At 47.3% G+C, this 71,784-nt stretch overlaps 1 protein-coding gene across 1 annotated transcript; it reads right to left on the reverse strand.

The window, feature by feature from the left end:
- Positions 1-14,900: 14,900 nt before the first annotated feature.
- SERPINA12 (serpin family A member 12) lies at positions 14,901-35,331 on the reverse strand. The gene is made up of 5 exons (XM_049897544.1): positions 35,232-35,331; positions 26,052-26,703; positions 23,621-23,891; positions 18,921-19,068; positions 14,901-15,092 (listed from the first exon to the last, which is right to left on the reverse strand). The coding sequence occupies exons 2-5, from the start codon at positions 26,683-26,685 to the stop codon at positions 14,901-14,903; spliced, it is 1,245 nt and encodes a 414-aa protein (XP_049753501.1). The 5' UTR covers positions 26,686-26,703; positions 35,232-35,331.
- Positions 35,332-71,784: the final 36,453 nt, after the last annotated feature.

A 71,784-nucleotide genomic window follows, 5' to 3' on the forward strand; every position in this document is an offset into this window, starting at 1 on the left:
CTGATTAATCAATAAAAAACCCTCTCCCACCCTCCCTCCCTCCCTCCCTCGTAACCACAAAAGTATGTGTTCTTCTCAGGTTTACTATTTCTCAAGATCTTATAATAGTGGTCTTATACAATATTTGTCCTTTTGCCTCTGACTAATTTCGCTCAGCATAATGCCTTCCAGGTTCCTCCATGTTGTGAAATGTTTCACAGATTCGTCACTGTTCTTTATCGATGCGTAGTATTCCATTGTGTGAATATACCACAATTTATTTACCCATTCATCCGTAGATGGACACCTTGGTTGCTTCCAACTTTTTGCTATTGTAAACTGAGCTGCAATAAACATGGGTGTGCATATATCTGTTTGTATGAAGGCTCTTGTATCTCTAGGGTATATTCCTAGGAGTGGGATTTCTGGGTTGTATGGTAGTTCTATTTCTAACTGTTTAAGATAACGCCAGATGGATTTCCAAAGTGGTTGTACCATTTTACATTCCCACCAGCAGTGTATGAGAGTTCCAATCTCTCCACAGCCTCTCCAACATTTATTATTTTGTGTTTTTTGGATTAATGCCAGCCTTGCTGGTGTGAGATGGAATCTCATCGTAGTTTTAATTTGCATTTCTCTAATGGCTAATGATCGAGAGCATTTTCTCATGTATCTGTTGGCTGCCTGAATATCTTCTTTAGTGAAATGTGTGTTCATATCCTTTGCCCACTTCTTGATTGGGTTGTTTGTCTTTTTGTGGTTGAGTTTTGACAGAATCCTGTAGATTTTAGAGATCAGGCGCTGGTCGGAGATGTCATAGCTGAAAATTCTTTCCCAGTCTGTAGGTGGTCTTTTTACTCTTTTGGAGAAGTCTTTAGATGAGCATAGGTGTTTGATTTTTAGGAGCTCCCAGTTATCGGGTTTCTCTTCATCATTTTTGGTAATGTTTTGTATTCTGTTTATACCTTGTATTAGGGGTCCTAGGGTTGTCCCTATTTTTTCTTCCGTGATCTTTATCGTTTTAGTCTTTATGTTTAGGTCTTTAATCCACTTGGAGTTAGTTTTTGTGCATGGTGTGAGGTATGGGTCCTGTTTCATTTTTTTGCAAATGGATATCCAGTTATGCCAGCACCATTTGTTAAAAAGGCTATCTTTTCCCCAGTTAATTGACACTGGTCCTTTGTCAAATATCAGCTGCTCATACGTGGATGGATCTATGTCTGGGTTCTCAATTCTGTTCCATTGGTCTATGTGTCTGTTGTTGTACCAATACCAGGCTGTTTTGACTACTGTGGCTGTATAGTAGGTTCTGAAGTCAGGTAGGGTGAGGCCTCCCACTTTCTTCTTCTTTTTCAGTAGCGCTTTGCTTATCCAGGGCTTCTTTCCCTTCCATATGAAATTGGTGATTTGTTTCTCTATCCCCTTAAAATATGACATTGGAATTTGGATCGGAAGTGCGTTAAATGTATAGATGGCTTTTGGTAGAATAGACATTTTTACTATGTTAAGTCTTCCTATCCATGAGCAGGGTATGTTTTTCCACTTAAGTATGTCCTTTTGAATTTCTTGTAGTAGAGCTTTGTAGTTTTCTTTGTATAGGTCTTTTACATCCTTGGTAAGATTTATTCCTAAGTATCTTATCTTCTTGGGGGCTACTGTGAATGGTATTGATTTGGTTATTTCCTCTTCGGTGTTCTTTTTGTTGATGTAGAGGAATCCAAGTGATTTTTGTATGTTTATTTTATAACCTGAGACTCTGCCAAACTCTTCTATTAGTTTCAGTAGTTTTCTGGAGGATTCCTTAGGGTTTTCTGTGTATATAATCATGTCATCTGCAAATAGTGATAACTTTACTTCTTCCTTGCCAATCTGGATACCTTTTATTTCTTTGTCTAGCCTAACTGCCCTGGCTAGGACTTCTAGCACAATGTTGAATAAGAGCGGTGATAAAGGGCATCCTTGTCTGGTTCCCGTTCTCAAGGGAAATGCTTTCAGGTTCTCTCCATTTAGAGTGATATTGGTCCCTGAATTTTTGAAAAAAATTTTTATTGTGCTTTAAGTCAAAGTTTACAAACCAAGTCAGTCTCTCAAACAAAAACTCGTATACACCTTGCCATATACTGCTAGTTTCTCTCCCCCTAAGGAGACAGCACACTCCTTCCCTCCACTCTCTATTTTCAAGTCCATCCAGCCAGCTTCTGACCCCCTCTGACCTCTCATCTCCTTTCCATACAGGAGCTGCCCACATAGTCTCATGTGTCTACTTGATCCAAGAAGCCCACTCTTCACCAGTATCATTTTCTATCCCCTAGTCCATTAGTCCAGTCCAATCCCTGTCTGAAGTGTTGGCTTTGAGAATGGTTCCTGACTTGGGCTAACAGAAGGTCTGGAGACCATGACCTCTGGGGTCCTTCTAGTCTCAGTCAGGCCATTAAGTCTGGTCTTTTTACAAGAATTGGAGGTCTGCATCCCCCTGCTCTCCTGCTCCCTCAGGGATTCTCTGTTGTGTTCCCTGCTAGGGCAGTCATCTGTTGTAGCCAGGCACCATCTAGCTCTTCTGGTCTCAGACTGATGTTGTCTATGGTTTATGTGGCCCTTTGTGTTTCTTGGGCTTGTAATTGCCTTGTGTCCTTGGTTTTCTTCATTCTGCTTTGGTCCAGGTGGGTTGAGACCAACTGATGGATCTTAGATGGCTGCTTGCTAGTGTTTAAGATCCCAGATGTCACTCTCCAAAGTTGGATGCAGAATGTTTTCTTAATAGACTTTCTTATGTCAACTGACTTAGATGTCCTCTGAAACCACGGTCCCCAAAGCCCTGCCTCTGCTACTCTGGCCTTTGAAGCGTTCAGTTTATTCAGGAAACTTCTTTGCTTTTGGTTTAGTCCAGTTGTGCTGACCTCTCCTGTATTGTGTGTTATCTTTCCGTTCACCTAAAATAGTTCTTATCTACTATTTAATTAGTGAAAAGCCCTCTCACTCCCTCCCTCCCTCCCTCCCTCCCCACTCTCCTAACCATCAAAGAATATTTTCTTCTCTGTTTAAACTATTTTTCCAGTTTTTATAATAGTGGTCTCATACCATATTTGTTGTTTTGCAGCTGACTATTTTGCTCAGCATCCCCTCCCTGAATTTGGGCAAACATCCTTCTCCCCATCTCAGACCCTTACACCTCTCTCTTCTGTGTTTAAACTCTTCCTCTCAGCTAGATCCTTGCTGCTGACTTTGAAACTTGTTCCAGTCTAGCCCGTTAGGAGAAAAACACACAATAGGAACAATAAAAACCTTCCTATTATCCCCACATTCCCTTCTAGCTACTTCCCTATCTGCATCCTCCCAGTCATGATTCCAGGATTCATGGCCTTGGTGGCCTCACCCCCCTCCCCACCTTGCTGTCATTTCTTTTCTACCCTGTATGATCACACATGTTTCTCAGTCTGCCTGGGCTGACCTCCCCACTCCTCCCATCTCACAAACTCCTACCCACCCTGCCATCCCCAGCCGAACCCTCCCGCCCCATGGAGTCTTCCCTAGGTCCCACAGAAAGTCTGCCCCTCCCTCTATAAACACCTGGAGCAAACCTCAGCAATTTACCTTCTGCTCTGTCTGTCTAATTGTGGGGCTGTCTATCTAATTAGACAGCCTAGACCTTTTGTGGTCTCCTCCAGGGCAGGAACTATGATCAGTGAATGATGAGGATGCAGGAGAAGAAAATGGGGAATACAGAAATGGAGGAGAAAGTCAGAGGGCTATGGGAGGAATGATGGGGCAACTTGCTACTATACCCAACTGATCACTTGCAGAAACACAGGGAGGCAGGCATGAGTTTTTCCAAGCTTGGTTAATCGTTAGAAGAACTTGGGTGCTCATTAAAACCCAGATTCCCAGGATCCATCCCAAACTACTGAATCAGACTTTCCAGGGAAAGATAAGAAGCCCCAGGGGGTGAGAAGAGCTGGGCGCCTCTCCCCCCAGAAGCCCTGCCCTTGCCCCAGAGAGAAGTTCTCCAAGATCACCTCCAGCTCTGAGCTCATTTCCTGGGTCCTTCTGGAAACCCTGGTGGTGTAGTGGTTAAGTGCTACAGCTGCTAACCAAAAGGTCGGCAGTTCAAATCCACCAGGCACTTCTTGGAAACTCTATGGGGCAGTTCTAATCTGTCCTATAGGGTCACTATGAGTCGGAATCGACTCAATGGCACTGGGTTTGTTGTTTTTTTTGGTTGGGGCCTTCTGGAAAGCTAAGGTCTGTTTCTCCCCAAATCCATAAGACTACCCTCCCTGCTGGTGCAGTGGCAAAGCAGGGGTTGATCCTTGCTGCTTGGAGGACCTTATCTTGGCTTAAAAGAGTTAAGTGACTCACCTAATGTCACAAACCAAATAAATGGCAGAGCTAGGATTTGAACATCAGCCTGTCTGACTCCTGAGCCTTCCACCAACCTCCGGCCACTTTCAGCCCTTGCCAACACAGTCCTTAAAATGACAGACCACAAAATGCAATGCAGTATCTTGGATTAGATCCTAGAACAAAAGAAAGGCTGTTAGTGAGAAAACTGGTGAAATCCAAACAAAGCCTGGAGTTGAGTGAATAGTAGTGTACCCATGGTAGCTCCTTAGTTGTGACAAGTGTATCGTGGTCATGTACAGTGATGATGCCAGGGAAACTGGGCGAAGGGCATACGGGAACTCTCTGTACTATCATGGCAACTGTTTTCCAAAATAAAAAGAGTATTTAAAAAAATTAAAAATAATAATAATAAAAAAAAAAGAGATAGAAGAAAAAACACCCTACTGGGAGCATAAATCGCAAACTCATTCCAACCCCATTCTAACACTTCAGGCATCAGGTTGGGGATGGCTGTGAACCCCCAGACACGACATTCTCATGTGGGTTCTGCTCACAAGTGTTACCATAAAGGGACAAACCAAAAAACCAAACCCGCTGCTGTAGAGTAGATTCCGACTCATAGTGACCCTATAGGACAGGGTAGGACTACCCTGTAGAGTTTCCAAAGAGCACCTGGTGGAGTCAAACTGCTGACCTTTTGGTTAGCAGCCATAGCTCTTACCCACTACGCCACCAGGATTTCCATATAGGGACAAAGTCCTTCCTTTTTCCATTCTCTTTCCATCTTCCTGATTTCCCCAAGGAGGAAGTCTCAGCCTGGCGCCAGCCCTCTTTAGCCCCACGGCAGGCTTGCTAGCTTTCCTTTTCAACAAATTGGAAGCAGCCCTTGGGCTCCAGCCTTCAGCAGGCTACGGTCTTGGTGTAACATAATCACAGAAATGGTTTTACTGTGTCTTTCTACTTTCTACTTGTGGCAAGTTATACTGCTTTCCTATGCATGATTGTCATATTAATTTCCATTAAGATAAAATTACATTTTTTGTTTTTTTAAATGTGAATTGGTTTAAAGAAAAATATTGAGTAAATACCGTAATAGCACCAAAGAGGTGAGGATTCAGCCACAATCAAGAAGGTGATTCAGGAATGAGGGAAATGTGAGAAATTGAGTGCTAATGGCGGGTAAGTGTCCCCAAGAGAAAGGGTCCAGGCAGCGGGGCCCCTCCTCACCCTGAACTCATGTTGTACAACCTGAGTACCTACAAGGGGGCCCAGAGGGGCAGAGAATGTTCCTCTGGTTGGGGTCTCAATGGGGCACTAAGGGACATGGGGGAACCAGTGTAACTTGCCAGAAATAGAAAATAACTGTACGAATACACACAGTAAAACCAATTCTGTGAGTAAATTACCCCAGGACCATTGCCTGTTGAGGACGCAGAGCCTGAGGGCCGCCCTCTCTTTGTTACGAAGGAGAATTAGCAAACTCACCATGGCGGTAAGCTAGATTAGAACAGGGGCTGTCTCTCCTGTTCACCCAGCCTCCCCTACACCTAGCAAGCTGCCTGACTTATAGTAGATACTCAATAAATATTTGTTGAGTACACTAAAGGATAAAGAATGAATATATAGATGAAACTTTGCAGTTGGTTCTGTCCTTTCCAACGCTAGTGTCAACATATTGTCCAAGATAGAAGGGCCTTCTAAAATCACCTCTAGGCAACTTCCTCATTGCACAAATGGGAAACTGAGGCCCAGGAAGGAAAAGGTATTTGTCCCCAGTCAGTGTCTGAGGGAACCATGGCTGGGAACTTGGACTTCCCACCCATGATTATCTTGCCAACACATCAGCCTGTCACCTCTGGTGTGTGCCCATGAGAATGACCTCAGTCTGTACAGGTGATGCTGTGGGCTAAGCTGGGGCAGACACAAAACCAGGCTTCTGGAGACCTGCATGTGCTGGAGGAGGCTGAAAAGCCCTCTTCTCAGATGCTGTACAAGGGCTTTCTGCATCATGGGGAAGGTCAGGCTGGATCATGTCAAAGGCATTTGACATACCCTAAGATTCTGACGTTAGATATGTAGATTCTTGGTTAGGGATAACCTTCCTCTATCCATCAAGTGTACCTGCATATGGTTACCCACCAGGCCATAAGGCTCCAAGAGGCAGACTGTGCAACAGACTCCATGGACAGTAGAATCATAAAATCTATAGGGTCGCTATGAGTCAGAATCGACTCGATGGCAATGGCTTTGGTTTAGTTTTTGGTTTTCTTCAGTGATGAGTGTCACTTTCTCAGTGAAGTCAACCTTGACCACCCTAAGTAAGACCACACCCTTCCACACCACCATCGGCACCACTGGCACTTCTAATCACCCTTACCTGCTTCACTTAATGTTCTTGTTTATTTATTACACTGAATGTTTATCGCCCACCTCTCTCTACTAGCCTGAAATTGCTACAAAGACAAGGATCTTTGTATATTCTGTTCACTGATATACCTCAAGCCCCTAGGACAGTCCTTCCTGACACAGGGTGGACACTCAGTAAATATCTGTTAGATGAATTGACGGATGGATGGATGGATGGATGCGTAGATGGGTGGAAGGACAGATGGATGGATCAATGATAACTAAAAATGCTTAGGGGACTTGTGTTTTTTCCTAGCTCTGCGGATTTCTAGCTGCAGGGCCTTGGGCAAGTTATGTAGTCTCCTTGAGCCTCAGTTTTCTTGTCAGTAAAATGGAAGTGTCACACTAACTTGAAGGGTTTGTGGGTAAGTAGGTCGTGTACTCCCCCTTCACTTGGTAGAGCCACCCTCTGCTCCCTCTCCAATCTCTTCCCCTATTTTATTTTCAAAATAGATGTCTAGGCTCATGATAGACATCTAGAAGTATGACACCAAAGTCAAATCCATTCATTTATTCATTAGGCAAGGGGAAGGCTTCTTAGAAAAAGTAGGCCTTGACCTTTCCTGGAAGGATGAGTAATGCTCCAAAAGGAAGTGGTGGGTGTGAGGGGAATGGGGAACAAAGGGAGCACAGGGGCAGGTGGGATGATGTGAGCAAGTGCATGGAGAATATGCCCTGCAGGCCCAGTTGAGGAGGAGGGCTGAAAGGGGAAGAAGGCATGGCCAAACCCCAGAGGTCAGGCCATCAGGCTGAGGCATGTGGCCTTCCTTCCCAGAGGAGAGGTAAGCTATGGAGGGGACGGTTGTTTCTGGGGCAAGGGAGGCTGCCATGGTGGTTTTCTTTTTCAGTAAGCACGTGCTGAGCGTGTTCTATGGCCTGGACTCTATGGGCACAGGGCAGCAGCCAGAGGAACAGTTACAACACATGAATTTGCCTGAGTCACTCTCCAAGGGAATTCTCGCTCACCCTGCCTCTTCAGTTAAGGACCAGCATGAGACCCCAACCAACCTATCCAGCCTCCCTGCCCACTACCTCCTGCTTAATTTTGCTGCTGTGGCAACACTAATCTTGTTTCAGTTGGTCACACATGCCACCATCCCACCTCGGGCCTTTGCACATGCTGTTCCCTCCACTTGGTAGAGCCTTCCTCTGCTTCCTCTCCAAACTCTTCCCCTATTTTATTTTTTATTTTAAAAAGACTTCATTTCTGTAGCGGAAAATGACAAAATGACTGTGAAAGTAGGAAGTTATGCAGAAAAAATATTTAAAAGACACAACAGTCATTTTTAGAATGTTGTTATTGCTGTTAGGTCCTGTCGAGTTGGCTCTGACTCATAGCGACCCGATGTACAACAGAACTCGACGCTGCCCTGTCCTGTACCTTTCTCGAAATCGTTGCTATGCTTGAGCCCACTGTTGCAGCCACTGTATCATCCATCTCACTGAGGGTCTTCCTCTTTTTTGCTGGATCTCTATTTTACCAAGCATGACGCCCTTCTCCAGCGACTGTATAACTTGTCCAAAGTACATGAGACGAAGTCTCGCCATCCTTGCTTCTAATGAGAATTCTGGCTGTGCTTCTTCCAAGACAGATTTGTTCCTTTTTTTGGCAGTTCATGGTGTATTCAATATGCTTTGCCAACGCTTTAATTCAAGGGATCAATTCTTCTTCATTCTTCCTTATTCTTGTCCAGCTTTTGCATAAGCGTGAGCTGATGAAAAACACCATGGCTTGGGTCAGGCAAACCTTAGTCCTCAAAGTGACATCTTTGCTCTTCAACACTTTAAAGAGGTCGTTTGTAGCAGATTTACCCAGTGCAATGTGTCTTTTGATTTCTTGACTGCTGCTTCCATGGGCATTGATTATGGATCCAAATAAAATCCTTTACCACTTCAATCTTTTCTCCATTTATCATGATGTTGCTTATAGGTGCATTTGTATTTCTGTTCTCTTTATGTTGAGGCTCTGAGTCAGAACTGACTCAACAGCATTGGGGTTGGGGTTATGTTGAGGTGTAATCCATGCCGAAGGCTGTGGTCTTTGATCTTCATCAGTAAGTGCTTTGAGTTCTCTTCGCTTTCAGCAAGGAAGATTGTGTCATCTGCATAACACAGGTTGTTAATGAGTCTTCCTCGAATCCTGATACCCCATTCTTCTTCATATAGTCCAGCTTCTTGTATTATTTGCTCAGCATACAGATTGAATAAGTATGGCGAAGAATACAATCCTGACACACACCTTTCTTGACTTTAAAGCACAGAGTATCCCCTTGTTTTGTTCAAACGACTGCCTCTTGGTTTTTTTTTTTTTTTCCTAAAGAGCACAATGAAGTGTCCTGGAATTCCCGTTCTTCCCAGTGTTACCCATAATTTGTTAGGATCCATACAGTCTAATGCCTTTGCATAGTCAATAAAACACAGGTTAACATCTTTCCGGTGTTTTCTGCTTTCAGCCAGGATCCATCTGACATCAGCAATGATATCCCTTGTTCCAAGTCCTCTTCTGAATCTGGCTTGAATTTCTGGCAGTTCCCTGTTAATGTACTTCTGAAACTATTTTTGAATGATCTTCAACAAAATTTCACTTGTGTTTGATATTAATGATATTGTTTGATAATTTCCACATTGTGTTGGATCACCTTTCTTTAGAAAGTGTACAAATATGGATTTCTTCTAGTCAGTTGGCCAGGTAGCTGTCTCCCAAATTTCTTGGCATAGAGAAATGAGTGCTTCCAGTGCTGCACCTGTTTGTTGAAACATCTCAACTGTATTCCATCAATTCCTGGAACCTTGTTTTTCACCAATGCCCTCAGTGCATCTTGGACCTCTTCTTTCAGTACCACCGGTTCTTGGTCATATGCTACCTCCTAAAATGGTTGAATGTCAATGAATTCTTTTTGGTACAGTGACTCTGTGTATTCCTTCCATCTTCTTTTGATGCTTCCTGCGTCATTTAATATTGCCACCATAGAACTCTTCAATAAGGCAATTCAAGGCTTGAGTTTTATCTTCAGTTCTTTCAGCTTGAGAAATGCAGAGAGTGTTCTACCTTTTTGGTTTTCTATCTCCAGGTCTTTGCATATTTTATTATAATACTTTGTCTTCTTGAGCTGCCCTTTGAAATCTTCCGTTCAGCTCTTTTACTTCATCATTTCTTCCTTTTGCTTTAGCTACTCTGTGTTCAAGAGCAACTTTCAGAGTCTCTTCTGACATCCGTTTTGGTCTTTTCTTTCTTTCTTGTTTTTTTAATGACCTCTTGCTTTCTTCATGTATGGTGTCCTTGATGTCATTCCACAGCTCGTCTGGTCTTTGGTCATTTCAATGCATCAAGTCTGTTCTTGAAATGGTTTCCAAATTCAGGTGGAATATACTGAAGGTTGTACCTCGGGTCTCATGGACTTGTTCTAATTTTCTTCACCTTCAGCTTGAACTTGCATATGAGGAATTGATGGTCTATTCCGTAGTTGGCCCTGGCCTTGTTCTGAGTGATGATATCAAGCTTTTCATTGTCTCTTTCCACAGATGTAGTCAATTTGATTCCTGCATATTCCACGTGTATAGTCACCGTTTAAGTTGGTGAAAAAAGTTTTATTTGCAATGAAGAAGTCCTTGATCTTGAAAAATTCTGTCATGCGATCTCCTATATCCTTTCTATCACCAAGGCCATATTTTCTAACTGCCAGTCCTTCTTTGTTTCTGACTTTTGCATTGCAATAGCCAGTAACTATCAATGCACCTTGATTGCATGTTTGATGAATTTCAGACTACGAAAGTTGGTAAAAATCTTCAATTTCTTCAACTTTGGCCTTAGTGGTTGGTGCACGAATTTGAATAATGGTCATATTAACTGGTCTTCCTTGAGGGTGTATGGATATTATCCTATCACTGACACCATTGTGCTTCAGGATAGATCTTGAAATGTTCTTTTTGACCACGAACACTGTCATTCCTCTTCAAGTTGTCGTTCCCTGCATAGTAGACCATATGATTGTCTGATTCAAAATGACTAATACCACTCCATTTCAGCTCACTAATGCCTAGGATGTTGATGTTTATGCATTTCATTTCATTTTTTACAACGTCCAATTTTCCTAGATTCATACTTTCTACATCCCATGTTTCAATATGAATGGACATTTGCAGGTGTTTTTTCTCATTTTGAGTTGTGCCACATTAGTAAATGAAGGTCCCGAAAGCTTGACTCCATCCACATCATTAAGGTTGACTCCACTTTGAGGAGGCAGCTCTTCCCCAGTCGTGTTTTGAGTGCCTTCCAACATGAGGGTCTCATCTTCCAGCACTCTATCAGACAATGTTCCGCTGCTATTCATAAGGTTTTCAATGGCCAGTTTTTTCAAAATTAGACTGCCTTCTTCCTAGTCTGACTTAGTTTGGAAGCTCTGCCGAAACCTGTCCACCATGGGTGACCCTGCTGGTATTTGAAATACTGGCAGCAAAGCTTCCAGCATCATAGCAACACACAAGCTACCACAGTACAACAAACTGACAGACACGTGGTGATTTTTTGAATACAATCTTTTAATGGAAGATGAGCAAAGCCCTAGAGCTTATGCTCAATTCTATTTGGAACACCTGCAAGCATTTTATAAATTAGTGACTACATTGGGAAAAATACTCCAGCATGCTGTTTTAATTAATAGGTACAATTCAAAAGCAGGTGGAGTCCCCAGTTTTCAGAGCTGTCCCCAAATGTCATGTCCCCAGGGAAGACTTCCCTGAGCCCCTAGACTGGGTCAGACCCTCTAAGCACCCATCATTGTCCTCATTGTGGTCACTGCACTTTTGGTCACACATTTACATGTGTGGTTACTTGATTTGTGACTGTTATGAATTGAATCGTGTCCCCCCAAAATTCGTGTCAACTTGGCTAGGCCATGATTCCCAGTATTGTATGGTTGTCCTCCATTTTTGTGATCTGGTGTAATTATGTGTTGTATATCCTAGCCTTTATTATCCTAGCCTCTATGCCTGTGGCTATGGTCCCATTTGGAAGTGAGTTGTCCCTTATGTTAACAAGATGTGATTAGATTATGTTAATGAGGATCGGGGTGGGATGCAGCACCCTTGTTTGAGCCACATCTTTTATCTTACAAGAGATAAAAGGAGACAGAAGCAAGCAGAGAAGGGAGTTCTCACTACCACCAAGAAAGAAAAGCCAGGAACAGAGTGTGTCCTTTGGATCTGGGGTCTCTATGCTGAGAACCTCCTATGCCCAGGAGAAGCTTGATGCTAAGACACAAGGAAAACTCCAAGGAACACGGAGCTCACAGTTGTTAAAAGGAGATAAGAACTTTCTCCCAGAGCCCACAGAGAGAGAGAAAGTCTTCTCCTAGAGCCAGCTCCCTGATTTTGGACTTCCAGCCTCCTAAACTGTGAGAAAATAAATTTCTGCTTGCTAAAACCATCCACTTGTGGTATTTCTGTCATAGCAGCACTAGATAACCAAGATAACGACTGCTTCCTCCACTGGATATTAACTCCAAGAAGGGGCAGGGACCAGCCCAGTGACTGATGCCCCATAAGTCATTGTTCAGGCCAAATGAGGCTGGAGGAAAAACTCAGACCCATGAGCCATCCCATATAAGGAGGTAAGTGCTCTTTGGAGGGCTGCTGGGGAGATGTTTGAAAGGTAGAGAAAGTTTTGTAAAGAGGTCAAATAGAACTGGGCATTAAAGGATGAATAGGAGTTCATCAGGCAGGAGGAGGGCATTCCAATCACAGGGAACAGCGTAGGCAAAAGTATGGAGTGCAGCTATTTAGAAAACAGCTCAGAGGCTTGGGTGAGGGTGGAGGAAGACCATATGATGGCTTTCTCGCTGTTGAATGCCTGCTATGTATCAGGCATGGTTTCTACATGATGTCATGTAATCCTCAGGGCTCCTCAGCCCCATGGGGTAGATATTATTACCTCCTGTTGTGTATTGAATTGTGTCCCTCAAAAGATATGTTAAAGTCTTAACCATTGTTACCTGTGAATGTGACCTTATTAGAAGTAGGGTCTTTGCAGATGTAAGCAAGTTAAGACGAGGTCATTCCGGATTAGGGTGGACCCTAATTCAGTGATTGGTGTCCTTATAAAAAGAGGGAAATTCACAGAGACACACGGGGAGAAGGCCATGTGAAGGCAGAAGCAGAGATTGGAGTGATGTATCTACAATCCAAGGATTGCTGGCAACCACCAGAAATTAGCAAGAAGCAAGGAAGGATTCTTTTCCTATAGCCCTCAGGGAGAGCATGGCCCTGCTGCCATCTTGATTTCAGACGTCCAGTCTCCAGAACTGTGAAGAGATACATTTCTGTTGTTTTAAGCCACCCGATTTGTGGTATTTTATTATGGCAGCTCTAGGAATAGAATACATCCCGTTTAAACACATGAAAAGGCTGAGGCTCAGAGGGGCTAAGTGACAAGTCTGTCACCCAGCTACTAAGTGGCTTACTTGGCTGTTCCATTCCCTAGTGTTCCATGTTGCAAACAACTCAATAGACGACTACTGAGCATTTCCACCTCCACCTGGGCTGTCCACATCCTCACCCCTTCAGCCTGGTTTGGGGGAAATGGTGATGTCAGCAAAGCACCTCGGCCAGAGTTTCCAGACTTTTGCCCTCCAACTGTGCCCCTGGCCCAGAGTCCAGAGACTTTCTGGATTTGAGGAGCCTGCTCAGGTCTACATGCCCCTCTGTGTGCTATCAGCCTCCCTGCCCTCTTCAGGTCCTCTTTCTTCAGTACTCCCCATGGATCTGAGCACTTACCATGGTAAGCAAGCACAGCCCCTCTCCAGTATGCCTGCTCCAGACTGTGGGTGCTCCCAGGGCTCTGGCTGTGTCCCCTGGGACAGAGGAAACACCTACTGAATACACACATGGAAGGGATGGGCAGGCCTTGAATGGACTTCCAGCTTTCTTACCTCAGGGAGCAGCAGAGGAGTGAGGACCCAGCCGCCAGTTTAGTGTGGAGCCCCACTCCTCCCACCCCAAACCAGAAGACACAGCACGTCCACCCCTGGCTCACTGTGAGGCCAACCATGAGGCTGCAGGGAAGTCACTTGACCTCTCCAAGTCTCAGTATCCTCATCTACAGCACAGATGTCTACATAAGGCACACACCCAGAGGATGACAGCGGGTGCCACTCAGGCTTTTTACCACCAGGCAGTCAGGGTCTCCTCCTCCCAAACACACCCATCATTGGGAATTCACTGCAAGAGGAAAAGGACCGGTTGCCTAAAAGAACTCCCCAAGCTGAAACCCTAGTAGCCCCTGTGAGCACATGGTGCCCCCTAGTGGTCACAGACACACCCTGCAATGCTGTGTTTTCTGGGGCAGGAGACCCATTCACTCCTCAGCTGAGCTCTGCACTTTTTAACAGGTTCTCGTCAGGCCTGCCTTTGACAATAAGAGGGGGGAGCCCCGGGTCCTTTTTGTGACTTTAATTGGGGCTCTGGAGTCAGACAAACTTGGCCTTGAATCGAAGCTGCTATGCCGGCCTGTGTCCTAATGCTGCTCTAGGGGCTGGACCAGCCTCTCCCCTGTTTTGCTATCCCTTGGTGTCTGGCTGAGCCCACAGCTCCTATCTGGATACTCTGAGGAGGAGGGAGAGCAACAAAGCTCATGGGCCAAAGACTCAAGCGCAGGGCTTACCAAGGGGAAATCACTTTTTCTGAAGCACTGTACCAGGTGCCTTACAACACCAAGGTGGGTGTCATGACCCCCATTTCAGAAATAAGGAAACAGGGGTTCAGAGAGGGGCTGTGACATTATCAAAGATATCTCACTTTTAGAATTTGAACCAGGCCTCTCTGGCTCCAAACCTCAGGTACTGGCCTTAACACACATCTTCCCAAAATTATCCACCAAGAGCCAGCGATCCTGGGAGTGCGTTTATTGGATCACAAAACCCCTCTGCCTACCAAGGGGAGAGGAAAACACTGACAAGTGGGTATGGCTGGGGCATGTAATCCCAACATCCAAATGGGCAGAGCTAAGGGGTGTGGCAGGAGCCCTGAGAGCCAGGGATGCCACTTGTTCGAGTTAGGGGCCTTGGAAGAGCATGATGATGTGGGATTGGAAAGATTGTCCCCATGGCTTCAATCCCAGGGAGTTGGACATTTTCAGCCCCAGGCCATGGTTGGGGCCTTCAGTAAGCCGGAACATTTCCCTATGTCCCGTTAGGGTTGGCTATCTTCGCCAGAAAGAGCATGGAATCTGTGTTCTCCTCTTGGATGATCATCAGAAAGGTTCTGTTTAACTTGACCTCTACAGGCTTCTCCATGGGTAGTGTCTCTGCTGCAGTGCCCGCCGCAGCCTCTGTGCCCTTCTCGTCCATCTTCAGCTTGGCCTTGTGGAACACCTGAGGGAACCAGTGAGGGGGTGTCTGTGCTGGCCAAGACCCTCAGAGACCATGGCTAGTCAGAGGCCAGCAAGGGGCCAAGGGAGAGACAGGCCATGGCCAGAGTCACCCACAGAGCAATAACTTGGCTGGTGCCACCCACTCCCACCATGGGCTTCCTGGCTTTTCTGCTGCCATTGTTGAAGGGTGTCCAACAAGCAGATGCAGCGAGATTGGGCATATGGTGCAGGTCGGGGCACCCATCATGGGGGCTCAGAAGACAGGGGGTTTGCTATCCTTCCCATGAATTTCATGGAAGTGTCAACCATAATTAATGGCAGAAAGGGGCTGTTGACCCTGAGCTAGATGGAAGGGAGGTGGTGGCACCTCTACCTTGAGGCCTCCAGCTCTCTCCACGCTCTGGTCCCCTACCGGGTGGATAGTTGAGGGGGAGCTGGATTCCTGGTTAGTTGTTTGAGACAACTCGGGTCCCAGATAAGCCCCAAAAGGCATCAGCACCTGTGACTTGTTGATTGAGTCTGAGAAATTTATGGGCCTCTGGTGAAATACTGATATAGTCATTCTATTGTACAAAATTCTAACCGTTTTACTTGCAGAAAACAGGCAAATATCCCATGTTTACCTTACAGAATCACAGCTATCAGCACCCCTAGCTCTAGAAAAGAGAAGCTGTTGAATGTAATACAGGCCTACAGAGAAGGGGTGGCTGGCATTGGATGGTTATGGAACATCCTTGAGAGGGAATCTTAAAGGCAATAAAACCCTATTAACTGTTTTCCCTCTTCTTGCAAGTAGGACAACAAATCATGACTCTGTTTTAGCTATGAAGGGGTCTTGCCCATAAAGTTGAAGAACGTAGATATCTATCTGCAAACCCTCATTTTATAGAGGAATGAGGGGGTCTGGACAGGGAAAATGAGTCACCTAAGGTCACCCAGCTGCCCCGAGTCCAGGTGGAACTAGAGGCCTGAAGTCTGGCTTCAGAGCCCGAGGTCCTATGCACTCCCCACGGCTGTGGGGCTGGCGCCAGGGTGCTCTGGTGGGTCCCTACAACAGGCAGCAGGCTGAGTCCCTGAGGAAGGAGCTACCCCAACAGCATAGTGGATCACCCCCTGAATGGTGGCATGAGAGCCAGGTACCTGTTCTTTCTGGGCCTGATGTTTCTGTTCTGAAAAAGAAAGATGCCTTTCTGCCATGAGGCCTGAGAGCCTACTGGGGGAGGAGGCTCTTCAGGGGAAAGATCTCTGCCAGACTCCTGAGTCAGGAAATTCTACGAGACTTTGAGTTCCCCGGGATCCCCCACAAGAAAGCATGGTTGGGGAGGACAAGAAGAAGGAGGAAGTGAGGCAGAGAAGGCTGCTTCACCCCAGCACTCTAGAGCTTATAAAACATTCCCACATCCATTTCCTTACACGATACTCACAGGGACCCCCAGAAGTACAGTCAGACGTCCCCATGGTCCAGATAAAAACAGGGGCTCAGAGAGGTGAAATGGCCCAAGGTCCCCAGCTAGTAAAATGAGGCCTCCAGCCCCAGGTGGTGGGGAGCTGGTGGGAGAACCCTCAGCCAAGAAGGCTGGAGGGGGTGTGCCTTCTGAGGGCCCCTTTGAGTCAATTTTGACTCATGGCGACCCCATGTGTGTCAGGATAGAACTGTGCTCCATAGGGTTTTCAATGCTGATTTTTCAAAAGTTGATTGCCTGGCCTTTCTTTCGAGGTGCCTCTGGGTGGACTTGAACCTCCAGCCTTTTGGTTAGCAGCTGATTGCATTAACTGTTTACACCACCCAGGAACTCCTAAAGGCTCCTTGTGCTCTTCAAAAAGTCCAAGTGCTTATTGTTCCCCATGAGATACCCCCATTCAGCAGCCATGGGGGAAGGGTGCAATGGGGCCAATCCAAGGCCTCAGAGCCAGCGCTGACCACCCTGCAGGGTGTTTAACCCTCTAGCACCCAGGCGAGGCCATGGAGGCTGGCAGCCCTCAGTCTGAATCCAGTTCTTGCCACGAGCATACCTGGGTGACCTTGGGCTTGGCCTCCCCAAATCTCTCACTCCTCACCCAGCCGGGGGATGATGGTGAAGAGGAAATGAGCTGTATTCGCACAATGCCTGATGCCGTCTGTGCCAAGTGAATGGTAACTTCTATCCCTGGAGTGGCTCATAGGCGTCTCTACATCTCAGCTCAGGCCATGACCTGCCTGCCCTGAGCCTCACCTGCAAGGTGGTGGGTAGGGGCCTCCTGTGGGCTCTCACGGGACTGCCCATACTGCCCACTACCCACTGACTGTGGAGAAATAGTGTGTCTGCTCCCGGAGGGAAGGTCCATTTCTCTGTGTCCCCAGCAAGGGTCTGGCTCATAGGAGGTGCCTAGTACTAGTTGGCTGAATGATGAATGAACCCTGTTTGTATTGGAAATGCTTCTCAGAGCATCTTCTCGCCACACCACCGAGGCTTGGTTCCTGCCCATTCACGTACTAGGCACACATTCCACACACTTGTGTTAGGCACTTTCATGGCCCTCCCCTGCTCAGACACTTTTGGTGGCCCCTCAGTGCCTACTGACTCAGATCAGCCTGCCTAGCTCTACAACCTGGTCCCTCCCAGATTGCTTGAGCCTCCGCCTTCACTCCCACTACTGACATAGACACACATCCTGTGTATCCCCACCCTCAGACTTCAGCCATTCTGTTCCTCCCACTGGAAGACCCTTTCCACTCCTATCCTTTCCTGCTGAACTCTCTCCCCCTCCTTCAAGGCACAGTTCAATGCCCTTTTAACCCAAAAGTAAGGTTGCTAGATGAAATACAAGATGTCCTCTTAAATCTGAATTTCAGATGATCAGCAATTTTTTTTTTTTTGGTGTAAGTATGTCCCACGCAATACTTATACTAAACAATTGTTCATTGCAGACCTGAAATTCAAATTTAACTGGACACGCTGCATTGTACCTGCTAACTCTGGTTCTCTCTGTTTGCCCCGAACAGGCAGAGGCTCACCCTTTCTGGAGACCACGAGACCCCCTGCTTGCATATCTCTTCGTCACATAGAGCAGGTTTACAAGTTAATGAACTTGTGAGGTCTTTGAGAGAGGGTCTGGGCCAAACCTAGACCAGTTTCAGGCCTATGTTACTGTTGGCCCATAACCCCAAAAAACAAAACAAAACAAAACAAAACCAACCAAATTCATTGCCATCAAGTTGATTTGAACTCATAGTGACCCTATAGGACAGAGTAGAACTGCCCAGAGGGTTTCCAAGGCTGTAATTTCTACAGAAGCAGACTGACACATCTCTCTCCCGCTGAGTGGCTAGTGAGTTCAAACTGCTGACCTTTTCATTAGCGGCTGAGCACTTAACCACTGCACCACCAGGGTTCCTTTGTTGGCCTATCAAACCAATAAAAACCCAAACCCGTTGCCGTCGAGTCGATTCCGACTCATAGCAATCCCATCGGACAGAGTAGAACTGCCTCATAGGGTTTCCAAAGATCTGCTGGTGGATTTGAACTGCCAACCTTTTGGTTAACAGGCGAACTCTTAAACACTGCATCACCAGGGCTCCCTTGGCCTATAGGAAGTGCTTAGTAAATGTTTGGGGCACTGAACTGATTTTCAAGATAGCACCAGGAGGTTGACATTTCCAATTTCAGAGGTTGGAAACACAAAGCTTGGGAAGTTTACATGATTTGCTGGAGATCACACGTTGGTAGGGGGCAGAGGTGGGATCTGAGCCCAGCCTGACAACTGGTGGACAGGTCCTGCTGCACAGCACGGTGACAGCTGTCCCCGCCCAGGGCTGTGCGAAGGCTTCCTCTGCTCCCGGCAGGCTTACCTCGCCCACCTTCAGGCTGCGGTGAGGGGAGATCCTGGTGAGGTCACCGTTCTCCTCAAAGATTTTGCTGATACCCAGGTGGGAGAGGATATCCTTCAGGCTGTAGGTACCAGTGATGGAGAACTTGGGCACGGACACGTCTACAACCCTGGGGAGTTGGAAGTGACAAAGGTAAGTGGTGGGTCCTACCATTATCCAGGGCAGGCCTCAGGGGTGGTGGTGAGCTGAAACATTTGGGCTCCCAGCCCCAAGGGCCTCAGATCTTCTCTCTCCATGGAATGAGAAGGGACTCCTTACCCTCTGGGACCCTAGTTTCAAGACACCCTCTATTCTCTGATCTATGTCCCTACTTCCTACCAAGCCTGCCTCAGAGCCCTCATCTACTGGATGGGCTGTCAAATCCCTGCGCTTTCAGGGTCCCCTCACCTGCAGCCACTGAGGATTCCCCCACTGCAAACTCAACCGTGCCCAACCTCTGGGCCAATGCTGACCCCAGCAGACTAAACACTAGAGGCAGCAGGAGCTCAGATTTGTAGTTGGGCAGAACTGAGTTCAAATCCCCTCTGCCTTTCATGAGCTCTGTCTGATAGCAGATCATGTTTTCTCTCAATGCCCCTTGTCCAAAAATGGTGACGATGAGCATTGTGTCCACAGGACAGAGTGCTAAAGCATGTAAGTGGGCTGCAGGCAGTCAGTGACCAGCAAATGTTCCTCTTCTTGCCCTTGAATTAGCAGCCCCACAAACTCTGTGGGCGTGACCTGGACCAGCCTCCTGGCTCAGAGCCTGGTGCCAAGCATCCCTGAGGCACCTGTACCATCCCTGTCCACCTGGCCCTGGACCCCGTTTCTTCTGGTCACTCTAAAGACCTCCTTCTAGCCTGCTTCCTCTCCTTCCACAAGTGGTACCTACTTGACCATTCTTAGGAGCAGACTACCTGCTGTGATAACTCCTACCCTAAGAAGCAAAAACAAACTTCTCCCTCGGCCCTAAGTCATCTCTTCAGCTTCCAGACCATTTCTTTTCTCCCTTTTACAGAAAAACTCCCTGAAAAGGCATCTCCGCTTCCTCCATTGTCACCTCAACCCACTCCAGTCAGGTTTCTGTCCTCAACATTCTACCAAAACAGCCCTTCACTGAGTCGATGTGGACCTCGGTTTGCTAGAGCCAGAGGCCAGTTCTCGTTGGTTTTGGTACCCCCCAAACCTCCAGGAATGCCTGACTGGTTGATCTCTTCCTCCCTCATGGAGCATTCTAATCCAAATCTAATCCCTCAAGGTTTCCCTCTTCCTTCTCTTGCCCTTTGTTGGCTGCACCACATCCCCCATCTCTAATTGTTGGGGTACTCCAAGGATCAGAGCTTGATCTTTCTCTCTCTTCTCTTTACTCCTTCCCTAGGGGATCCCATTCTGTTTCATGTCTTAAATATCATATACATGCCCAATGACTCCCAAATTTACCTTTCCACTCATTCATTCATTCAACAATGTTTATTAAGCCCCTACTGTATACTGAGTGCTGTTTTAGGCAATTGAGATGCACCTGTGAGCAAAATAGGGGGCTGGCCAAATGTGGCCCACAGGCCATAGTTTGCTGACTTCTAGCCCAGAGGAGTGGCTTGAAAACTTTTTAGCAGAACTTTCTCCCAAATGTTATTTTAAAAGAAAGAGGCCGAATAAATACGTAAAAGTGTGACAAAGTACCCTGGCTGGGGTGGACACTGAAAAGTTTTTGACAGAAAAATGGATATTTCAAAATCAGCAGCAGTTTTGGGCCTTAGGAAACACTGAACTTTTCTCCTGGGAAGGAGTTAGAGCAGACCTCCAATCATGCAAATACAAAGTCAGTATTTGCCTTTTGCATAGAGGCCACCCTGAAGTCATCAGCAACCTACATTCCAATGTCATTCCCAGGTGTGCACCAGGCATATCTTTTAGGTGTGTCTGTTGACTTGGTTATGTCTCTTGGGAAGGAAAGATTATTTTCCTCTTTGGCCTCTTCTAGGCCTTCCAAAACATGGGGAACCGAAGAAAGAACACACAGGAATATCTCACCCCCACTTCACTCCACCATAGAGCATGGGCAGAAGTGGTCAGGACGAGTCTCCCTGCTTGCAGAAGAGAAGAAACTTGATTCCCAGGCAGAATGAGCACAGAATGTAGGAATGTTGACCTATCAAGTTCCGATGACTCTTAATTTCCCTCCTGGAACCAGGGACAAATTCACTGCCCTGTGAGAGGGCATGGAGCTTCCCATGAAGGGTGTAGGTCAGTCATGGGGGAAGTGACCGGAGAGGTGGGGCTTCGCCTGTCCTCTCCAAGGTCCTCCTGACCTCAAGGCACGGAGATGCAGGGGGCAGCCCTGGTGGACCGGGTGGGAGTCTGTCAATGGAGGCAGACCAGGAGCTAGACATGGGGCACTCTGAAAGAGATGGTGACAGCAGCCGGCACCTGGACTCCATGAGAAGCCACTTGCGTGTGCTGTCAGTTATCCCCGGGCCCCTGTGAGGGACGTTGGCTTCAGTGCCCCCAAAACCTCCAGCAATGCCTGACTGAGCTGGCCTGCACGAAGTCACAGAGGCTCTACCCACATGTGGGGGAGGAGCAAAGGGAAGAGGACCCTCTCCTAAAGCCAGAAAGATGGCGATGGCCCCTTAAGAATATCTGGGCATGGTTAGCAATGGCTTTATGGTAGCCTCAGCAATGGAGACTGCAGAGAGGAGGCTTGGTGAGGGGAACAAGAGGACCTAGTGCCAGCACTAGGACACAGCCTCTTGGGGAGTTACCAGAATAACTTGGAGAAGGGGGTGGGGCGCACTGAAGATGACAAGTTCTAGCAGTCCACTGGCAGAGTCTCAACCACTATCATTTGAATATTAAAGGAAATGTGATCTATAGAGTCAAAGATGCATGAAGCTGGGACAACTGGATGAAGTAGGGGTGAGGGCCCAGAATCCCTCCCATTTTCCACCTTCCTTTTACACTCACACTTCTCCGCCCGCTGGAGAGGCCCCCCGATACAACTCTCTGAACGTTAAGATTCCTATTAGAACACGGCCTGCCCCTTTTGGGGCACCCCCACGTTAAGAGGGCTGTGCCCTTACCATTGGAGACGAGCTGCCACCTTGGGTTTCACCCTGCCATGGGAGGATCAGATTTCCGACACCTGTCAGTCCATAAACCTGAGATTCAGAATATCTGAGCAGCCTGGGTCTCTGCCTCTTCTACCAATGGGAGGGAGATGGAGATGTGAGCGCCCCCTGTGGGCAAGTCTGTGCTAAGGAACATTTTAATCCTCATTAAAAAAATGGCAGTTGCTGTCAAGTTGACTGACTCATGGCAACCCCAAGCTTGTCGGAGTAGAACTGAGCCGCACAGGGTTTTCGGTTTTCAGTGGAGCGTGTTAACCATTAGCACCATCCAGGACTTCCAGTCCTCTCATTAATCCAGTCCTGTGAGAGTTTACATCATAAATGGGAAAACCGGGTCTCAGCTGGAGTTGGAACCCAGGCCCCTACTCCTGTTTCAGGGCCCAGGCTCTGCCAACACTTGCAGCCCCCAGGTTTTCATCTGAGAGTATGGAGGAGTGCCTCAGCACCTGGCTCTTGAAGCCATTTCCCATAGCTGAAGGCACAAAAGCTCCCATGGGACAGCCTGCCACCTAGCCTGCTGCTTTTTGCCCGTCACAGAACTGTGACTTTATCTGAACATTCAGAACCAGAATTCCCCTTCCACGAGCTTTCAGCTAACTCCAGATATCAGAAATTTGTTTTGCCATTCCTCTAAGGATTTGTTCCAGAGTGAAGACCCAGCTCAGTTCCGTTATCACTCACAGGTAGCCCAGCTCAGTCCTAACCTTGTCTCCACCTCTCTCAGACCCTCTCGCATCTAAAAGTGCATCAGGCACGACCAGGGTTGGTTCTCAAAAGGCCTTTGGGATGGAAAGGTGGGAGGGGGCAAGGTGGAAGAGAGAAAGTGAAGAGCTGGAGAGGGGGACATCCTGACACTGTCTCTGATATGTGGGACTGTCCTCTCCTCCTCACCCCCTACCTCTGCCTCTGAGGCACCATGCATGTCCACACTGACACCAAGTCCCCAGCCCTTACCATCCCAAGAAAATCTACTGTAGACAAGTGTCTGAGAGGGATTCCGTAGGTATTACCTTAAGTCTGTTTTAATTTTATGCTTTAAAAGAAAAATACTCACTTTAGCTCTTTGACCATTATTAGTTATAAATTACTTGGGACGCACTCCTTGGCTTTGTTGTGATGCCACAGTGGAAAACATCATTCAATCTACAGTGAACAACTCACAACTCCCTTTGACACCCAAGTGTTTGTCCTTGGGGTTTCCCTTTGCCTAGGATTCCATAGCTCCTCTTCCTTCCACACAGACTGAAGCCTTAGATCAAATGCCACCTCCTCTGCGAAGCCCTTCTTGACCACCACCCTCCAGACAAATTTTTTGCTCCATCCACTGTGCTCCCACGATTCTTATACATCTCCCTGTAAGAGCAAGTGTTCAACTGTATTCATATGATTTGTCTTCATCTACTCCCCACCAAAATATAAGTTCATCATAGAACCTAGAATAGGACCCAGCCACAGGATAGTTGCTCAATAAATCCGTGATGGAAGAAGTAAAGAGAGCTGGAGGAAAGGGGGAAGAAGGAAGAAGCTGGGTGTACCGGGCTTCCTCTTTACCTTCGCGTGACTATTTTTTTCCAACTGTCCAATACATCGGCCACCATGGCCTCCTCCACTCTCCCCAGTTTGTCCTTGTCGGGAAGGATGAAGATGGCGGTGATGTTTCCCTTGTAAGGCATTTCCAGGACAGTGCAGGAGTGCTGGTCATCATGGCCAACCTTGTACATGCCCCCTCGGAACATCATGGGCACTTTCAAGGGCTTGTTTCTGTCTAGCATAAAGTCTTCTTCTTTGGTTACTTTTGGATCAAACTCATGTTGCCACCTGCCTTAGGATTGAAGAAGGACAATGTGACCATGAGTGTTGGAGGCAAAAGAGGTGACTGGACTGAGAAAACCACCAGGTTTGTTGGCTGTGCAGTATCAGGGAAGGTCCACAGGAATCCCGCCCCCATGTCATGCCCTGAAGGCTCCTGGTCTCAGGGCCTGGTTATCAGTTCTCAAGGAAATCAGGACTGAGATGGGAGCTGCAGGCTCCCTTTGCCTGGGTGGCCCTGAGGCTGAGACAGCCCTGGGATTGTCTTAGCAGAGGGGACTGGGTTACACTCAATAGGAACTCTTTGGGTCTGACCTGAGTAAAAATGCTACATTGTATTCTAATTAATCCCCAGAAGGAGCCAGTCTCCCGTGGGGCTGAGAAAACTAAAGGAGCCGATTGCTCTTGAGAGCTTGCTGGGGATCCGTGAATACCCAAAGCTGGGCATCTGGGCCCTTCATTTTGACCTGCGGATGCTTTGATCTAAGTGAGCATAATCTCAGAGCTGATCCTTTTCCCTGATGATGTTCTTTGCTGGAAGAAATGGATACAAGAGCCCTGTCTTTCATCAAATTCACAATGAATATTTTCAGTAGACACAGCCAAACCAAATAAAACTGCACAATAAAAAATGGCATCTTGTTGGTAACATCAAAACCACAAGAACTGACCTGTAAAAAGATGGACTTAGTAGAAATAACTGACACAAAATAAACCTGGTAGCAACGAAAACTGCACATGATACCAGTTGGTTTGACTAAATATTTAAGGAATAATTAAACATTACAAAATATAGATCGGAAAAATTGGACAAGGCTAAATTGGAAGACCTGTGGTAGCAGAGGTCATGATGGGCAAAGTATGGTAGAGACACAAACAAAACGAAACAAAAACAACAAAAAGTGATCAAATTTTATGGTGAAATTTGCGCGGAAAGCTACTGACTCCAATAAAAATAATTTCTAGGCAGTTTAACTGCATTTTTGTATAAAACTGAGAAAGCAGTGTGTATGAGTCCCAGAGAGCCAAGAGGAAAGGGGTGAGAACTTTGCCTTCACCCTTACACTCTGTGCCCTTACACAGTGTTGGGGCCAACTGCCTGCATTCACACCCTGGCTTTGCTGTTCTAGAAGTATGACATCAGACAGGTGTCTCAATCTCCCTGAGCCTCAGCATCCTTATGTGGAGGATGCGAATGATGATAGACTGCTGATCACAGGACTGCTGTAAGACTGAGTGGGATAAGGCAGTATATCTCAGCGAATGTGTACAGAGAGTGTTCAGTGAATGCTAGTCATCATCAGCATCGTCATTGTTGCTTTTGAGCCTGTTTTGATCTAGGGGATGAAGGAACTTTGGGAAATTCCAGATTCTCCCTTCTGTTCTGGGCAGACAGAAGTATCAGTCTACAAGTATCACCCTTTTTTTCTTCTCTAGCCATTAGTCTCCCTCTGGATTTGGGGGGACCCGAGCTTTCAGATTCAGAGCCATGTTGCTGGAAGCTCACAGTGATCTTGGCTGGCCTGAGGGGTATTGGACTCTGATTCTCGCGTGTGTGTGTGTGTGTGTGTGTGTGTGTGTGTGTGGTGGTGGAGGATGAATCTTGGAATCTGGAACATGCTTCCATCTTATTTTCAATCTCTCAGACTCAGACTTGAGGACTCTACAAACAAAGTCTGATAAACAGACCAAGTTTCCCACCACAGTGATCATCACCACAGCCATCACCATGCTAAGGGCTTACTTGGAGTGGTGGAAAGTGCGCAGCCGCAAGCCAAGAGAAGCGGGTTCTAGTCTTGACCTCATTAATTGGCTGTGTAACACTGAGTAAGTCAGTTAATCTTTCTCTCTGAGTATCACTTTTATCACCTAAAAAGTGGGAATAAGAATATCACCTCAATCTCTACAACCAATATTGTGTTAGGACAATCAGTTATAATGGAACTGCAGATATAGAAGATAATTTGGACTTCACAAAGCTCCCTTCACAAAGAGAATCCCAATAACTGTCCTATGAGCTACGTATCATGACACTGGTTTTATAGACAAGAAAAATGGGGTTCTGAGAGATTAATTGCATACGAGTTCAAGGTCACAGAGCAAGCGAGTGGCCAACCCAGCTTTTTAATCTAAGTCTATTAATCATTTCATGCCGACATGTCCCAAGCCTTACCTAGAAAGAAAATAGAATTTACAAGAAGCATCACAGTGCCGGGATCTATATTCTTGATCAGGTTGTTTACATTCCCATGAGTTTTCCGACTCACATAGTCATTGATCTGCTTCTGAGCAGCTTCTAAGTTCCGGAAGTCAGTGGGAACAGTGTCCGCATTGTATAGGTTCTTGACATTTGCCAGAAACTTCCGCTGTATCTGCAGCCTCTCTTCTATGAACAGCACATTACTGAGGTTCAGCTTGATATCCTGGTCCCCCTGGTTCAGTCTCTGGATGAGGTAATGGAAGCCCTCGTGACGATCCTTGTCTGGCAGTTCAAAGAAGTTGAAGGCCTGCTTGATCTCATCCAGAGTAGAACCCTGGGCACCTAAGCTCAGCATGGAGAAGGCTGTGGAGATGCTCAAGGGGGAGAAGAAGATGTTTCTCCCAGGGCTCTTAGCGGCCAGCTTCTTGAAGAGCTGGAAGCCAAAGTCTGTGTTCCGCCTTGCAAGCTCCTGGGCTGCCCGCCTTCCCTTCCATGCTTGGGCCTGGTTCACAGCCACATGACTATTTGGAGAGAGGTGGTGCTGTGGAAAACCTTTCACGGCCAGTAGGCCAGCTAGAAGCAGGCCCAGACCCAGCGTGCGGTTCATTTTTCCTTGGAAATTGTTCTGTTGAAAAGTAGACTGGAAATTAGAAAACAAACGAAACACGAGCTCTATTGCCCCAATCTTTTCCACAAGGAAGACTGGACGGAAAAACTAATGCAATGACCAGTGTGCTGTGCACGGTGGTTTATAAGTACTTTCACATGCATATAGCATTTAACCTATAAAAATCACCCCTGGGATGAGAAATGATTGTCCCTGTTTCATAAGTGAGAAGCCTGACTATAGGAAACAGCTCTTGTTTGTGTTCCTCCCCTTCTTATAGTAACAGTACCTTGATTCTTTTGAGAAACTGCCCCTCTCTACTCTATGGGGCCATGATGAGAATACCCCACAGTGTGCACATGTGACTCAGGCCAGACCATCATAATAGTCCATCCCATTGCCGCATGGATTGGTTAAGGAATGATAGATAGATAGTGAGACCAAAATCATTTCCATCAGTATCTTTCTCAGGGAATGCAAAGCCCTCTCAACTCTGGGTGACTGGCTTAATGACATAATCATGATGTTAAATATGGCCGTGATTTCCACATGTAAACAAGAGAAGTGAGATAGAGATGGAAAGAGAGAAATGGAGACACACATCTGATGACATTGTTGGAGTCCCTGGATCCAGGTGTACCTGAAGTCCATTCTTCTCTGTTTTTCCACATTATATGAACCAATAAATTTTACAATTGGTTAGTTTGAGTTTGGTTTGTTTACCTACAGCCAAAAGAATTCTGACCAAATTGCAGAAATTAAGCCATTTGTCTAAGATCGCATGGTCTGTTAGTGACAAATATCCACTCTAGGAGAACCCAGGTCTTGGGTAAACCTCCTTCCCTACATCCTTTCCAGGGAAGAGAAGGGAATGGTGTCTTGGGGAGGAAAGTGCAAGGCTGCCTGGCTCCATGACTGCTGCCCCTTCCATCAACCTCCCATTTTTGACACCACTCACAGGACTGAGATTTGGGGAACAAGAATTTTATCTTCCACTTTCCCTTAACCTCTAGCCATAATGCCTCACAGAGCTTCCGAATGTATGATACTTGTCTTAGTTACCTCGTGCTGCTGTAACAGAAATACCACAAGTGGGTGACATTAAAGAGCAGAGATTTATTTTCTCATCGTTCGGAGTCTCTAAGTCCAAATCAGGGTCTCGGCCATACTGGTTCCTTCCTTGCAGGAAGTTCCAAGCCTTCCTCAGTTCCTTGGCTGTAGATGATCCACGTAGCATCTGTCTTCTCCCTTGTTTGCGTGTGTGTCTGTGTCTAGACTGCTCGTTATACAATTCATAAGTGATTAAGTTTAGGCTCCACCCAACACTGGTATGGCCTCAACTGATTGATTGATTATATTACATTTGTTTGCATTATGGAATGTGATTACATCATATTACATTAGCTGTAAGGTATTACATTACCTTATATCAGATTACATCCACTGGCATTGGGATTAGAATTCTAACACATCTTTTTTGGAAGTGGTGGGGGGGGGCACAATTCAATCCATAACAGTATTCCAAAAAGCTTATTGATTTCTCTAGTTGGGCATACTACTATCAATGATTTTACACCAGTTTACATATAAAATAGAGGCAGATTTCATTGATTGGTTTCTGGTATGCCACTTATTATTTTTTTCCCTTGTAGTTTACATCTACTTGAATGTGCAATCCGTGGGGAATAGTGAACTCCTCATCAGCAAGGGCTTTTCATGGTTGTCTTAGGTGGGGTTCCCTATAAGCAGGGCCTGAGACAAGGATTCAGCTGTATATTGTGTATTCAGGGAGAGCTTGCAGGAGGAACCTGTAGGGAAGTGAGGGAAGCAGGGCAGGAATAGGGAAGGGACCAAGCAAGGATGTGGTCTCAGGTCAGATCTAGCCTTAATTGGGTCTATAGAGGGAGGGTCTGGAGCACAGACCACATAGAGGAATCGAGCATTTGAGGCAAGAGGTCTGGCCTTTTGGACCAAATCGCTCAGTCATTAGATGTGATTTGCCCCCAGGGCACAAGGGGTGAGGTATAACTTTCTGGAACAATTAGCTCCTGCCAGTCAAGGGCAATTTTCTGGATAAGTGGAGCAGCTCTCATAGCTTTGTGTGTGTGTGTACTTGTGTGTGTGTGTGTGTGTGTGTGTATGGGGGAGTATATGTCACCAGCGAAGGGGAACTGGGCAGGGCACAAACTGATTATGTTCTTGTGTTTGAAACTATTAGTAAATGCTATGAGTTGCTTCCCAAGCATCCATTCTGCCTTCCACCTTCGTAACGGAATGCCATTTCTTTTTTTTCGTATGTCTACCTCTCTCCTAGGCAGCTTTGACACCTTCTATAGAACTGGTATTTTGGGGGACAAGAATTTCATCTTCCGCTCTTCCATAATCTCTAGCCGTAATGCCACACAGAGATGTCAAATGCATGAGAGGATTCTATTACTGAGTGATGTGGGGTAATCTCAACTCCCTTGCTAGTGACCGGACTAATCCAATTAGTGCATGGTGAGTTTCTGCCCTCATGGTTGTTCAATGAGGGTCATGTAACTTAAGTGGTCCAAAGAAGGTGAATTTCAGGACTGTCTGTTGAAATGTAGGGGTGTGGTGCAGTGAATTGCTTTAATATGGTACTTCTAACCATGGTCTTGTGACTTCCACAAAATGATTGGGTAGGACTATGCAAATAAGGAACTTCTGGTCCACCAAGAGGATTGGACACTTTTTCTAATGCAAATAAGGTGCATGGAATCCTTGTGGGGGTGGAACTATGCATATAAGTTGCATGAAATCCTTGTAGGGGATTGGTCAGTTTTGCCATCCCCTTAGGCTTAAAGGTTGGAGGGGGGTACCTCACTACCACCAAGAAGAAGAGCTCGGAGTAGATTATGTCCTTTGGACCCAGGGTCCCTGTGTTGAGAACCTCCTAGGCCCAGGACAGAGACCTGTAACACCAAAGATGGCACAAAATGGCTAGAAGTGGAGACAAGCACAGCAGAGTCCAGCAGCAGACAAAGGGCAGTGGCATGGGACTGGCAGTGAGACAGCTGAGTGCCATTAGGAAGGAGGCTTCCTGGCAGAGTGGAGTACCCCTGGGCACTTATTGCTGGAACTAAAGAGTTTTGTAACACTTGCCCAAGCAAGCCAGAGGTCAGGCCAAGAGCGAGAGCCGAGGGCCAAGGGCCGAGAGCCAAGAATGAGGTCTGAGGGTGGAGGGCCAAGAACAGGGGCTGAGGGCTGAGAGAGAGGCCTGTCTGCAGGCACGGCAGGAAAGAAGCTGTCCTGACCAAAGCAGTGCGTCCTGAGTTGTTCCTGTTACCTCCAAGTTGACCCTGATTCTGAATTTTAACCTGTTAAACCCACTTTACTTTCCTACAATTCCCATAATTGTGAGTATGGTCTATGAGCTTTGTGTGGCCATTGCAATGAATTATCAAACCCAGCAGAGAAGTAAAGAGTGCTGGGGGAGGGACGGCTGGTGTGTGTCTGACCTCTTCTTCATAGGAACCAGCTTTGGACTGCTGCTGATGTTTATGCTCCTCTCTCAGCCTGAACTGGGACAAGGCCTGATGCCACTCCATTTTTACATGGAGTGCTGCCCTCTCTCTTCTTCTGGATGTCTTTGGTAGAAAGATGTGATAGCCCATTCTACCATGGCCAATTTGCCCCATAAGGACAAAGCCAGAACACAAAAACAGTACACCCAAGGGAATTTCAGAGAAAGTGGAGGTGGAGCCACAGATGAAGCTGACCCAGGAGCCCACCTTTCCTCTCTATTTCCAATGGTGTTAGCATGAGTTCCATGATCATTTACTTGCAGCCCAAAGCACCCTAACAGATATGAGTACACTAAAAAAAAAAAGAAAAAGCCAGGACTAAGTAGTCAGGAGTTCTGGGCTCTGATTTCACCCTTCATAGCTGTGTAACATTGTGGAAATCACTTTCCCTCTCTGAGCCTAGGTGATGTCTAAGTATCTTCTGCTCTTAAATGACTGATTTTTCAAGTAAAAATTAAAAATAGTTAGTGAGGAACAAGGGCTCTAGGGGTTGTCTGAAACAGGTTAATGAGGAGAAGATTTTAAAACCCCTAAGGATTTTTTTTTTAAGGATGTCTCAGGTAAAGGACAGAAAATAGACCATGGAATGCATTCAGCCTTGTAGGTGAGTGCAATGGACTGTTTACGAAGGCTGTTTGGATTAAAAATAGAAGCTTCTTTTATTCAGAGTTGATTGCTGCATATGTGTGGGCTATTCCCCAGTGCCTAGGAGTGGAGAAGCTAAGACAGGTTACTTAAGGAGCTGAGAGAGCATTCTTAGCAGTGGCTTTGCCAGCCAGACCTGGGACGTAACACGGTTGAGCAACCTGCCAGGAGCTAGGAGTGTGAGTCAGGGGTAGGGCAGGGCAGAGCCGGCAGGGAGGGGATCCACCCTGCTCCATCCCATAACTTTCTGGCCCATACGCACAATTTTACAGTGATGTTCAGTCAATAACCTCTCAGAGTATTTTCTACATTGCTGAATTTCAGGAAAGAGAGCTGCGTAAAGAATTAGAAGACTGGATATTGGTTTTCTCCCACTTATGTATTTGTTAGGTGGCACTGAGCAAGAATAAATCTCTTAAACTTTCAGAGTCTCAGTATCTTCATCTATTGCTGTTGTCGTTGCTAGCTGCCATTGAGTTGGACCCTGACTCATGGTGACCCTATGCACAACGGAAGGAAATGCCGCCCAGTCCTATGCATCCCCATGGTCGGTTGCAAATCAGACCACGGTGATCCATAGGGTTTCCATTGGTTGATTGTCAGAAGTAGATCACCAGGCTTTTCTTCCTTGTCCACCTTAATCAAAGCTCCACTGAAACCTGCTCAGCTTCGTAGAAACACCCAAGCCTCCACAGACAGGTGGGTGGTAGCTACACTTGAGGGGCATCGGCTGGGAGTGGAACCTGGGTTTCCCACATGGAAGGTAAGAACTCTACCATTGAACCACCACAGCCCTCTTCTTCACCTGGTAAGTGGGTGACAAAATCCAGATTTCTCTCCCACTAGATGCTGTAAATCAGCTGCCTGCCCCCACCCCCCCGGACACAGCCCCAGTCTCAGTTTCCTCTTGACTCTGCAGACCTGTGTCACCGAAGTCCCTGTAGGCCTTCTGCTCAGCCCCAGCCCAATGCCTGCATCCTAGCCTTTCTCCCCCAAAACGGCCCACACCAGCCCCATTTCTTGGACTTTCAATCTGGTGGGCATCACAGGCCTTCAACTAACCCAAATTTGTCAGGTGGGTGCCAGTCCCAGGTGACTGGGTAGCCTTTTTTTTTTTTTAATTCCATCAATTAAAATAGCTGGGTGACTAGTTGTTTCCCCATAAATTGATAGGCTGTTCTCCTGAGTTGAGCAATTCTTTGTTCGTTTCTAGTTTGGAGGTGTGTGTGTGTGTGTGTGTGGTTTTTACCAGTATAACCACGTAAAATAAAGAAGGAGATATAAACTCAACCCTGTAGGGTATACATGGGGTAGACAAAGCTATACGCAGTATTTCATTTCTTCTCTGAATATTCTGGTCCCATATTCTCTATTAATTTAGGAAACTACCTTCATTCTCTTGTGTACGATAAAATAGCATCTCACTTACTAGAAGTCATCCATCCTGAAGACTGATCCTAACCAGGTTAGGGGCCCTCTGGACAATGAGTACAGGTGCCCTAAAGTCTACCTGGGGAGGGTGCTGCCCTTGGGAGAGCTCTCGGGCCACTATGTAGGCACTTACTTTCTTTTTTTGCCCATTCAACAACTTCTACATATATAATTCAGTGACATTGATTATATTCATTATGTTCAGTAATAATTATAACTATCCTTTTCCAAATTATTCCACTATTAACATACACTCAATGCCCCCTAAGCAAAAACTCCCCTTGTCCCCCTGCGTCCCACTGCTGGTAACCACTAATAACCTTTGGTTTCTATATATTTGCTTATTCAATATATATGAGATTGTACAGCATTTTGCGACTGACTTATGTTGCTGTGCCCCACTTTCCACTCTCACTTTCCACACCGCCTTGATCAGCTTTGTAATTGGAATGAGCTGGTCAGAAGAGACTAGGAGATGGGAGCCATGAGAAGTGACCATAGTTTTAACAATAATATAATTTTACCCCTGTGATCACCAGAAGTTGGGAGAAGAAATACATGAACAGCAAGAACAAGAAAGAACGTCTCAGTCCCTTGTGATCTGGACCCATTCACTTTAGAGAAGAGACCCCCTTCCCCTGAGAGTTTACTCCCTTCTCTCCTGATAGTCCACTCTCCCATCTTGCTTCCCTGCTTTCCTGTGATGGTGCTGAATGACAAGGAAAAGTTCATGTGGTGTCTGTCATCAAACCAAGGAGACCAAAAGTTTAGGATGCTTTGGTAAAGTCCCCATCCCTAGTGGCTTGAGCCAAATAAAGGAGGAGCTTCATGCTCAGTAAAACCCCCTCATCCACAGGCGGCCAGGGAGCATCCTTCCCCGCACTAAGGAGCCCCATGCCCCCTGAGACCCAGCTTTTCTCAGGTCCTCTCTGCAGCTCCCCACCAAGCACACAGCACTTGGATAAACTCAGTGCCCTCTTCTCCAGCCAAGGATTCTGAGCCATCAGAGGGCTCCATCCTGAAGATGTGCTTTGCCTTCCCAAAGAAGACCATCACCAAAGCCTGGGCTTGATCCCAGGCATGCACTGTGGTCCACCTCTTTTAAGGAGTTGCTATTGTTTTAAGGCCAACAAAAATGAGGGAAACTCTCAGTGAGACGGACTGACACAGTGGCTGCAACAATGGACTCAAACATACCAATGATGACAAAGATGGCAAAGGACCGGGCAATGTTTTGTTCTATTATACATAAGGTCACCACGAGCCGGAATCCATTCAATGACAACTAACAACAGCAACATTGTTTTAAGAGGAAACCACTCTCTATTATAAGTTAAATTATTATTTTTAAGAGCAAGTTTAGAGTTAAGGGGTACCAGGGATATCCTTTTCCCCTGGTGGGATGAGAGAAACTGCATAAAAGAAATCCAATGACCATTGTAATACCCTTCAGCCTCCTTTCTGGAAAAAAAGGATGAGGTACAAGTTCACCACCTCGCCTCTTAATTTGGCCTGTAGCTTTCTGCCTTCCTTCTTTTAGGAAATATTTTTGAGACGTCACTATGGGCAGGCTGTGCAGTGGCGGACGGTATAGCAATGCACAAGGAGCAGTCTGTAATGATGCAGCAGCTTAACCCTCAGGCTCCTCTGGAGCCCAGACATGGAGCCCTCACTCCTGAAAAGTGATCCCATCTTGGCTTGATGCTCACAAGCAGCCTCCACAGACTTCTCCAAACCTTCCAGAACTTTCCAGCTCTTTGCCTGACCTGTTCCTCCTCCCCTTCAGTGACTTCCTTCTAGGATGAGGGAATATTTGGATTAGGAAGGCTTAGTAACCACCAACATTGGGACCACTTGTGCTGGAAAGGGGAAAGCAAAGCCCAGAGAGGATGAGCAGCAGACTGAGGTCACAATGTATATTGGTAATGGGTCTGAGTGGGAATCCAATCCACGAAGGCAAGTCTGCCAGGAATGCATTAAATGGGCTGCTGGGCCTTGGTTTCTCCTTGAAACAATGAGTTGATGGCCACAGTCTCTTCCTCCAGGAGAGACACAGATACACAGCAGCTCACATGCAAGGCTGACTGTGGTTAGGGGTAGAAAGCAGGGGCAGACTGAGCTGGAAAGGCTCCCCTACCTCCCAAGACCACCCATCCCCATGCCCACTATCATGGATTGAATCGTGTCCCCCCAAAATATCTATCAACTTAGCTGGGCCATGAGTCCCAGTATTGTGTGATTGTCCACCATTTTATGTGAGTTCCCTGTGTGTTGTAAATCCTGTCACTATGATGAAATGAGATGGATTAGTGGCAGTTATATTGACGACAGATACAAGATTAGATAGTGTCTTAAGCCAATCTCTTTGAGATACAAGAGAGAAGCAAGCAGAGAGACAGGGGGACCTCCTATTGCCAAGAAAGCAGTGCCGGGAGTGGAGTGCATCCTTTGGACCTGAGGTTCCTGCGCTGAGGTGCTCCCAGACCATGGGAAGACTGATGACGAGGACCTTCTTCCAGAGCCAACAGAGAGAAAAAGCCTTCCCCTGGAGCCGGCACCCTGAATTTGGACTCGTAGCCTACTAGACTGTGAGAGAAAAAATTTCTCTTTGTTAAAGCCATACACTTGCGGTATTTCTGTTAAAGCAGCGCTAGGTGACTAAGACACCCACCAAGGTTCTCCCTTCAGAAAAGCACTGGCAGATACACTTCCGTGAAAACGAGTCGGAGCTCCCACCCCAGATTCCAGTGCTCTTCTCAAGGGCAGGGAGAGGGGGGTGGTGGTGAACTGATTTTGGAACTCCTCTAGAATTTTCTTTTAGTATACCCACCCAGGGACAGTACCATATCTTCCATCAATATGCAGCAACCTTTGAATATACGGAAGCTCTCAACCTTTGGGAAGAGAAGGCATCATACTCACAGTGCATTCAGGAGACACCCACTGAGCCGGCCAAATGGATCTGCCCTTCTTGGTTTATTATTTATACTCCCATGGCCTTCTGGAAAAGCAGAGGAGAGGACAATAAATTTAGCTTGCCCGGGTGGACAGTGATGGAGGTTTTGGGAACAGTGGCCACGTCACTTTCCCAGGGCTTCTCTTCACCACCAGGGCGGTCACATGCCATTGTTTAGACTACGCCCTCTGGGTTGTGGCCTCCTGGATGAAGGCCATTCAGATCTTTTGCAATAGATGTCTATTTCCCAATAGATGTCTAGATCTGGAGCCTGGAATTTTCTATAGGCAGACCAGCCCATAGTCCTATCATTGAATATTCAATCCTGTCCTCACCATGGTCACCACTGGGAACAGGCTGATACCTGAACTTTGTAGTGAACTTTTTCTTCTTTTGCTGTTTTTTAAGTGCTCAAAATTGCCAGTTCCATCCTTGGCCCGTATTGAGTTCTTTTGAGGTCCCTAAGTGGCACAAATGGTTTGCTCTTGGCTATCAACCTAAAGGTTGGTGGTTTGAACCCACCCAGTGGCAAATTGGAAGAGAGACCTGGCAATCTGCTTCTGTAAAAATTACAACCAAGAAAACTTTATGGAACAGTTCTACTCTGTAACACATGGGGTTGCCATGAGCTGAATGGACTGGATGGCAATGGTTAATGGTGAGTTCTTTTGGGGAAGAAGACTGAGGAGAGATGAATGGACGATTAAATACACAGCCTCTGCTGGGAATAACAGAAATTTGCATTAAAGTTTATAAGAATTCAAGGGGTCACAAATTGTTTTTCTATTGCATATTTTGTTTATGCTGCGGTGATGACCAGTTTGCTTTTTCCCTTAGTTTTCTGTATTGTCCAAATTGTCTTTAAGAAGCAGGCATTATTTTAGAGTTATTTAAAAAAAATGATTTAAAATAAAATGCAATTCTTATCTACAGTTTTATCACTTGAGGGAGAAGGGTGGACAATGTCTGAGAACCTTTCAAACCCACTGATGCTGCGGTGGAGAAGCGATACGCTTAACAAATGTATCTATTTTCAATTCAGTTTTCTCCAAGGAACGCCAGTGAGCAGAGAAATAATTCAAGTATCCCTCCACCATATAGTGGGGTTTCATACCAGCTATTATATGGCCGTAATTAGGGCGGTGGTAGTTCAATGGTAGGATCCTTTCCCTCTGTGTGGGAGATGTGGGCCCCATGCTGTGGATCACAACGGTGCAAACTACAACTGATCACGGAGATGACACAGGACCAGGCAGCATCTCGTTTGGTTGTACATGGGGTCACCACGAGTTGGGGCCTACTCGATGGCACCTAACAGCAAAAACAGTGATGTGACCACAGTACCACCGAGCCTCGGAAGAGTCGGGTATGATGTCTTTCCTTCCTTTGGGATTCTAGTTTTAGCAAAGACGTTGATTCAGATCTCAAAGCTACAGGAAGCAGAGGACCCAGGAAGCCTTCTAGATGAAGTGACCCTGGCTACTGCCAGGCCAGCCATCCCCCTCTGCTCCCATGTTGTGGGGATGTGGAGCTCTAGAGCTGCCAGTACCACACAGAGGCCAGCCTGACTGTTGGACAGGTCTGGAAGCTGCCTCACTGTTCAGTTCTGCTCCCTAAAGGGCTGCAGATGGAACGCACCCCAACAGAAGTAGCGGATGAGGAGAGGACAGGTGGTCTCCCCATGGTGGCATCTTGCTGAGACAGAGGCTGCAGAGGTGGGGCGGATGCTGGCACAGAATCTGGGGCTGCAGCCTGGTTTGGAAGGGAAGAACCTGCCTGCTGATGACAGGGCGGGGCCTGTGATAGCCTGCAGCCACACCCACCCGGCCTGCCCAAGACCCACGCCACTCCAGGGGAAACCCCACGGGTGACACACAGGAAGAGGCTGGGAAGGACAGTACCATGGCATGGCGGGGACACTGGCTGAGGGCCATGGGATTGCACAGAATCCCTGAGCTCAGACGGTGCAGGGGAAGGGGCTGTGGAGCTGCAGGCCAGGCCAGGGGCTAAAGCTCTGGGAGGAGCTGCCCTCTCCTCCGGCCACCCCTGCCCAAGAGGAAGTGCCCTTGGAGTCCTGCATCATCAGGAAATCTTTCTTAAAATTTGAGACTCCTTTCACTGCCAGGCATCAAGAGTTGCTATAAAGCTCTAATCATTAAGACAGTGTGGTACTGGCACAGAGTTAGACAAACTGGCCGATGGAAGAGATTGGGAAATCCAGAACAGACCCACACAGGAACAGTCACTTGAGCTGTGACAAAGCTGCCACCAAAATTCAGTGGGTAAACACTGGCCCTTTCAATAGGTGGTGCTGGAAACATTGGATATGTATGTGGGGAAAAAACCCTATCTCTGGATAAACGAAATTAACTTAAGACAGCATGCACTTGGCTGTGAAAGGTATTAGGCTGGCCATATGAAAATGCCGGTATTCAATTATTTTTTACATCAAAAATTGCAATTATTAAAACAACAAATCTTCCAGAAGAAAATACGGAAGAATATTTTTATGACCTCGAAGTAAGCAAAGATTTCTGTAACAGTAGGCAAAAAAAAAAAAAAAAAAAAAACATAAAAAATTCAGTAAGTTGGACTTCATTGAGGTTAAAAACTTCAGTTCATCAAAAGCAAGCCACAGACAGGGAGATGGTATTTATAATGCACACATCTGGTCAAGGATTCATATCTGGTAAAAAAATATTTATACAAATCTGTAAAGACTAGATATTTCACAAAGGACGTCATTCAAAAGGCCAGTGAACATCAGATAAGGTACCCAACACCATTAGTCACTGGGAATATGCAAAATAAAAAAATAAAGCCACAACAAGATACCACTGCACACCCACCAGCATAGCTGACATTCAAAGGATGGACAATTCAGGGTGTGGAGCAGCTGGAGCCCTTACGCTACCGGTGGGCTGTAAGCTGGCACAAACGCTCTGGAAACCTGCCTGGCAGGATCCCTTTAAGCTCAGCCTATGCCTGCTCTTTGACCCATTAATTGTACTCCAGCATATATACCTAGCAGAAATGTGTGCTTGGGAGTTCACAAGAGACATGGACAAGAGTGTTCATAGCAACTCTTTGTAACAGCCCCAACGTGGCAACAGCCTAAATGTCCACTCATGGTAGCGAAAAAAAGAAAAACAACAACAACAAAAAAGGACAGTCCTAGCTGCCATTCCAGATAATAATGTCCATATCGATGGGTGACCCCATGACCCTCCGTTTTTCACAAGGTCCCCGGTAACATTCGTGACAAGGAGCTGTGGGAACCAATACAAACAATGTGAGACATGACAGAGCCCAGATCACACTGAACAGACTAAATTGAACCCAGAGCAATAAGCAAAAGACTGAATTAGTGAAAACGTAACTTTCTTCATTAAATTAAGCTCCAATGGAGGTATCGTAAATGATGAACTGATTAAAAAACAAAAACTTACACTTTTAAAACAATCTCCGAGATTCCCGACTTTAGTAAAAAAGGGTTTTCGTACAAAATATTGAAAGCCTTTCCATACAGAAACCTGAGTAAGTTAGAGAAAAAAAGGAGACACATAGAAATACATCACAAAGAAATTACGATGCATTCCGTAAACAGCACAGGACGCTGCAACCAGCTGGCATTACAAGACCACGGGGAAAAAGTGAACGAGTCTATAAATGTTATCGGGAAACAAGCAATTTCAAAAATGAAAGAAAATTTGAAAAAATTTAACATAAAAATATTGGTGGAAAATATTTTATAATGTTAGAATGAGAAAGAACTTCCTAAGCCTGAATCAAACCCCAAAACCATAAAAGAAGAGATGGCTCTGCCTTTGTTACATAATGTGTTAGCGCTTTACGGCATATGCAAAATAAGGACCAGTTACAAAGCAGAGCCTATGCCCGAGATAAAAAGCTAATGTCCTTCTTAGCCATGAAAAGTTCTTATACATCAGTGACAAATACCCAACGGGCAAATGCGTGAAGACCGTGGGAAGACATGCAGCCAAACATCCTGAGTGGGGGCTGACTTTGATTTTCCGCTTTATCTCACTCTCTTTATCTCCGTCTTCATCCTTATCTCTGTAGGATGAGCCACTTTCATACACATTATTAATAGATACTTTTGCTGATTGCTATTACGTGTTCTCTAGATCAAAACTGCGAGGAAGGTACTGTTAGACCCATTTTACATACAAGAAGACTGAGGTTCCCAAGGTCAGGTAATTAGCAGATCCAGGACTCAGAAATCAGATCTTCTGGTACCAAATCCCTTGTTCTATTGATAGCTCTGGAAGACCACAAATCAAATGTGTGACCACTGCATTTTAGCAGCCAGCACTGGCCCATGGTGACCCTGCCCAGACTGGGTCTCCAGCCCCTAGAGGCCGGCATGGCGAAGAAGGCAGGATGCCTGTCTGTTTGGGTGACCACCTCAGCCCTTGGTTCTGTCCTCTGAGACAGACAGACAGACGCACACACACTCACACCTTGGCCTCCCGGGCCTCCTTTGGCCTTGAGCCTGTCTTTTTTGTCCTTTCCCAGCCCTTGCTGCTCGTCGGCTCCTGGTCCTCATTCCTTCCTGGTCCTGCAGCCTCCAGCTTTCAACTGTGTCCCCTAGACTCACCAGCCCCACAAGTCCTGGTCTGCAAACTGGGTGGGCATCTGCCACTCCCACTCCCTCCCCTGATTCAGCTGGGCCAGCCACACCCAGAGAGTGGCACGTCTGTCTGGCCATTCCCTGCCTTGCCTCTCCGAAATCTCAGACCTGCTTTTTCTCCCCCACCCTGAACAGCACCTAGCACTGGGCTGGGTACACAGAGATGCTCTGCAGATTCCATTGACTGGCGACTGGCACTGGGCTTGAGGGTGCCAAGTGTTGGACACCCAGAAAACCTCCTAGGAAACTCCTGCAGCTGATTTCTAGTGACTTCTTGCTGAGCCTCAGTGGCCTCCTCTGAACAATGTGATCTTCATGTCCCACTCACCAGAAAATGGGGAGCAGGAGCAAGGTGGGGCCTTCCAGGTGTCAGATGCTCAGTTGGTAGGAGGTGAGAAAGGTGGAGAAGCAGAATGACTTCAGACCGGTCAACCTGGCCATACCCCTCCCTGCACTCTTGTCAAGCTCTCCGAGCTTGCTTGGCTTGGGGACAGTGAAAAGAGAGAGAGACGGAGAGTAGGCTGGGAGGGCAGAGAGGACAGGCCGAGACTATAGGGGCGGGTGGTGGCCTTCAGCATTCCTTGCAGGTGTCAGAGGTGCACATGGAACAGGTCTCCAAAACAGAAGCAGCACCTTGCCCCACCTGCCCACTCCCAGGGCCCACTCTCAGGGAGATACTGCGACGTTGAGGACGGAGCACCGGTCCTAAAGTCAGAGAGGCAGAGTTCTAGTCCTGCATCTATTATACCTTAGCTGGGCACCACACCCAGGCCAGGCCACCTCTCTGTGCCTCACTTTTCCCATCTGTTAAATGGGACCTTTCCCTTAGCAACCAAGTGTTTAACCACTGCGCCACCAGGGCTCTTTATAGTAACAATAGTGATTAATAATAGTCATAATAAGCATGAGGGCCGTGAGCTGGTTCTGCTCACCTAGGTGCACGCCGCTCACCATTCTCATCTTCCAGCACCTAGAGACCCAGGAGCAGGGCAATTCTTTCTCATCAGATGGAATGTCGGTGTTGGTGCCATAGAGTCGGTTCCACTCATAGTGTCCCTGTGTACAACAGAACGAAACACTGCCTGGTCCTGCGCCATCCTCACAGTCATTGTTGTGTTTCAGCCCATAGCTGCAGCCATTGTGTGAATCCATCTCATCAAGGGCTTTCTGCTTTTTAGCTGACCCTCTGTTTTATCAAGCATGATGTCCTTCTTCAGGGACTGGTCCCTCCCGATACAGGATGTTTGTAGCTGTTTCTTCTCATTTTGAGTCATGCCACATCAGCAAATGAAGGCCCTGAAAGCTTGACTCCATCCACGTCATTAAGGCCAACTCTCTACTTTGAGGAGGCAGCCCTTCCTCAGTCATATTTTGAGTGCCTTCTAACCTGAGGAGCTCATCTTCCGGCACTTTATCAGACGATGTCCCCTTGCTATTCATAAGGTTTTCACCAGCCGATTTTTCAGAAGTAAACTGCCAGGTCCTTCTTCCTAGTCTGTCTTAGTCTGGAAGTTCCACTGAAACCTGTCCAACTTGGGTAGCCCTGCTGGTATTTGGCAAAGCTTCCGGTATCACGGCAACACGTAAGCCACCATAGTATGACAAACCGACAGACACATATTCAGGTGGACTATGTACTATAAATAGTGGACTAGATAGCAAGAATAGAACTCTAAGGTCAAAATCTATAAGTAATTTAGTTAGCACAGGAAAAGGTGTCGCTATTTGGGCAACTACTGAATATTCGAAGTGCTGCTGTGTAGTTAAGGCTGGGAAGACCCATTTCTGAGCATTTTCAGAAATGCAAGAATGCTGGCCACCTATGACTAAAGAAAGCGCCAAGTCACAGGGCCAGGCCCGCTGTGTGGGTGGAGAGGTGGTGAGGAAATACAAGGGCCTGGAGACCCGTTCTCCAGGAATGTTCCATGCAATCCCACATGGAATTCAAGAGCAGCTGTGCCCACTAGCACAGGACAAGGAGCGACAGATAGAGTGTAGCTCTGGACGCCATCATCACACGGTTCACCCTGCAGGTGTAGGGAGGAGCAAAGCATGTCAGGGATGTGGCAAGGAAGGTTCATGCCATTCATCCTTGTTTCCATCATGTGTTTCAGGATGAGAGAAAGCAGGCTGGCGAAAACCATGTGTGGGCGGTAAGTAGGTCACCCTTATTTGCAAGGGTATACTCTGAGCTGGCACCAGAGTTGGCTCACACCAGGCAGTCCTTTTATAGATGAATGTCTCTACAACCCAAGACAAAATAAACATCATAAAAATGTTGTCATTTCCTGGGGCTGCCATATCAAAATGCCACAAAGTGGGCAACTCTAAAGAACAGAAGTTTGTTGTCTCACGGTTCTGGAGGTGACAAGTCCAAATTTGGGCATTGGCCATATCGATTCCGTCTGAGAGCTTTGAGAGAGGAACGGTTCCACGCCTGTCTCCTGGTTTCTGGTGGCCACTGGCGAGCCTTCACATTCCTTTGCTGCTTACAGGTACATCTGCCTCTCTCATCACATGGCGTCCATCATCACATGGTGTCCGTCTTCGCATGGCGTCTGTCTTCCGCTGTGGTAACTCACTCTCCGTGGCTGTTCTCACCTTGTACAAGACACCACTCGGAAGGTATTAAGACCAGGACCCACTGCACCCTGGTATGGTGTAACTGATAATGTCTTCAAAGAAAGACCCTATTTCCCCAAACAAGGTCACATTCACACATACAGGGGTTAGGACTTCAACATGTCTTTCTGAAGGGCACAGTTCAATCTATGACACATTGTTTTTGGGGAGAGACTATACTGATTGAAACTTACACTGAGATATAAATGACTGCTTTCAGATACCTTTAACGGGGACAAGGAAAGAAATAGTAGAGTCCCCCGGAAGCCGCAGCAGGGAAGAAAGCCCTCAGAGTAGGGGAAGTTTCGGGAACAGGGAAATGGAGATGAGGGGACCAGCAGATTTGATGTCAGGTCAGAAAATCTGGATTCAGGTTCCATACCTACCACTTCCCATCTTCTCAAACCTCCTGAAGTTCCTTCACTTTTTAGAACCTTTATCTCCTAACCCATAAAACTGGGAAATCCTTGAGAGATCCATTAGGAGGATTGATTAAACTGTTGTGTTGTTGTTAGGTGCCATTGAATTGGTCCTGATTCACAACGACCCCACGTGTAACAGAACAAAACATTGACCAGTCCTGCCCCGTCCTCACAATAGCAAGTATGTTTGAGCCCATTGTTGCAGCCACGGTGTCAATCCATCTCGTTGAGAGTCTTCCTCTTTTTCACTGACCCTCTACTTCACCAACTAGTGACTGTAAATTGTGTAGTGTAAACTTAACTGTCTATGCCTGGGCTGTGGCACAACTTTGGGATTTTGCAGGACCTTCTGGGAGGAATAAGAGAGATTACTTGCTGCCCAGCTCGAAATCTGTTGTTAGGATTAAAATCTAAGCACAGGTTCCTGGTGCCACCCCAAATCTCGTCACATCTCTGAGCCTCCATTTCTTCACCTGTAAAATGGGGGTGACCATGCTTCCCTCTGTCAGGGAGCCGAGCTAAGCTGTCAGGTGTCAGAGGAGCCAATTAAGACGATGAGCCACATGGAAGTAACAACCAAGCCTTTAATTACTTACGGCCATAGTATAAGCAAGAGGTTAAACCCAGAGGAGGCGCTGGCTCCTCCCTGCTCCATATTTCCCTGGGAACAGTACCTGGGCCAGGGTCAGGTGGATCAGCGCAGACTTGGGGACTCATCTCGCTGCCAAAGGAGCCCTGAACAAAAGGCTTCTGCAGTTTTATGGACCCCTAGGCCGGGGCGAGGGTGAGGGGGAAGGGCTAGCGTGGAAAAGTGCTGAGAATTGAGTCAGAGTGGGGAAAAGTGGCTTCAAGGTCCACCTGTCTTCCTCCTGATAACCTTTACAAAACCCATGGGACATATGATATCCGACCCACTTTTTGCGCCTCTGGAATTCTTTGGAAAGGGGATAGCCCAATTTTAACACACTTGGCCTCAAGGTGGAGGCCTTTGGGAATGTGTGAAGCTCAAGAACCCTGAGTTGGAGCCCCATTTTTGTGTAGATTGAACATGTCTTCAGTGATGCCTCCTGGACGTGTGAATTTTCTAAACTTTTGACAGGTTTGCCTTTAAGTATTTCTGTGAGATAAGCCTCCCCATTATGTTCCCCAGTTACTATGTTCTTGTGAGAATGTACTTACCATGAGAATAAGCTATTGCTAGTCTTCATTCAGTCATAGCGGCCATTTTCTCCCTGACACCATTCATTATTATGAGGCATTACTGGCTTCCTGCTTTTCTAGCTTGCGAACAGTAAACAATGCCTTTCCCATAAGGAATAAAGCATTGCAGTGGTGTTTTTCAAGAGATTGGAACTGCTTATTCTTACCCTGCATTCAAGCTTAAGGCTCAGTCATTGCTTCCACATGTAGCAGGTGGAATGCGTTGCTGAGCAGCTCTGCAGTGTTCCAGGGCAGCCGTTTCTGCTTCTTAGCTGTTAGTACTGCTTTTGTTATAATGAATAATACATAGGAATGTTAATTTTTCTGAGCTTCAAATTCCGAGGTGGCTCAGTGGTTAAGAGCTCGACTGCTAACCAAAAGGTTGGCAGTTCGAATCCACCAGCCGCTCCTTGGAAACCCTATGGGGAAGTTCTACTCCGTCCCATAGGGTCACTGTGAGTCAGAATCAACTGGACAGCAACAGTTTGGTGTTTTGGTTTCGTTTATTTGGTCTGTCGGTAATGCTTTTGCAGTAATGAAGAATGCCTTGTACTCGTAATTCTCCTGAGATAAAAAAAATCCCTTGGCTTTATTATTTGGGCTGTAAGTACCATTCCTGCAGTAAGGAAAAACGCATTGTACTATATCTTTAAAAGTTTCATGAAAGATTATAAACAGGTTGAGAAGAAGGAGACTAGAATAAAATGTATGTGCAGTCATTGTCAAGTGCCTTCACGTTTTGCAAACTTTCAGGAAATAAAAAAAAAAAAGATTTTTATCATTGACTTATATCAGTAGGATTTACTGTGTCCGTCATCTGCAGGGACATATGGGATCTCAGATAACGGGTATCAAAATTCATAACTCATCACAGAAGTTCTGAATCGGTTCTTTAATCAGCATGCCTTCATCAGTGAAAACACACACTATAAACAGAAAAGTCGAAGGAGAAAATAATTGAGTCTTGAAAGGGGTAAGGTGCTTCAGCAGAGGTACGTGCACCCATAGACCAGCAAGGCCAGGGTCAGCGATGGCCAGGCTGCTACAGGCCCCCAGTAAAGGGGCCTCCATGTGGAAGTGCCTGGGCTGGAATACAGATGCTTGGAAGAGTATGGCTGGTGGAGGGTTGGGGTGGCCCGAGCCCTTGAGTCCTCAAGTCCTCGACTGCCACTCCCTTCAGAGCCTGCAGTGCACGGCTGTTCACGGGCCTGGTTGGGAGGGCAGCTTTCCGCTGAGGCTGCCAAGTAAAGCATTTGTAATTGCCTATCGTCAGGCCTGAAAAATCACACCTAGGTTTTTAGGTTTTTAGCCAGGGGCGGACCCCTCACCTCCCCACTGTTGGGAGGATTAAGTGAGAGAATCCATGCAAAGCCCTTGTGTTGTGCCTGGCACATGGAGGCACGCCTTGAGAGCTGGTCTCATTGCTTTATTATTATTATATATCATTTTAATGATCGTTTTATAATGATGCTGATGATGGAGATGGTTGTGTTTGGCAGCCACCCCAAAGGGCTGGAACTGTGGAAGGCAGCACGTTTTCAAAGACTTGTCCATGGCGTCACTACCTCCTGACCACAGCTGGCTCCCTCCTGGCAAACATGGGCGGCCTTGGGCATGCTAAGCTGGGCGTAGGGCACCGTGAGCATATGGGCAGAGCTGGACGCCAGAGTCACCAGGTGGGTGCTCTTGGTCAGCCCTGGGCAGCTGTGATTCACACCCAAGTTATTCGGCCAGGATGGGGCAGCCAGGGGAGAATTATCCAATAGGCAAGGTAAGCAGAGTGCTTACCTTGCTTACCAGATGATCTGTAGTGATCAATTTCACGTGTTTTCATCACATCCAAGATTCTGCTTCTAGGTATGGCTGGCAGCTGTCTCTCTCCCAACCTCATAGCACCTTCCTGTAGAATCAAGTCCTTTTTTGAAATTTACAATCCCTGACAGGGACAGATGAACCAGTAAGCAAGGTAAGCACACTGCTGATGTGGTGAAACTCATGTAAAATTGTTCACTATGGATTAGTAAGTAAGCACAAGTAAGCCCCTGCTTACCTTGCCTACTGGATAACCCACCCCAGCGGGCAGCTGTGATTCACCCCTGGGTACCACTGGTGGAGGCAAGAGAACAATGTTCAGAACGCAGTACAGGAAGGGACAGGGCTGGGGTGGGGCAGGGACCTGGCAGGGGTGAAGGGTGTGTCCCTGGAGGTGGCTCTAGGGGGTCTTGATTTGAACCTGCATGGCTAACCTTCGGCATGGGATGGGTCCATATAGCTGTGAAGGGTGGCGCAAATGGTTTGTGCTTGTCTACTAACCTAAAGGTTGGCAGTTTGAACCCACCCAGCAGCACTGCGGAAGAAAGTCCTGGCTACCTGCTTCTGTAAAGATTACAGCCAAGAAAATCCCATGGAGCACTTCTACTCTATAGCACATGGGGTTGCCTTGAGTTGGACTTTACTAGACAGCAACAAAAAGACAGAGGGCCCGCTGGGTGGGGCCAGATGTTCTCTGGGCCAGCAGGTCTGTTCCTTGGGCCTCGATCTGGACCAATGTAGACATACAGGGGGCAGGTCCAGCGGTAAGTGCAGGGCCGAGGGACTTCTAAGATGGTAGCTGCTGATGGCTGGAAGCTGGCAGAGGTGCAGCTTTGAGCCTGTGGCCATTTGACACAGGGTCCAAAAGCCACTGGAGGGGTAGGGTCCAGTCCATGAGGTGGGGTCAGGAGGTGGACAGGAGTTAGGCCAGGTGTCAAGGCAGGATTGAGGGCCCAAGACAGAAGAAGCTGTAAATCAGGACCCTGGGGCAGAGGCCAGTTCTAAGGACTGAAGAAACACACTGCGACCAGGAAAATGGCACCCCCTGGTGGGTAAATAAGGAGTGCTGGTGGTGTGGTGGTTAAGCGTTCCTTTGCTATCCAAGAGGTTGGCAGTTCGAACCCACCAGCCGCTCGGTGGTAGAAGGATGCGGCAGTCTGCGTCCATAGATTTACAGACTTGGAAACCCTGTGGGGCAGTTCTACTATCCTACAGGGTTGCTGTGAGTTGGAATCAACTCCATGGCAGCGGGTTTGGGTTTTTTTTTTTTTTTTTTGTGGGCAAAGGGGGGCTCTGGCGGAGCCGAATTGGCTGGGTTGAGTTGGCTGCCGTCTTGGCTACCTCGGTCAGGGTCAGGGCTGAGCCTGGCTGTAGGCTGGTGTGGTCTGTCCCCACAGCCCAGCAAGGCCGGGCTGGCCCTTACTGCCTCCTTACCACCAGCATTGTAGCCAGACTGTGTTCTGTTTTGTGTTATTGTGGGTTATTTGCTTTCAGCCTGAAGACTGCTTGTGATACTAGACTGTTACCTAAGCTGATCACCCCAGCAAATCACTACACATCCCAGAACTTCCACTTCCTCATCTACAGAATTTGGATAAAACTATCCACTTTCTGGGATAATTAGAAAATGAAAGAGGAACCAGCTCAACGGAGCTTTGGCAAATGGGAAATTTATCAACTTGTAGCACCCAAGGCCGCAATGAACAGGCCACAGAGGGTGGGTGGGGTTTCAGGAAGCTCCTGGATATGGGAACTGAGACTTGATGCTGCTGGAACATTCCATCTGCCTCCTGTCCTTGCTCGGGTCTATGTACTGGTTCTATTCTCCTCTATCTCTGTAAACTGGCTTCCTCCATGATCAGTTGGGGCTCCATTGGGGAAGCAAGCCCACCATGAGTGATATGAAGCAAGGGGTACTGTAGGGATTAGACCTCACCTGTAGTGGGTTGAATGGTACCCCCTCCCAGAAGACATGCCCACCAGAACCTGTGAATGTGATTTTCTTTGAAAAAAGGGACTTGGCAGATGTAATTCAGTTACGGATCTTGATATGAGATCATCCCGGGTTAGGCAGAACGTAAATCCAGTGACAAGTGTCTTTAGAAGAGACTGAAAGAAGACACAAAGAGAAGACAAGACAGGCATATGAACACAGAGGCAGAGAATGGACCAGTCACGTGAAGACAGAGGCAGAGACTGGATCAGCCACGTGCAGACAGAGGCAGAGACAGGATCAGCCACGTGAAGACAGAGGCAGAGACAGGATCAGCCACGTGCAGACAGAGGCAGAGACAGGATCAGCCACGTGAAGACAGAGGCAGAGACAGGATCAGCCACACGAAGACAGAGGCAGAGGCTGGATCAGCCACGCGAAGTCAGAGGCAGAGACAGGATAAGCCACACGAAGACAGAGGCAGAGATTGGATCGGCAACATGAAGACAGAGGCAGAGGCTGGATCAGCCACACGAAGACAGAGGCAGAGGCTGGATCGGCCATGTGAAGAGAGAGGCAGAGGCTGGATCAGCCACGTGAAGACAGAGGCAGAGGCTGGATCGGCCACGTGAAGAGAGAGGCAGAGGCTGGATCAGCCACGTGAAGAGAGAGGCAGAGACAGGATCAGCCACACGAAGACAGAGGCAGAGGCTGGATCGGCCACGTGAAGAGAGAGGCAGAGGCTGGATCAGCCACGTGAAGACAGAGGCAGAGGCTGGATCGGCCACGTGAAGAGAGAGGCAGAGGCTGGATCAGCCACGTGAAGAGAGAGGCAGAGACAGGATCAGCCACACGAAGACAGAGGCAGAGGCTGGATCGGCCACGTGAAGAGAGAGGCAGAGGCTGGATCGGCCACGTGAAGACAGAGGCAGAGACAGGATCAGCCACATGAAGACAGAGGCAGAGGCTGGATCGGCCACGTGAAGAGAGAGGCAGAGGCTGGATCAGCCACGTGAAGACAGAGGCAGAGACAGGATCAGCCACACGAAGACAGAGGCAGAGGCTGGATCGGCCACGTGAAGAGAGAGGCAGAGGCTGGATCAGCCACGTGAAGAGAGAGGCAGAGACAGGATCAGCCACACGAAGACAGAGGCAGAGGCTGGATCGGCCACGCGAAGTCAGAGGCAGAGGTTAGAGGGATGCTGCTACAAGCCAAGGAACACTTGGGGCCACCAGAAGCTGCAGGAGGCAAGGAAACATCCTCCTGTAGAGCCTTTGGGGAGAGTGGAGCCTGGCTGACACCTTGATTTTGGACTTGCAGCCTCCAGAGCTGTGAGAGAATAAATTTCTGTTGTTTAAACCACCCAGTTTGTGGTAATTTGTTACGGCAGGCTGGGAAACAAATCCACTGCCCAGCTGTGGGAGCAGGTGGGACATCCATAAAAGGCTGCTGTCCCTGAGTCTGGTGCTCGACCCGAATCACCCTGAAGTCAGCAGGCCTGGCAGCTGTGGAGGAAAGCTGGGCACGAAACGGAGAGACAGGAATGACTGGAAACCATGAGACAAAGTGGAGCCTGCATCTGTCTCTCCAACCTCTCTCAATGACATGGCGGCCTGTGGAGGACGCTGGAGCTTCTCAGCTTGTAGATGCCAAAGTGGCCGCCCTAGGATGTGGAGAAGGCACGGAGAAGCCCTGGAGGAAGCTGGTGGAAATGTTGGCACAAGGAGGCGAAACAGTGCCCGACACCCACACCAGCCTTGAGAGTTGACTGGCTCTTGCTTAATTTCTACCTTCCAAGTCTTGTGTACATTTCTCATGTGGACAAGCCTTACCTGGAACAAGAAAGAGAATAAAATTATGGGAAACATAATCCCGTCTTAGGTAAGTTGACACACCTGGCTGGAGCAATCACCTCCCAACATCTTCCAAAGTTTACATCTCAGAGTTTCTGCCACCATGACAGACTGCCTTCTACTCTCCCTGCTCCAAGTCCCTAATCCCAGGATCCAGATTGTCCTGCCTGGTTCAGGTGACCTGCACTGGACCAGACAACTGCGGACACAGGGTCAGGACAGGACAGGCGATAAAATAGTAACTCCTGCAGGCACCCAGGGAAGGGCTGTTTCCTATAAAAAGACAGGGAGGGTCCAACCGTATGTTAGTACACACACACACACACACACACACACACTAAGGGATAATGTGAGCGAGGAAACAGCACAGAGTGGAGAGCAGAAGCTCGCATCATAAAAGTCAATGGCTCTCCCCTTTTTGGACATAACACATGGCCCCTGTGTCCCAGCAGCAAGGGGCTGGGGAGGAAAGGATATGACCAACATAGGTCTCAGTACAAATGCAGTGTCTGTGTGTGTGTCTCTGTGTATGTCTTTGTGTGTGTGTATCTGTGAGTCTGTGTGTCTCTATGTGTATATCTGTATGTGTATCTTTATGTGTATCTGTGTGTCTCTATGCATGTGTCTATGTGTGTGTCTGTGTGTCTCTCTGTGTGTATATCTCTGTGTCTCTAGGTATGTATATCTCTGTGTGTGTCTGTGCCTATATCTGTGTGTGTCTCTCTGGGTGTATCTCTGGGTGTCTCTTTGTGTGTGTCTCTGTGTGTGTGTCTGTGTGTATCTCTGTGTGTGCCTATATGTCTGTGCGTATATCTCTGTGTGTGTTTGTGCCTGTTTGTGTGTGTGTCTACATCTGTGTGTTTGTGTCTCTGGGTTTTTCTCTGTGTGTGTATCTCTGTGTGTGTCTCTATGCGTGTGTCTCTATGCGTGTGTCTCTGTGTGTGTCTGTGTGTATATCTGTATGTGTATGCCTCTTTGTGTGTGTATATCTCTGTGTGTCTGTGTATATATATATCTGTGTGTGTCTCCGTGTGCATGCCTGTTTGTGTGTGTGTCTGCATCTGTGTGTTTGTGTGTTTGTGTACATCTCTGTGTGTCTCTATGTGTGTGTATATCTGTGTCTGTGTGTAGATCTGTGTCTGTGTGTATATCTGTGTGTCTCTCTGTGTGTCAGTGTATCTGTGTGTGTGTATAACTGTGTGTGTCTTTGTGTATTTCTCTGTGTCTTTACGTGTGTCTGTTTGTGTATCTGTGTGTCTCTCTGTGTGTATATCTATGTATGTCTCTGTGTGTGTTTGTGTGTATATGCCTGTTTGTCTGTGTGATCCCCTCACTCTGCTACTGGCACCAAAGCACGGGGACAAGGTTCAACACAACTTTGCCTCCGGGCAGCCCCTGCTCCTGGGTCCTGTCTTAGTAGGACGTACAACAGAGAATTTCGGGTGTGTGTTTTGGAGGTGGGGTTGGTTTGGGGCCCTTTGTGGGTGGCCCTGCCTTGTTGCTCCCCATCTATCTCCCTGAAGGAACAGGAAGGCCTTTGCCACCCCCCTCTCTGGTTCCCTCTTTCTTTAACTTCCACTCAGTTTACTCATTTGTAAACATTTATTCGGCACCCACTGTGTGCCAGGCACTGTCTTAGGTACTGGGACACAGCAGCAGATGAAGTCAACATGGTCCCTGCCCTGGGGGTTGGGGGGAGGCTGATGCTGGATTTAGGGGAGACACCGTCACCATGGCCCCAGTGTTTCTAGACATCTAGGTGCCTAGCACCCTGGGGTGCCCACATACCCGTCCATTGATTTTTTTTTCCATCTTGGAATTATATTTTTTCCCCTAGTATTAGAAGTTTTTGCTTTGGTGGGTCGAGGGGGGCGGGGTAGGAAGTGATTTCCCACACTTAAAAAGAAGGCCTGGCAGACTGGGCCCAGGGCTTGTATTCTGGGGTGGAGCCTGCTCAACTTCACATGAAGGGGAACCAGGTTCTTGCACCCTTGGGTCCTCTCTGATGCCAGGAGGCTGGGAGAAATGTTTGCCCAGACACCGGGGGGCCTCCATAATTATCCAGGAAGCTTCCCAGGTTGTGACACCCAAGTCTCCCAGAGGCGGGTCACACTGAAAGACAGCACTAAAAATGTGTGGGAATGAAGCCTGAGGAGCGTATTCTGAGCCCCGTGGCCCCAGTCTGGGGTGAAGCCTGAGAAGTGTGTTCTGAGCCCTGTGGCCCCAGTCTGGGATGAGGCTTGGGGAGGATGTTCTGAGCCCCATGGCCCTTGTGTGGATGAGGCCTGGTGAGCATATTCTGAGCCCCATGGTTTCTGTCTGGGAAAGGTCAATGGGCAGTTTTACTTGGCCAACTTCCCTGGGAGACTGTGGGTGTTCACAACAAGAGACGGGAGAATACTAGCACGAGAGAAAATTGTCGTTGCATTTAAACACGGGAGCAAAGAAGGGAACCTGGAAGCATGTCCACAAGCTTGTTGTTGCTGTTGTTAGCTGCTGCCAAGTCAGCCCTGACTTGTGGTGACACCATAAACAATGAAAAGAAATGCTACCCAGTGCTGCGCCACCCCCATGATTGATTGCAGGTCAGACCATTGCGATCCACAGGGTTTTCACTGACCGATTTTCAGAAGCTGATCACCAGGCCTTTCTTCCTAGTCTGTCTTAGTCTGAAAGCGCCACTGAAACCTGTTCAGCATCACAGCAACACACAGGCCTCCGCTGACAGGTGAGTGACTGGTGCTCATGAAGCGCAGGGGCTAGGACTCGAACCGGCTGTCTCCTCTGGAGGGCGAGAGCTCTACCACTGAGTTACAGATGCTTGTCCTCTGTCAATGACCTCATATTAGGTGTCTGAAATATCTCGATGCTCACACCCACCTGCCGGCTGAAGCCTGAAGTTCCAGCAGTGCAGCTTCATCCGCTCATTGCGGACAACACCTTGGAAAGGAAAGGCCATGAGTTTTGACCGTCAGACCAGCCTGGGTTCAAAACTTGGCTGTAGCTCTGATTAGGTGCATGTATCTGGGTTGGATATTTCACCTCTCTCAGCCTTCAGTTTCTTCTGCAAAATGGATTTCATGCTCCTTCAACAGGACTGTCATGAGGAATAACTGCATAAATATCTAGTTTAGGCATTCAAAGTTATTTTTATTAATAATAAAAAGCCACCAAACCCGTTGCCATGGAGTCAATTCCACTGAGTAGATTCTGACTCACAGGGACACTACAGGACATAGTAGAACTGCCCCATAGGGTTTCCAAGGCAGTCATATTTACGAAAGCAGGTAGCCACATCTTTCCCCCATGGAGTGGCTGGTGGGTTTGAGCCGCTGACCCTTTGGTGAGCAGCCGGGCGCCTAACTGCTGAGCCACCAGGGCCCCTTGTCAATAATAACAAAATGAATATACAGTAAGAATGTCACAGAGTTATTGTGAGGATGAAATGAGAGCATTTAAACAGGTTTTGTGGTTTTGTTCATTGCTAAATCCCTTGAATCTTCCACCCAAAAGGCAATCAATAGATAGCTGATGAATAAATTAACGAATAAACAAATTAATTAATTAATATTATTTCCCTTATCAAAACCCTCTTGCCTATGAATGAAAACTCAAGGTCGTTACCATAGCAACAGTTAAGAAATGTTGTCATTGTAATATCAACACACCCTAACCCCTCACCATTCCCTCACCTCCCACCTTACACTCTGGAAAGGCCAGAATCTTTAGCCTTCCCCACCCCAAACAAGCCCTTCCTGCCTTACGCACCCCAGGCTCTGGGCTTTTAATGCCTGTTCCTCGTCCACCTGAGGGATTCTTATCCATCTTCAAAGCTGAGTTTATGCACCACTTCCTCCAGGAGGCCTTTTCTGAGGCCCCGCTCCGATAGAGCTAATTGTTCCCAGACTGTCTCCCCTGCACTGGGTCCATGTTCCTGTTGCTTTGTCCTGTCACTGCACTTGTGTCAGGCTAGAAGAATATTGATTTCCAAGTCTGTCTCCCCACTGAGCCCAGGAGACCTCACCAGTCCTCTGGTCCTCCCTTCCTCCCTCCCTCCCGGCCTTCTTTCCCTCGTTTGCTTATTTTCATTCAGTGGGTATGGTCCAGGCGTTTGCTGTATACCTTGCATTGGGATACGATGGTGCACAGGAAAACCATGAAGCGCAGGGAGCTTGTAACATGGTGGTGGTAGTGGTGGCGAGTGCGGAGATGATGGTGGCCGAGATGGTGAGGTGGTGATAGTGACAGAGATGGTGGTGATGGTGGCAGTGATGGTAGTGATGGTGATGGTGGTGATGGTGACAGAGATGGTGGTGATGGTGACAGAGATGGTGGTGATAGAGATGGTGGTGATGGTGGTGATGGTGACAGAGATGGTGGTGATAGAGATGGTGGTGATGGTGGTGATGGTGACAGAGATGGTGGTGATGGTGACAGAGATGGTGGTGATAGAGATGGTGGTGATTGTGACAGAGATGGTGGTGATGGTGACAGAGATGGTGGTGAGGGTGACAGAGATGGTAGTGATGGTGATGGTGGTGATTGTGACAGAGATGGTGGTGATGGTGACAGAGATGGTGGTGAGGGTGATCGAGATGGTGGTGATGGTGACAGAGATGGTGGTGATGGTGACAGAGATGGTGGTGGCGATGGTTGTAGTGGTGGCGGTGGTGATGGTGGCAGTGATGGTGGTGACAATGACAGAGATGGTGGTGGTGGCAGTGGTGATGGAGGAGGGAGAGGGAATACAGACACTGAACGAATCCTTACTCTGATAATAACTATTTAATCGCAATGTCGTGTGGAAAATGGGTTGGGTAGACGGGACGGGGGACAGCAGAGCGTTCTCAGAGTGTTGTTCCCAGCGGATAAAAACGAGGCTGTGGGGTCCCAACGTGGAATTCCCTTTCTCGGTCTGCCCTCCACTATTATTCACTGCCTGACAATCTAGATCATTCAGTTCCCAGACCCAGAAATTTAATAAAAAGGAAAATATATATGCACACTCATTCCTCAACAGAACTCCGGTTGGTTCTGGGAAGGAAGTGAGTTGGCAATCCAGGGTGTCCAAAATCTTGGGAAACTTTGGCATTTCAGCTGGGGCCTGTGAAGAGGTGGGAGAGTGGGAGAAGCAGCAGTGTGGCCAGGTGGTCCCAGCAGGCAGAGGCTGCCTGGGACCTGGAAGGCCAAGTGGCATCAGGGGAGCTCCACGTTCAGAAGAGGCAGGCGCAGTGTGGACAGGGGGTGCTGGCCGTGCCACCTGGCCTCAGGGTTAGAGCGTGCTGCCCCCAACAGCCTATCCCATGCCTCCATCTCTAATCTACAGGATAAAATGTGCTGGCCACTTTCATCTTCTGCCCTGGACAGGTCACGGCGGCACCTGGCAGGGGATTCTTCAAGATAAAAGCCCCACACTGCCTCGGGAAGCTCTTGTAGAAACAGATTTTTCAGTCCCCTCTCAGACAATTTATGATTCTATTTCCTCTCTGTCCTTCCAGCAGGTTCTAAAGAGAGACCCTGAGTTCACACTCCCTGGAGCTGGGCTTCTCTTTTCTTTAAGCAGAGCTTTGATTCCTGAGCGGTTGCATAATATCAGCTCCTGTGGGAGCTCAGCCTCCTGCCAGCTCGGCCTGATTGCCCGCCCTGGCCCAGTTCCCTGAGCCACTCTTACATCACTGCGATTCCCAGCCCTGCAAGGGGCAGGTATGAAGAAAGGAAGCAAAGACGTTGCTGGGTGACTGCTTGACTTCTCTGCAGGGCCTGTCCTCAGTCAGACCCATCGTCCAGAGCCCCATCCTTTGGCCCTGATCCCCTTTTCCAAGAGAGCCCCTGCTAACCTCCACACAGCCGTGCTCAACTCAACTCTGGCTGTGCTTTCTCTAGACATCCCAAGGTTCTCCAACCCAGGGCTGCCCTTCCACCTGGAAACCCCCTCCGTTCCAGCTCCCTGTATCCACTCATAATACACCCTTCAACTCAAACCTCATCACCTCCAGACAGCCTGCCGAGATTTCTCCTGGTTAGAAGAGGCTTTTCTCATTGAGCCTGGTCTCTCCGTTTCCTGCGACACTGTTCCCTGAGGGCTGGTGTACTTATCATTTGCTCATTGCCCTGATTTCAACTCCCACCACCACAACCAGAACCACCATCTGCAGTACTGATGACCCTATGAATCCGAATGTCCCCCCAGGTTTTGTAGATGTGGAGGCGCATGGCTGCCAGCCATGGGCAGTGTGGTCAGCAGATGGCTCCAGCTGCCTGCTCCTTAGGTCTGCCCTTCCCAGGGCCAGCGGATGCAGTGACTGAGCAAGATGGGATTTAAAGGCGCAGACATTCCAGCCCAACAGGGGTGACTCTTCTGAGTGATATTCATTCCAGTCTCCATGCTGGGTTGTCCCAGGATTTGTGGGGCTGGCATTGCAATTCAGCTTTCCCACCTGCCCCATCCTGCTTCTTCCCACTTCCTCTCACAGGCGTTGAACCCTAATAAGCATCATGTACCCAAACCCCAGCTCAGCATCTGCCTCCAGAGAACCCAACCAGCGACCCTGGGCCTTCTCCTGGGCTTGCTTGTTCATTCACTCACTCTTTCAGCCACCAAATACTGATCAAGCACCTACCATGTACAGGCAAGTTCTGGGCAATTGAGACCTGGCAGTGAAGAAAACAAGCAAAAACTGCTGTCTTTGTGAGGCTTACACACTATTGGGGGAAGATGGACCAGAAATAAGTAAATAAAAGGACAATAACAACAAAAACCAACCACCAAACCTGTTGCCATCAAGTCGATTCCAACTCATGGTCACCCCATGTATTGCAGAATAGAACTGAGCTCCATAGGGTTTTCTTGGCTGTAATCTTAGAAGCAGGTCTCCAGGCCTTTCTTCCACGGTGCTGCTGAGTGCGTTTGAACCGCCAACCTTTAGGTTAGTAGTCAAATGTGAATTGTTTGCGCCATCCAGAGACTTTAAAAGAACAAAGTGGTGGTAAAGGCTCAGAATAGATGGGGTGATGGGACAGAGGGGAATGCGGAGTAACTACTCTCAGGGGGCGGGGGAGCCTGAGAAAGCTTCTCTGAGTCCTGAAGGTTGAGAAGGTGTGGCCAAGGAGAGAGCCGTCCCATCCAGTTCTATATAGCCACCTGTCCCCTGGACATCTCACCAAATGCCCAGGCCCCTCAATCTCAAATGTGCAAAGTGGACTCCACCCCCCATCCTCACCCCCTGCTCTGCTTGTGTTCATTATCTCAGTGACCGCCACCCTGTCCACCGTCACTCGGCCCAGATCTGTGGCTGCCACCCCGACCCCTCCCTTTCCCCATCTATCGTTCCCTGATACCATGCATCTGGGGACCACACCTCCCAAGCTTGCTGTTCTCACCTGTCACCAGCAGCTGCAATACTTGCCCAACAGGTCACTGTCCTCTGTCAACATCCTTCCCACCCTCGAGATGCAGATCCAGCATCCTCTCCCATACATCTTCCGACTCCACCCTACCTGCCCCGCAGAGTCAAGCACTCCCAACTCACCTGTCACCTCCACCTGAGTCTCGATCCCACGGCATAATATTCGTCCAGTGGGGCCACCTGCCCTCCCCTTGCCCCATGCCATCACCCACATCAGTGGTTTTCACCCTTTTGTAATTTTGCAGCACACGCATCTTTCTAAACATAATCTCATACAGAACCCCAATATAACAAGTACACAAGAGTACAGGCGCTTTCTGATTGAAGGGGAGCGTGGCGAGACACTCCTTTGGCCAGATTTGGCCTCTTGCAATCCAAAGAAACTTGCTTAGGAAAGCAGCAAACAAATGAAATGTATGTGATTAGATGTGCCGTTGATGGAGAGGGTCATCTGCTGGAGGGAGTGTCTTCTGTAAGCCTTTCTCCTTCCCCTAAATTATCTCCTATTGCTTGTGATTCCTCCACGTCTTCATCCCAGGTTGCGAAGGGGAGGTTCTTTGGGGCTCTTGGGAAAGGCATTCTTTACCCAGAGACCCCTCCTAAGCCCTCTATGGCCCATGAGGTGGGACTCAGCCAAAGTCCCCTTGTTCCTGTCCCACCTCTCCGTCCTGAGTCTACTCAGGCTGAAAACGGAAATGCTCCTGTGAAGCCTTGTTTCAGATTGCTTGGTGTCCAGGAGCCCCAGGAAGCCCTGAGCCCTCCCTTAGGCTTGACAAGACTTTGAGCAGGACGCACACCCTGCTTCCCCTGTCCCAGAACAGTCTCTGCCACCTCTGGGCTGGTCCTGTACGTCCCCTTCTCAGTTGCAGCAACTTGGGGAGACTGTGAAAGCTTACATAATCCATAGTGGTGAGGCAAGCCCAGTTCAGCGCAGGTATCGGGTTTAACATTAACTAGAGGCTCATCTTGCAACAGACATTATGGCCCATGCACACGGAGTCAGCTAGGCGAGTGGGTGGAGCTGCTGATGTTTGCTGGCTTCACTCAAGCGTCTGGAGGTCAGCTGGATGCCACCTAATCCAAGCTGGCTTCCCTTGGGATGCCCGAGGTGACTCGGCTCTGTTCCACACATCTCTCATTCTTCAGTGGGCTAGCCTGGGCTTGCTCTTTTTCTGGTAAAGGCGGAGGAAAAGGGCTCGAGTGGAATAGACAGGGCCTGGGCTCAGAGCCAGACACCATGCCTTCCATGACAGTCTGTTGGCAAAGCCAGTCTCATGGCCAGATCCAGGACCTGAGGGGGAGGGCTCTACAGAAGTATGTGGACAAGGGCCTGGAAACGGGGAGGGGTGAATCGCTGGGGTTATTGTTACAATCGACGCCACAGATGCCTGTCTGAGACCATAAACACCTGTAAGAAAGAGGGCACCAGTGGAGCCTCAATGATTGCTAGCCGGCGTCATGATCATTATCCTGTATGTGAAGCACTTTATAGAGTCCAATACTTGATGAATCCAAATGAAACCACGCCCACTACCATCGAGTTGATTCTGACTCATAGCGACTCCAAAGGACAGGGCAGAACTGCCCCATAGGGTTTCCAAGGCTGAGTACTTTAACCACTACTCCAGCAGGGCTCCAATACTCAGTAAAGAGAGGCAAAACTATTAAACTACCACCAATCAAATGCTGCAGGAATTCACAGAAGGAGGAGACCTCTTCAAGGAGAAGGTAGGGGTCTTCACATTCCACAGGTCCTTCATGAAGCTTGTCTAAATCAGGCCTCTTCCCCTCAAAACAATTTCCTGACACGGCTGCTGCATACGGTTGGTTAGGTTGTGTACTGCACAAACACATGTGGCTGGACTGTTTCTATTTCTAACATTCTCACCAAATGGGTTGCTATGAATGTACTTCCTAAATTTTAAAACCAAAACCAAACCAAACCTGTTGCTGTCGAGTCTATTCCGACTCATAGTGACCCTATAGGACAGAGTAGAACTGCCCCCAAAGGGTTTCCAAGGAGCAGCTGGAGGATTCGAAATGCTGACGTTTTGGTTAGCCACCAAGCTCTTAACCACTGCACCACCAGGGCTCCTCAATGAAAATGTGAGCTACTGCCTGGTTCTCTTTCGACTCCCTATTCCTGCCCAGAGTGTCACACTTTTCCCAATTATACCTGGTCAGGATCTCCAGTACTCAGTGACCTCCCTCTCCGTCACGATGTCTGCCAGCCTCACAGATCCATGTCCTTCCCTCCACCTACTGCTCCTGACCCATCTCAGGTGTGCCTCACTTCTCCACTGCACTGATGGGGACAAATGGGTCATGCATTAGTCAGGGCAGACTAGGGTATGCTGCATTAACAAATGACTCCTACGTTTCAGGGTCTTCAAACATAGTGTGGTAGTTTGTCAAACTGGGGTGGCTTGTGTGTTGCTATGATGATGGAAGTTGTGCCATCGGTATTTAAAATATCAGCGGGGTTACCCATGGCAGACAAGTTTCAGATGAGCTTCCAGACTAAAAGAGACCAGGAAGAAAGGCCTGACAATCTACTTCCCCAAAATTAGCCGATGGAAATCCTGTGGCTCACAACAGGATTTTGTGCGATACGGTGCTGGAAGATGAAAAGATGGCGCAGGACTGGGCAACATTTCGTTCTGTTATACAGAACGTCGCCATGAGTCGGAGCAGACTCGGCAGCAGTAAACAACAGAACAGCAATGGCTGATTCTTGCTCACGCCACAGGTCGGCACCAGCTGGCTGCAGCTCTGTTCTGTGTCGTCTTCACTCTGGGATCCAAACTCTTCCCCAAGCTTTGCAGTGGGAAGAGAGTGTGTGGTAGCTACGGGTAGCTCTTACAGCCTCTTCCCGGGAATTCAATGCACCTTTTCTGCATGTATTTGATTGTCCAGGGTCAACATATAATCTTCTCCCAGGGAGAGGCAGTAAATATAACACTGTACCTCCAAGTTCAAAATCACTGAAATTTTTCCTTTAGAAAAAAAAAAATTGAAGAGATTAGAAAATTCTGCTGCCAAGCTTTTCCAAGTATACAGATAGGACAGTTTTTACAGGTGATACGTCTATGTGATTTTCAGCCACGACGTTACCTAACAATGTTGTAATATGTGATATGTCGCAATATTGCCAAGCATCTCTTTTCAAAAGGTTCTCCAAAGTGTGGGGGCACTTTTTTGATTTGTTTTAAATAATTTTGGTTTTAAACTCATAATTAAAGCCTGGCTTTGACATCAAAGAGACAGATTTTTTTTTTTTTTTTGGAAATAAATCCTCCTGGAAATGGCATCCACTTGTCCTTGCAAAAAAAAAAAAAAAAAAAAATTGGATGCATTTGATGCACCTGTGTTATATAAAAGAAAAGATATGCACAGCATCTTTGTCACAACCCTTTCAAGTGCTTTGCACAAGATAAGCAGAAAATTTCTGCGTGGTCTTAAAACCTTCAATGTAATTCCCCATCATACTACAAAGCATTGTAAAAATTCAGTTTTAAGATCTTTTTATAATACTAATCATATTGATAATATCTTTCATATTTCATATTTAAAAGTGACTCTGTACTTATTAAAGAGAATTACAACGATTTAGTTTTAAAGGCTTCTTTCTAGACAGTTAAGCTTGCCTACAGATGACATAAGCAAAGATTTCATACGTGATGCCACTTCTACCAACATACCCCAGAGGCCTTTGTATAGTCTAGTCTAAACTAATATTGCATTTAATCTGTGCTTATGCTCTTTCCCCAGAAAGGTATTGTTTTAATTTAAGAAATGACTTAGTGTTGAAAAATAATATGTTCTCCAGTACATCTTTCCTTTGGTGTTTCTCTCTCTCTCTCACACACACACACGTTATTTAGGTATACTTCAGTACTGAAACAGAGTTTTAAGCATCTAGCAAACAACCTCATTTGACGTATATTAGAATCATCAGTATTGTCACCCAGCCAGAGAGGAAGCCTCCCACGTCAAGAATTTGTTCTTCGAATCTAGCTCAATTGGCATCACATAGTTCGTAAGGAAAACGTTTTATATTCTACCCTGGTGAGTAGCACCTGGGGTCTTAAAAGCCTGTGAGCAGCTGTCTAGCTGTCTAGGACACTCCACTGGTCTCACGCCTTTGGGAAGCAAGGAAGAATGAAGAAAACTAAAGATACAAGGGAACGATTAGTCCAAAGGACTAATGGACCACATCTACCACGGCCTCCACCAGACTGAGTCCAGTACAACTAGATGGTGCCCGGCTACCACCACTGACTGCTCTGACAGGGATCACAATAGAGGGTCCCGGCCAGAGCTGGAGAAAAATGTGGAACAAAATTCTAACTCCAAAAGAAAGACCAGACTTCCTGGCCTGACAGAGATTGGAAAAACCCTCAGAGTATGGCCCCTGGACGCTCTTTCAACTCAGTAATGGAGTCACTCCCGAGGTTCACCCTTCAGCCAAAGATTGAAAAGGCCCATAAAACAAAACAAGACTAAAGGGGCACACCAGCTCTGGGGAAAGGACTAGAAGGCAGGAGGGGACAGGAAAGCTGGTAATAGGGAACCCAAGGTTGAGAAAGGAGAGTGTTGACATGTTGTGGGGTTGTTAACCACTGTCATAAAACAATATGTGTACTAACTGTTTAATGAGAAACTAGTTTGTTTTGTAAACCTCCATTTAAAGTACAATTAAAAAAAAAAAAACAACCAATTTGTTCTTTGAGTCTCTGCTTTGAATCTTTGGCGATGTCAGACAGGATTTGCTGACAAATGAGTTCACTGTAATTTATTGCCATGTTACCTCCCATGCACCGTTTCAGTCATTTTTACTGTGGCCGATGTTATACGGGTTTTTTTTCTTCCCACTGTTGAAAAAGAAACCTCAAAAGAGGCTTCTTCCAGGAAGCTGACCACATTCTCTTTCTTGACCTGACTCTGGTTATTTGGATGTGTTCAGCTTGAGAAATAATTAACGAATTGTGTACTTACGATAGGAGCTCTGGTGGCGCAATGATTAAGCACTCAGTTGCTAACTGAAAGGTTGGTGATTTGAACCCACCAGCTACTCTGTGGGAGAAAGATGTGGGAGTCTGTGCCATAAAGATTACAGCCTTGGAAACCCTATGGGGCAGTTTTACTGCCTGTGGGGCACTGTGAGTCAGGATCAACTGAACGGCAGCAGGTGTGTTTGTTTTGTTTTTTTTATACATATGATACGTGCTTTTTTCCTGTATGTGTACTGTACTTCAAAGGAATTATTTAAAGAGATTTCTAAAATGTATTACTAAAATTAATACAATTTTATAAAGTAGCATTAAATGATGCATGACTTTAGACAAGGCTGCAAATAATTTACAGAAGTGTCTTAGTTTCTAAACGACTTGCTAATTGCGCTGATTCCACACCACCATGGCTAATACTTCAAGGAACAACATCCACTGAGAAGGAGAGAATTGGTTAGAATTGTGTTCGGCTGTAAGTGACATAAACCTGATTGCACAATGGTTTAAACAAGCTAGAGGGTTACCTTTCTCATATGACAGTTCCTGGCATTAGTTCAGTAGCTCAAGGGTGTCGGGGATCTGTCTTTACCATTGTCTTGCCCTTTCCCCCAAGACTACAATACAGCTGCCACATCCCTGGTCATCACATCTGCGTTCCAGAAAGGAAGAAGGAAGCCATAAGGAGGAGGAGTGTTGCCTATGCTAGAAAAAGAAACTTTTTTGGAAATCCTTAGAAAATGTCTTATCATTTCTCATTAGCCCGATTTCTGGTACATGATCACTCTTAGTTGCAAGGGAGACTGGGAAATGTAGCTTCCTAGCTGGACACGTAGCTACCCCGCCAGGTTTCTGTTAGCAAGAAAGAAGGAGAGGTCGCTATTGAAGAGGCAGAGAGCAGGATCCTCCAGGCAAGGTTTGTGGTAGTTACTGATCGTGGCTGTAAATCCAGATTTCAAGGGGTCTTCGTGGTGTCTTGAGCACTGTGAGTGGTTTCTTGTCGGATGTTGTTTGACCATGAGAGCCTCTCAAAAGGGGGCCAATGGGGAGCCAGACCTAGGGGCAGGTGCAGACCCTAGGAAGCCTGCGTCAGCCTTCGTGCAGGTAGGGAAAAGATGTTCCGTCCAGCAGACACAGCGTTGCAAGTGGGAGTGGACTTCAGACAAGATTTCCGCTCACGACTTGCACACCTGCACGAGGCAGCCTGCAGTGTGAGATGTGTCACTTCTGCTGTTTTCTGTAAAGTTGTCTTTGCATTAAGTAGTTTTATTACCCTCAATCCCCAGCTTCTCGGCAGGAATCTCTTTAAACAGGCTGTCCATTTTGTGAGAGTGACTTTAGTTGTTGTTAGTTGCCATTAAGTCAGTTTTGACTCACGACGACCACATGTGCAGAGTAGAACTGTGCTCCATAGGGTTTTCAAGGCTGTGACCTTTCAGACACAGATTGCCAGGCTTCTCTTCTGAGGCACTTCTGGGTAGGTTGAACTCTTTTAGCTAGTAGTCGCGCACTTAACCCAGGCCTGTCGAGTAGGCACCTTCAGCGTGGAGCCTAAAATCTAGCGGTGAACAAGTCTGTCGGGCGATTCTGATGTGGGGAGGCCAGCCTGGCATGGACTGGTGGGAGCCGTCGTATCTTATTTATTTTTCCAAATAAACGTTTTCTTAATTGTGGTAAAAATATTCATAACAAAACACAAGCCATCTCAACAATTTCTACACGTACAATTCTGTGACGTGGATTATACTCTTCAAATTGTACAACCATTCTCGCCATCCTTTTCCAGATCATTCCATCACCATTAACATAAATTCAATGCCTGGCATCTTATTTAAGAGCAGAGCTGAAAGAGTAAGAGAGTTGGGCCCCGCAGCAAGGCAGATGGCTACGAACCCCTAGGCCCCTCCAGCCCCCCAGGCCCTCGGGTTAACTGGCTCCCTTGCCCACCTGAGCCAGGCTGCCTGGGCCCCGCCATGTATGGAGAAGCAGCCCCACCCAAGGAGTGTATGTGTCTGTGTTTATTCTGCTTTTTTTATAACTCAGAAGTGATTAGTTTAGGACCCACCCTACTCTGGCACCCCCTCATTAGCATAACAAAAGAAAACCACTATTTCCAAAAAGGGTCATATTTACAGGTATAGGGGTTAGGATTTCAACACTTATTCTGGAGGGACACAATTCAATCTAAAACAGGCCTCTCACCAAGTGAAGTGTGCTTGGGAGTTTTTCAAAGAAAAAGGAAAAAAATAAAATAAACTGCCCCTATGAAAGTTTTTAAGTCAAAGACTATTTGAAGCACCCATTGCTATGTAGCAAACTACCCGGGCACTTCGTGGCTCAAGACTGCAATCATTTTACTTGCTCAGGGTTCTGTGGGTTAGGAATTCAGGTAAGGTTTGGCCATGGGGGTGGCTCACTCAGCTGCATTCCGACTGGGACCTGGCTGGGCTGACAGGTCTGAGAAGCCTTTGGTAGCATGTCATGTGCCTCAGTGCTCCTCCATGTGGCCTCCCTCCACTTGGCTAGCTTTGGCTCCCTCACAGCATGGTGGTCTCAAGGGAGTCAAACTTCTTACCTGGCAGCTGGCTTCCAAGATGGAACATTCTAAGCACACGAAAGCAACAGGTGCGGATCTCAAGACTCAGCCTCAGAAGTTTCCAGAGCATCATGTCTGCCCTGTATTACGACGACAATTCACAGTGAAGCTAGGATTCAAAAGGAGGGGAAATAGACCCCATCTGTTGATGGGAGGAGTGACAAGGACGTTGCAGCCATATCTAACCCACTACAGGGACCAACCCACTTAAAGGACATGGATGAACTTATACTCCAGGGCCCATGGGGTAGGGCTTCAGCAGATGGCACTAATGTGAAGATTATAATTACTCACATAAAGGCTAAACCAAGAGTTGGGCTTACCTACAAAGGATGGGATTACTGAGCAAACTAATACTAGGGAAAAACTAAGGGGAGATTAGCAGCCAAATTTAAGAGAACATCATTTCATTTTTTTGCAAAATAGGTTAATCAATTTGCTAGCTATACTCCTTTTGGTTGCAAAAAAAAAAAAAAAAGAGAGAGAGAGATACTGTTGATTGCTTAAACAAAAATAAAGCAGACAAATTTGTTGGAAGGATTATAACTCTGTTGGAGAAGCTCATGGAATCTGAGGGACAGTGGAACAAATGGACCAGGGAAGAACAATCCCAGGAACTCAGCCACAAGAGTTTGTTGACTGCCTTTCTAGGCTCAGCCACAACCCTAATTCAGTATTCAAGACTCCTGGTCCCTGTTTTTCACACTTTCAAATCCCAGTTCCCGGGAGAGGGACTCACTGGCCCATCTTTCAGTAACACCACCAGCAACTGAGGGGAAGAGGGACAGAGGGATGGGCCGACCACAAACCTCATGTATTGGGGGCAGATCCTAGAGAAGGGGAGATTGTTGAGAACAAGGCAGCACCCCATAGAGGCAGGACAGACCCCCACCCAAAATGTGGCACAGATTTCAAGATGGATAATGACTCTACCTATAAACCAAGGAAGAGGTTTATTACACGATGAGGCTTTCTAGGGAGGGCAGGAAAGCTTCTCAAGCTGGTCTGAAAGGCTTGAGAGAGCAAGAAAAGGACCTGGCTTTCATGGTGGTAAGGGGTGAGGCTGGGGTGAGGATTCCCGTGCCTGGTTTGAACTTGGCACCACTGCCACAGGAGGGAGTCCCAGACTTTCTGATCAGCTGACCCAGATGTGGGACAGAAGCTGGGAGGGAGGGGAGGGGCTTAAATCTTATCAGTAGTCAAGCAGCAAAATATGGAGTCTGATTCCATCGCAAAGTGCCTGCTATAAATCCTTTATATCTGCGTAAGAGTTTATAAAGCGCATTCCTTTCCATCATTCCACAAGCCACTCAGCTCTAAAGTTTTGAGAGCGAGGTGGCTCTGAGCTGAAGGCGCAGAAGGGTCAAGAGATAGGAGGTAAGGCAAATTTGCTCCCAAGCCTGGACTGTGCATTTGACTTGCCCTTTGGCTAGAGCTACACAGCACCAGCAGTACACACAGAGAGCCTGGGAGCTGGAGGGAGGAAGGGGGAGCTGGAGGGAGGAAGGGGGAGCTGGAAGGAGGAAGGGGGAGCTGGAGGGAGAAGGGCGAGCTGGAGCCATGGCGAGCAGGGGTACAGAGTTTGTAGGACCGAGCTGGTTCTTGAAGATCCGAAACCCCTGTTTCCTTCCTCCCCCCTTAGTTCAGGAAGATTTTTACCTTCTGAAACAGGACCTGACAGGAAATCCCCATGGCTAGGATGATACCTGCCATGCAGTAAGAAGGAGGAGCCTGATGGCCTTGAATCAAACCAAGCCTGGTTCAATGTAAACACCACCTCCTCCATGAAGCCTGCTCTGCTTTCTCCTTTCAGTCCCTTGCTCTGAGGCTATGGCCTAGCTTGGAGGCTGCCTCATGTTGTCACTGCTCATGGGCCAACTTTGTCTCCCACTTGTCAGTGTCAAGGTCATGTCTATGCACCTTTGTGTCCCTGATGCCCATCTCCCTCCTTTCTCTCCAGCCACACTGCCCTCGCGCCACTTCTAAAAAACCAGCCCTTGAATGTGCTGCGGAGCACGGCTTTTCTCTGACACACATGGGGTCACCATGAGTTGGGGTTGACTCAGCGACAAGTGGAACAGGAGCTCGATAAATAGTTGAGAAGAATTGAACGAATGAACAGATTCATGAACGCGAGGACTAGCCTAAGTTTTCTCCTTCTGAGTCAGTTTTTATTCTCCTCCATCCTGTAGACAGGTCTGAGCCCAGGAGAAGGGGAGGTGCGTGGTACGTGGACAGAGCGCTGTGGATTTTTCTAAGCCCAGCTTCACCGTTAGCTTGCTGTGCGCACTTGGGCAAGCTGGTTCCCTCTCTGTGAGAGGAGGTGTGTGGCTAGATGAGCACGTTTAGCGGGGCACCAAGTGTGTTTTCCCAAACACAAAACCACTCTTTTTAACCCAGAGCCCCAGGGCAAGATGTTTACCCGTATCTGACAGGACACCTAGGTCCCTGAGTGGTGCAACAGCTAACACACTCGGCTGCTAACCGAGAGACTGGAGGTTGAAGTCTACCCAGAGGCGCTTCGAAAGAAAGGTCCGGTGACCTACTTCCAAAAAAACCAGCCACTGAAAACTACGGAGCACGGTTCTACTCTGCACAGGTGGGGTCCGCTGAGTGGGAATTCGCTTGACCACGACTGGGACCGGAGAGAAGGTGCCAGTGCAGTTACGAAGTCGTAGCTCGCCCTCTGGTGGTGACACGTTAAACTGCAGGGACTAGGCCCACCCAAGTGCTTTCTCTAAGTCGGTAACGGTAGGTGAGTCTAATATTTGATTTGCCCGAGACTCGCTTAAAACCAACCAACCTTTGCCGTCCAGTCCATTCTGACCCTATAGGACAGAGTGTAACTGCCCCTTAGGATTTCCAAGGAGCGCCTGGTGGATTTGAACTGCTGACTTTTTGGTTAGCAGCCGTAGCTCTTAACCACTACCCCACCAAGGTTTCTAAGACTCACTAGAGGTCTCAGTAAAGTGCGGATTCCCAAGCCCACCCTACACCACCTCCACTGCTCTGATTCAAGAGATTTGGAGGAAAGGCTTTTCCCTTTTACTTTTATCAAGGACCCCAGGGATTCTTATGAAGGACCGCAGGACCACACTTTGATGAATGCTGGTTTCCGGCCCAAGGATTCAGCTACCTCTGCAGTCATATGGGGCAGTCTTCTCTGCCCCTGTGACATGGGCGTGGCTTCACAGATAGCAGGATTCACTCTCAGAAGAGGCCCAGCCTCCTGGCCCTGGTGGAGTCAGTGTCCAGCCCAGCCCCGGCCTCAGGGGGCTCACAGCCTAGCAGCATGGCCCAGCCAAAGATAGCCCAGTCTCCTAGTTACCCAAGGGCTGAGACAGAAAGTGTGGCTGCACAACAGACCACCGTTAAATCTCCCCCGTCCCAATAATAAGAGTCAAAACTGGGGGTTAAAAGCTTGGGCTTTGGAGCCAAAGAATCCTGGATTCGAATCTCAGCTCTTGCTTGTACCAGCTGTGTGACCTCAAGCAAGGTATTTAATCTCTCTGGGCCTCTGCTCCTTCTCTAAAAATGGGACCAAAGCACACCTCTTAGAATCCCTAGGATGATACAATGTGATTAAATCAGCAGACACAAGACCTGCTACCTGGCCCAAACTCAACAAACAGTAGCGGTATTGTTGTAGTTATTATCATGTTGTTGTTAGGTGCCATCGAGTCATTTCCCACTCACAGCGACCCTACCTACGACAGAACAAAACACTGCCTGGTCATGTGCCATCCTCACATTCACTGTTATGCTTGAGCCCATTGTCGTAGTCACTGTGTCAATCTATCGCCTTGAGGGTCCTCCTCTTTTTCTCTGACCCTCGGCTTTACCAAGTGTGATGTCCTTCTCCAGGGACTGGTCCCTCCTGGTAACTTGTCCAATATATATAAGATGAAGTCTTGCCATCCTCACTTCTAAGGACCATTCTGACTGTACTTCCAAGGCAGATTTGTTTGTTCTCTTGGCAGTCCATGGTATATTCAACATTCTTTGCCAACACCATAATTCAAAGGCATCGATTTTCCTTTGGTCTTCCTTATTCATTGCCCAGCTTTCACATGCATATGAGGCGATAATAAATAACTATTATTATTTATTCAGTGAGCCCTTACATAGGAATTATTCTGTGCTCAGCAATGTACTGAGTAATGAAAGCTAGATGAAGGTGGATAAAGGTAGGAAGGAAAATGAGTAAAACAAGGTCCCTGGTTCCAGAAAGCCCACAGTCTGGGTGGACATAAAACCCACTGCTGTCGAGTTGATTCCGACTCATAGCGACATAAGATGTTTTAATTTGAAAACGTATCTGACTTCAAGATGACTCCAGCTCCAGCCATGGTCCAACTACAATTGCATAAGAGACCCTGAGTGATAACTGCCTTGCTGAGCTGAGTTAATGGCTTGAACCACCATAGATTAATAATATTAATGCCGTTGTTGTTGTTAGGTGCCTTCAAATTGGTTCTGATTCATATCGACCCTATGTACTACAGAACGAAACACTGCCTGGTCCTTCGCCATCCTCACAAGTGTTGTTATGCTTCAGCCCATTGTTGCAACCACTGTGTCAATCCATCTCATTGAGGGTCTTCCTCTTTTTCATTGACCCTCTACTCTACCAAGCATGATAGCCTTCTCCAGGATCTGCTCCCTCCCGACAATAATATTATTATTAATAATAAATGACTGTTGTTGTTTATGCCACTGAATTTGAAGTGGTTCGTTACTCGGCAGTACATAACTAGGACATGTGTATCCATATATCCAAAAGCCAGGTAGAAAGTGATGTGTTAAAGAGAGGGACAGAGAAGTGGATGCAGGGAGTTCCCAGGAGGAGATGAGCAGCCCACCTAGATCCTTCACTTTCCAGACAAGGATCAGGCTCCAGTCCGCTCTGCCTCCCTGATTTCAGGGGTACTTGTTGAGCTGTTTGAGGCCACTGTAGAAACCCTTCACTCTGGACATGGGGTGGGGGAATGAATTTCCCTTCCTCTTCTTTGAAATGCCTCCCTTGGTCTTCACCCTCTTGCCACTTTCAAATCCTCTTTCGTGTGAGTAAAGCATTTAATAGTCAGAAGACCTGTTCTTGGCCACCTATTCTGAAATACTTCCATGGGGTCTTCTTGGACTGTAATACTCTTGTCTTTGTGCCCCATCAAAACCAGGATCTAAGAGTCTCATTGTTGATGTTCTGTTACAGGCACGGAGCCTTATTTAAAAACAGCGGAAGGAAATCAATTAAATCTAGTTAGGAGCCCTGGTGGTGCAGTGGTTAAGCATTAGGCTGCTAAGTGAGAGGTTAGTGGTTTGAACCCATCAGCTGCTCTGCGGGAGGAAGACGTGGCAGTCTGCTTCTGTAAAGATTACAGCCTTGGAAACCCTGTGGGGCAGTTCTACAGGCTAGCTATGAGTCAGAGTCAGCTTGATTGCAACAGGTATAGTTTTTTTTTTTTAATGTCTGAATGATAGGTTCACAAATGATTTTATTTTCTTCTTTGACTTTTTGTATATTTCCAGATTTTTCATGCAACCACTATTACATTGATAATCAAATAAAAACTAATGACAGCAACTGGCATGGCAGTGCTAGGAGCTCTGTAGTCCTTGGTGAAACTGGAGAAAATTTTAACTAAAAAAACACCAAACTAACAAAAAAAAAGTCTCTGGAAATGGTCCTAAAGGCATACAGGAAATGAAGACATATTTATTTAAGGAAATTCTACTGAAATTTTCTAAGAAAAGTGGGAGTCTGTGGTACTTGAACCAACATCCCCTCCCTCCCTTCCCACCCCCAGCTCGGTGAGGTGGAAAGTCCACTCCAGAATGATGCAGCTAAGAACAGAGGACTCTCTCTCCTTCCGGCTCTGTTTGCAATGGTGGTAAATGGAAACCTTTCTAAATGTCCAGGAAATTAGGACAGAGAAGTTGTGATAGGTGCTCCTTCACCAGAATGCCCTGCAGCCGTGGCAGGAGCAAACTGAAGGTAAATTTAGAATGACCCTCTGGATATAATGTGGAACAAAATTAAAAATCCAGTTGACCTGTATAAGGTTCAAAATATACTATTTAGTGATATGTCTTAGATTGGGTTTTCTAGTGGAGCAAAACCAGTGAAGCATATATATATATACAGAGAGATTTATTTCAAGGAAATGGCTCACATAGTTATGGAGACTGGCAAGTCCCAAATCCATGGGGCAGCCATTAGGCTGGAGGCTTCTCCTGGCTCACATGGTTGCAGGGGCTGATGAACCCAAAGCTGGCATGTCAGGCAGTAGGCTACTGGCTCACATCCCAAGAACCAGAGGTCAGAGGATGACGAGTCAAATGCATGATCAAGAGACAGCGAGCTTTGCCAGAACATTCCGTATGTATTGGATGCAGGCCACACCCCCAAGGAAACTCTCCATTCAGTTGATTGGCTGCTCACAACAGATCACCTCATGGACAATGATTACATTGTATCTACCGAACCACTGAGAATCATGGCCTGGTCAAGCTGACACGTAAGGTCAACCTTCGCAATTCACCCGTTGTCAACTTGGCACCTCTACACATCTCCTTAAACCATACACAATCTCTAAATGAAGACAATTATAAAGTCATACTTGCACCTAACATGCGTACAATAAAAAATGCACTAGCCCCAGGGACCATGGTCTCAGAGGACATCTAGCTCAATTAGCATAACATAGTTTATAAAGAAAATGTTCTACATCCTACTTTGGTGAGTAGCATCTGGGGTCTTAACAGCTTGTGAGTGGCCATCTAAGATACTTCACTGATCCCAACCCATCTGGAGCAAGGGAGAATGAAGAAAACCAAAGACACAAGGGAAAGATTAGTCCAAAAACTAATGGACCACAACTACCACAGCTTCCACCAGACTGAGTCCAGCACAACTAGTTCATGCCTGGCTACCTCTACCAACTGCCGACACGGATCACAATAGAGGGTCCCAAACAGAGCTGGAGATAAATTTAGAAGAAAATTCTAACT

This window comes from Elephas maximus, chromosome 10 (genome assembly GCF_024166365.1).
Source record: "Elephas maximus indicus isolate mEleMax1 chromosome 10, mEleMax1 primary haplotype, whole genome shotgun sequence".
NCBI lineage: Eukaryota > Metazoa > Chordata > Mammalia > Proboscidea > Elephantidae > Elephas > Elephas maximus.

Excerpts from the sequence above, each read along its gene's own strand:
- SERPINA12 (XM_049897544.1), bottom strand. The coding sequence starts at position 26,685 with ATGAACCGCACGCTGGGTCTGGGCCTGCTTCTAGCTGGCCTACTGGCC. Across the intron at positions 19,069-23,620 it reads AAAAAAATAGTCACGCGAAG|GGTTGTAGACGTGTCCGTGC; the intron begins GTAAAGAGGAAG and ends CCAACTCCCCAG. Across the intron at positions 15,093-18,920 it reads GCAGCCTGAAGGTGGGCGAG|GTGTTCCACAAGGCCAAGCT; the intron begins GTAAGCCTGCCG and ends TGGTTCCCTCAG.